Genomic DNA, 72,089 nt, shown 5'->3' with positions numbered 1-72,089 from the left:
TGCACATACAGTTAAAGGTCATGACTCACACATCACAAAATATAATTTACCACTAGTTATTTACACATAACATTATTTTCTTCAAAACTGATTTCCAAACTTGAAAGCTAATTTGTAAAAAAAAAAAAGTTTTTTTAAAGGAACAGTTTGAAGTTCCATACATCTGGACTTGTACCAACAAGTTACAGACATTTTAATCTGCCTACTACAAAAAAAAAGACACATTGGCCGGTGTGAGTGTGATTACAGAGTAGGGTAATGACAGCCCTGATCTGCAGAAAGTCAGGTTGGTGAGTCAGTCACAGCACTGAAACGGCCTCCCCTCCCCTCTCCTTTCTCAAGGCTGCGCTGCCTTGTACAAGAGCTCTGGGCACTGTCCCTGTGACATATGAGCAAAACCTGAAAGTCATCATTTGTGACTGGGGACTATTCTTTAGACTACACTGTTCATGGGTAAGAGACACTCACTCGATCTGCCAAGCAGACTTTATGAACTAATGTCCTTGGCAGGCACAACGTCCTGACAGTGACAGGGTTGGTGAAAGTCAGGTAGAGATAGCCTCCACCCAACATAGCCTTCAAACCTGCATGGCCACAACAAACATGTTACAATCAAGTTATTAAAGAATTATATAGACTCCTCTTGGCTTTCATTTTCAAGATAATTGTTCAAAAACACTTTACATTCAGTATATTTGATTTCATGCCTTACTTTGCACTGTTGTTTGACATGCAGAACACTTTGCACTCAAGAAACCTAATACACTGGCAACAAAAAGCTTGAGCTCCTAGATGTGGTGTAATCTTATAAAACAGCTTTAAAAGGGATCCAGAGATATTTTTGTACACTTACATTTTATTGAATTTTCATTTACATTCAAGTACAGTGATACACAGTTGTCCCATTGTTTAACACCCAACCAGACCAAAAGTAAAAATGTTTAAAAAAAAGCCATTGTTGACTGAAGGCAAATGAAATGAACTTGATAGACTGGTCACCGCCAAGAGCATCCTGCACCTTGTAGTGCTTTTTCATCCAACCGTGCATTCGTATTCCCTTTCCAATTACTCTAGACAGGTTAGCTCATTCTATATGAATGTGTCTACAAGAGGATCAAATCCAGTTCAAATGTAAATGTGTGGTTTCAAATCCAGTCTATTATGGTTCAGATTAAATATGGATGCTTTAATTAACCCACCCCTGAGCTCAGGATGTCGGTTTCCCACCCTGAGCACACAACACGCTCACTGCAGGGATTCTCTTTTGTTAAAGCAGGTTTTTACATCGTTTCTTTGAGGCATATCTGTGAAGAAACAGGGGGACTGGCGTGGCAGGAGAGGAGAGCACCATTGCATACACACACACACCAACTGCAGCATGACCGCCTTTATGTTTTGTCATTCCAAATCCCAGGAACGAGAGAGAGAGAAAGAGAGAGGTGCGATTGGCTGTCTGGAAACACAGAGGCTGGGGTTGGCTAGCTAGACATAGGTAGGAAAGTTCCATTTGAAAAGAAACAAGACTGTAACAAATGCAAATCGCAGTAAGGACAGAAGAATAAATAAAACATCTCAGAGGCGTGTCTATACAAAGAGATAATGATTTATGAATATAGGCTGGTCAGTCGTTAAAGAATAATACGCCTTTCTGTAAACAACCTGAGAAAGTTTCTGACATTTGAAATATTCAAATTAAGATAAAGCAAGAAACCCCAAATAGATGACAAGCCTAAAAAATACAATGTTTATTACAGTATACATTTACATAAAGTAAATCATATTTACAAAGGGAGCAGTTTATTGCTGTTCCATTTTTCATCAGAGCTGGTCTATCACTTTAATAAGAATGCTCAGCTACACTAAAACACTGTTCAGGTAAAAGGTGTCAATTTCTCCCTGTTTATCTTCAAGAACTAGACCAACGAGACAAAAACGGAACAATCTCATTCTTCCTCGGTCAATCAAGTTTCTTACTTAGATCTCTATGAAAACTAATGACTATTACATGCAGTGGCAGGACCAATTTGGACCAGTGCACGCACCTATGCTGAACAAAACTATAAATGCAACATGCAACAATTTCTAAGATTTTACTGAGTTACAGTTCATATAAGGAAATCAGTCAATTAAAATAAATTCATTAGGCCCTAATATAGGGATTTCACATGACTGGGCATGTGCGCAGCCACATGACATAGGCCCACACACTGGGGAGCCAGGCCAGGCCAATCAGAATGAGTTACTGCCAAATTCTCAAAAACGACGTTGGAGACGGCTTATTCAATTATTCAATTATTCAATTCAATTCAAACAGCTTCGGTGGACATTCCTGCAGTCAGCATGCCAATTGCATGCTCCCTCAAAATTTGAGACATCTGTGGCATTGGGTTTTGTGACAAAACTGCACATTTTCGAGTGGCCTTTTATTGTCCCCAGCACAAGATGCACATGTGTAATGATCATGCTGTTTGATCAGCTTCCTGATATGCCACACCTGTCAGGTAGATGGATTATCTTGACAAATGATAGAATTCTCCCCAACAGGGATGTTAACAAATTTGTGCACAAAATTTGAGAGAAATAAGCTTTTTGTGTGTATGGAACATTTCTGGGATATTCAGTTAATGAATCTAATGGGACCAACACTTTACATGTTGCGTTTAAATTTTTGTTCAGTGTATTTGGTTACTGTGTTCAAGTTCTGGTGTCTGTGTTTCTGTCTTTATGTTTGTGTCTTTCTCTTTGAAAATACGGAATGCTTTATGTAATTACATGTTTTAACAGAATAGGTCAAACCACAAGAATAAACACCTTCCACAGCCAAGTGACATTAACATTACCAGGCCTGCCAGAGTAAATGCCCTGTACTGTTCATGCCACACAAAACCCCCCATTGACTTTAAATGGTGGGAGGAAACTTAACAGATAAAGAACTCTTAACCCATAGTTCTGTGTGTATGACTGGGTGTCACATACCTGTGTGTGCTGTCAAACAACTCATTATCATTCATTGGATAAAAAACACCATCAGCTCAATGTATTCATCGGAGGGTTCAAAAAAATAAATACTTGTTACAAAAACAAAGCTAAGAAGCGGGTAAAAACGGGTTGTGTTACAGTTAACATAAAATGTCACTTGTTCATTCATGTTTCGAAAAACATAGTTTTGTCTTTTTTTGGTTTAAACTACAAAAGGCCAAATTATTAAAACATTTGAAAAGTGGAATATAGCAAATAGCAAAACTCAGTAGCACAGCCCTGAAGCACACACATTTTCCCTCCAAAACCAAAAGAATGTCTCTGCCCACAAAAACATTCCTACCTTTTTTTTCTTCTCCCCTGAATATTTGCTGCGTGTTGGATCTTGTCATTGCTGTCTTCACATTAAGTTCTTACGAGCAGATCTTGTAGAGGCAAAGACAGGAAAGAAAAGGGGGAAAAAAGCAATCCTTGGGATCAAGCAGACACCTGTCTGTGGTAACGTCAGATTTACGAACCTGTGTCCGTCAGGTGTTTGAAAGATTCAGACGATACTTGCCCATTCGCCTTGATGAGTGTACTCAGTGAGGAGTGACCAAGTGACTAAGACCTACAGTCCCGTGGGACTCCAGTGTATTACACCACTAAATCCTCCTCCAGTTTCTCACCATCGCTCAAGTCTATGATGCGAGTCATTTCCCAAGGAATGTGTGGAGAAACTGATGTAAGCAATGACATTCCTCTGGTTTGCAAAAGAGGAAGAGTCAGCATCCCAGGGACTGTTGGAAGCTGTTTACCTTAGCCAATGGGATGGATGGAGAGGAGGGAAGGTGTGCGAAGGAAAATAAGCCCATACAGACAGATAGATGGGATAGATGTGTTGGAGCTTTCTGGTCCAATCCAAGCCCAAGGACACCACCATTTTCAAAGGAGATGACCATGTCTGATGTGTGAGTGTTAGGGACGGGGTGATGTTGTGACCCCTGGGGTTATATGGACTTTGTGATGAATAGCTTGTATGGCTGGACAGACCTGGGGGAGGTTTCCACTTGAGTGGTCTTCCCGACTGCAGAGATTGATCTTGAGGGGAATAATTGGCTGATTCTTTGGGCTGATAGCTCCTGTGGGGAAGAAGAAACTCATAGCTTACCACTGAGCGCTACTTACAACCACAAGAACAAGTTCGGAAGTTGAATATCTTGTTTTCATCAGCCCTCATTTGAAAGTCCTCTTAGGTGAACATTGGTAATAGTTAGGCTATACAGTATCTACTGGCTTTTGTTCTACTTCAACTCCCAAAATGCTAATAGGCCAAAATCAAATAATAACAGCAATCAGGACCTTTGCCTTACTTGTTCATTCAGATGAAAGATGGATACACTGATTTACTGTAGCTATGCCAGACTCGGACTTGGTGCACACTCCCTACGTATAAAGTCAACATTCTTATCTGAAAGGCCTTTCAGGTAAAATGTGTGTGATACGGAGTGGCACCACAGAACAGTAGCTATAGCCTCAAACGCAATGCAGTAAAAATGTCCTCAACAAGGAAATGTTTGTCCCAGGTCAGTGGAGACAGCCTTGATAACGGCTGTTACAACAGAGGGTAATGCTAGCCTGCGTTGCCTGACAACGCAAACAACTTCAGGATAATATAGAGAGTTATCAAAGAGCGGCTTACCAGCTTTCCTCGAGGCACTCTTCTAGTATGACGAGTTGCCCCTGAAACAGAACATAAAATAAAATAGTGGCGATTAGTGTAATGATGACCTCGCTTTGAAGGGATTTGAGAAAACAAGACGCCTCGTTGTGGGGATGATAACTTCGCTCTGACAACCTGAATGACTTGATTTTAGTTCATATATCCACATGACAGCAACAAATATAAAGCAGGCAGCTATTATTTAAAAATAATTGTGTCTCCTAATTTCTTTGATGGAAACCCCATAGGTAGCTCTTTACACTTGTACCCATATACAGGTTGAAATGGGCAGATTTGGACACTGATAAGTGCCTAAATTGTAACTGTGACTGATAGCGGTTCTGAACTTGAGCACACCGAGTGTCAAGATGTTGGCCCCATCCCTCCCTGTAACTGGGCAATTTGAGCAAATGTTTTGTTGTCTGAGTGAGGGAAATGCCATAAATAAAGAGGAGTCAAAGTATTTTGAAAGATGAGACGTTGAGGATTATAATAAATATCGCTTTTATGCCATACAAGCAAGCCAAACACTTCACATTTCCATATCATAAAAGAGTACGTTGTCAACGTTTATGATCACTATGCTTGATGTTCAGTTACAAGATGACATGGCGTCATACCCTGGGTTGTTCTGAACAACTACAAGCCTGCTTGCTCTAGTTCCTCAACAACACAGCTAGGAGAGCTTGAAATAGCACCTTATTGCACAAGACTCTTCTTTGAGTCATAAAATTGCATTGAAATTGCTGTGGACACTTTGTAGAGGTGTGAAGCCACATGGAGACACCAGTTAGACCTCTCACTCAAACCCTTCTCATTTCTTGTCTTATGTTGGTACCTACCCCAAATTTGAATATACTTATCATGTTAGTTAATGTATCCAGAGTATTTTACGATTTCGTTATCAACAAATGCGGCGAAAGGTACAGCAAATGTAAAATTCACATACAATCAACGGTGTAAAGTTAAGATTCCGTCTAGTGTCAGATTAACTGTTTTGTCCTCGCCTTTAGTCTAAGCATTTCCCCAAAATGTCCAAACTGTTTCCTTTTAATTGCTACCATGGTTATACATATGGTTTTCATATTTCTTCTGTAAAAACATGTATATTTAGCCCTATCCATATAGGCTAATTCCTACGAGTTTAAATGGTTAATGAACAACCCTAATGCCCTGACGAATACGAGCAGTGTTGGTAGGTACTGTAACCTTCGTAATGCTGTGATCTAATCTCAGAAAGCATCTAGCCTAGTTTTGTGCCATTGATAAGAACAGTAGACATAACAATGGGGACAAACACAGGAAGAGGATGACTCAATAACTACAATATCAACAATGGGTACTTGGCAGTTTCACTTTGATCCTGCAGGTATGCCCGTGTACTATGGCTGAATTACGGCATGTCTCCAGAAAATATGAGTACTTCCGTAAGGAATGTCCCTCAGGACAAACCGTGTCGAGGAAACTTTAAGTCATAGTGGAAGGTAAGCGAGGACAGATGGAACCAAGTGGAAGAGAGGAATGTAGAGTAAGAATGTTAGAAAGAGTGAAAGACAGTAACAGACAGAAGAGGCGAGAAGAAGAGGGAGATGGACAGAAAGAGAGCAAGAGACCTGTGCAGACACGATGGTGACATTCCAACCATGCTCTCAACTCAGCCTCTCCCGTATCACCAGTGACTACCATGGAATGGGGGAAAATCCAAGTGATGGCAATAAAGAAGAGCATAACTTCCCCTTATCTAATCATTGCTCTATTGACTCAATCTCGGTCCACCTCTCTAGTCCATCAAAACATACCCGAAATCTGAGGAGAGAGATGCTGCTTATAAACAGAGCAAGGTGACTGCGGACAATAGTTTGGTTAAACAGTACAAATATGACTTACGCAGATCGATCAAGATGGCGAAACACAAGTATAGGGACAAAGGGGAGGAGCAATTCAGCAGGTCGGACACAAGGCGTATGTGACAGGGGCTCCTAACGATCATGGACTACAAAAAGAAAGCCAGCCACATCACGGTCACCAACGCCACCCTACCGGATGAGCTAAACACCTGTTTCTCAAGATACGAGCACAATGACCCTGAGCTGCCATTCAAGTAAGTCATTCAAACGTGTTAACCCTCGCAAGGCTGCTGGCCCAGATGGCATCTCTAGCAGTGCCCTCAGAGCATGTGCAGACCAGCTGGCTGTTGTGTTCTCTGACATTTTCAATCTCTCCCTAGCTCCGGCCTCTATACCCACCTGCTTCGAGATGTCCACTATCATTCTGTGCCCAAGAAAGGGAAAGTAATTGAGCTGAATGACTACAGACTACAGTAGCACTCACTTCTGTCATCAGGAAGTGCTTTGAGAGGCTAGTCAAATACCATATCACCTCTTCCTTCCGACACACCGTCCCTCTTCAATTAGCCTACCGCCCTGACAGATCAACGGACAACGTAATCGCTATTGCACTGCACACTGCCCTTACCCACCAGGACAAAAGGAATGCAAATGTGACTCATTTCAGGAAACTAGGCGTATGTCGCGCGTCACTACTCCACAGGAAAGCCATTTGAACGCAGTTAACTTTTTAAATTTTTTATCAAAATGCGTTTCTTTTGGCAGAAGTGCCTTCTGGAACATGTGAACATTCATGTGCCTTAATTACAAACTTATATGCAATCTGTAAATATGAATAAAATTGTTAAATTACGAGCCTAGTTGGTTTAGCCACAGAATAAGACAGGAACCATCACGCTAGCCATGATTAGCTGAGATAATGGGTGGGCTGGACATGTCGAGAGATGAGTTCAGATTGGTCTGCCATGTAGGACGATTCTGTCTATTTGAGCTGGTCAGTATGTGTAGGTAATCCTTTCTAATGCAGATTTTTTGAAAGATGTCACGTAGTAGAACTGCAAAGGTGTTGCTCTCCACTTTCTGGAGGACCGAGTTTTGAAATCAGTGGAATGCATGGTGGAATTAGAGTATGATACAGTAGCTAAGGAGATGGAGAAAATTCTGGCGTTTGATTGCAAATATGCAGACGGAGTTGAAAAGAGAACACACTGAAGGCTGTTGCATAAAACACCTGTCTCCGGATTACATCTTCAAACTAAGGGCAACCATGGCATCCGTGACAGAGAGGGAGAAGCGTCCATCCATGTATACAGGTAGTAAACTAGCAACATTTTCAGATATTACACATTTCTAATTTTGTCAGAAAGTTGTTTTCATTTCAAGTTAAAGTGTACTGTTAGCTAGCTAGTTAACGTTAGCTGGCTGGCTCGCGAGCTAACGTTACGTGTATGATCTGTGTAGTAATATTATTTGTATCTCAGGGCTATTTGCATTGGTAGTTATAGCCTAATGTTAGCTAGCTAGCTAACATTGAACCTGGTTGGTTAGCTACCTGTAGATTCATGCAAGGTAGTAACGTTATGAGTTGGGATTATGGTTCATTGTTTAGCTAGCTAGCTACATGTCTAAACAAAAGACTCCGCTTTGCAAGTAACCATTTCAATAGAATGTTCATGTTACTGCAACAACTGTCGATAGACGTAGCTGGTAAATTCACTCTGGCTATCTACTCCGATTTCAGAGCACTCGTCTGAGCGTGCCAGAGAGCAGAATAACAGACAAATTTACGAACGCTCAACACCTGTTCAATATGGCCGGTGTCAGTAAACGTTGGCAAAAAAAAGCTTAATTAAATTGTTGCCAGAAGCACAGTTGCAGTCACCAACATAAAAACAGCCTAACCAGCTCTGCTGTGGTGAGTAAAATGGTCAGAGTGAGCTGTTCCCTCATTTGTGTCTGGAAGTAGCTAGCAAGCTAGCCAACGTTAGTCAGTTAGTTTGGGTGCTTGACTGTTGTTGTTAGGTCAGAACGTTCAGATCAACCCTACTCCTAGGCCAGAGCGTCCAGTATGCGCTCTGAACGCTCTGAGAGCAAAACGCTCGGAATTTACAAACGGACAATGTGACAACACTCTAAATTTACCAACGCCCAGAGCGCACTCTGAGCAAGCTCTGGCACTCCAGATTGAATTTATGAACACACCCGTAGTATAAACCAGCCTTTACTCTTGAAATCTTTGGTTGTTTACATCATGGCCTCACATGTGAATCCTTAAAGAGCTAGGTGGGGCTGAAGCTTAAGAGGGTGTGAACGATGCTGAATTGTTGTAGACAAAGAAGAGCTCTCCAGTAGGTGTACCAAAATATTAAAGGGCCATTTTCTCCAAAGTGAGGTTACAAGTTTATCAACTTTCAAAGCAGAATTACTTTCCCATTGTTCCTCAATTGTAGTGTATGATATACCATTTCGTAGCTCTGAGTCTCAACTTTTATCTAATGTAAAAAACACAATTTCAAATTTTGCTACATAAGATTGAGCCAGTTGGTCACATATGTGAGGATGCTGTTCATCGACCAGAGCTCGGCCTTCAATACCATAGTGCCCTATAAGCTCATTACAAAGCTCACAGCCCTGGGTCTGAACTCCTCCCTATGCAACTGGGTCCTGTGAAGGGGGAATAGTGCCTTAGAGGTGAAAGACCGTGTCACGCTGAAGTGTACCTCAGTCTCCCTCCCTGCTGCCACCTACACCTGGAAGTTCAACGGGACGCGGACCAACGTGATGACTATTCAACCTCTGGATGCTGAAGAAATTTGTCCTGTCCACGAGGGCCCTCACTGTGTTCTACAGGAGCACCATCGAGTGCATACTGTCGGGCTGCATCGCAGCCTGGTACGGAAACTTCACCGCCGCGGACAGCAAGGCTCTTATGAGGGTGATACGTGCAGCCGAACGCACACTGTCTGGCCTACAGGACACCTACAACACCAGATGTCACAGGAAGACCAAGCAGATCATCATGGTCCCCAGCCTCCCAAGCCACACCCTGTTCTCCCCACTTCACTCACTCAGACACGGGCAGTACAGGAGCATCGTGTCAAAAACTGAAAGTTTCTACCCTCAGACCATCAGACTGCTGAACAGCCACCACTAGTCAGCTACCTGCTACTTTATTTATCACCGCCACAGTTGTTATTATGTATATAGTGCTATTTCTATTGTTGTTTTTTATTATCATTTCCATTATTTTATTTCTCTTAGTCCTGCATGTTGGAGCTCTAAGACTAAGATTTTCACTGTACCCTACAATCACACCTGCAACACTGTACGTGCCTATTAAATAGGCTGAATCTGAAGTGAGGAGAGGGGCTTAAGCACGGCTGGAAGTGTCCGTTCCACTGCCCGGGGCCACCACGCCCCGACAGCTTGTTATCTTAAGGTGATTCAGAGAGGGGCGAAAAGAGGCGGACCCCCCTGTTGAGATGGAATCTTCCTCTCCTGAGTGTGAGGCTAGAGAGAGTGTTGGAATGTGGTCCGACTGTGTTTTCAAAATACTGAAACCCATAGCGTTGATCCAGGCTGACAAGGCCAGGCAGAATGAGGAGAGCGAGCCAGAATAAATACATGCAGGTCTTTGGCAGTGGTTTATCTGTGACGTATCACAGTTATCTACTGTACACATGTCATGGTATATCAACAAAATCATATCTTAGTTGCTTTAATCAATCTTGGATACTCTGTAAAAGTGTCCAGTAACGTATATCAGAACATGGTTAAACAAATTCAGTGTACACCCAAGACATGCATCTATCTATATCCTCTACCGGAGAAAATAATATTCCCCCTATAAAGACAGTGCCCTTTTCCAGAAACCTACACTATCGGCACCTGTAATCGCTAATCCCCCCCATTTTACATAGGATCCTGGCCTGCTGTGCACCAATTTGCCAGTCACCTATCACACTAATCAGGAACAGTATGGTGTTTGGGGCTTTGAACCTGCCAGTCCCTCTCTCATCTAAAACCGGTGTGCGTCTGTGTGAACCCAGCTGTGCACACAGGGTTGTGTAAACGTAACCAGCCAGGCCTACTTTTAACGCCACACTGCATTCCCCTTGTTCACCGGCTGTAAACACGACAATGAAGTGAACTCAAGTAAAATGTTGTATCTTTTGCTTTTTAGCAGCTTGTTAGTTATCCAGTAGGAAGTCTGCACTTTGGGGGAAATGCGTGTTATGCTGGTTGGTTATCTGGAGGCTCATCTTCCTGACTGGAGGAAGGCGGTTGGTCTTTGCATCAGAAATCCCTGTAACTTTATTTCCCTTTCCTTGTTGTGAACCTTTACGCACACCTCCGTTCTTTATTTTCTACTGGCCACAAACACAAAAAGCTGATGTACGTAATACTACCTTTGTACGACGTCTACTAATGAAACAAAAACTATTTAAAGGAATGTATGTGCAGGCACACTCTGGAAATTGGCCAGGTAAATGGGAAATATTAAGTGAGCAATCCCAATAGTTCATCTTCACTTATAGAGTTCCTGTTTTTCCATTGACAACCTTACAAGAATTGCCTGCCAATGATCCCAACCTGACATTCTTAGTCAATGGATACAGACAGTTTCCTGTCTAAGACCTCCAGGAGTGCGAACGCCGTCAAGGAACAATAGCCTCAAATATCAATTTTGAGTTTGTCAGATTATGATAATGAGGAGCAGGGAGACAAACTCTGAACCTTGGAGCGGTGGTTGTAGACCGTGCTCTGCAGGTACAGTACGCTTGACCTCCAGTGCTCTCTGTCCCACCAGGTCACTTTGTCTGCTCTGCCTGACAACACTCTTATTAGCGAGGAAGGGGAGAGGAATGAGAACGTGAACGAGTACTACAACAAGAGTTCCAATGAGAAAAAGGGTTTTGACGACAAAACTGTGAGCAATGACACCTGTGGTATATTTCTCTCTTTCTGGTTTGTTCAGAAGGGGTGTTATCATAGATTTCTGTTGCCAAATGCTGGAATGTGCGAGGCGTGTCAGCCCGTGTCTGCCTTGACTAAACTGTTTGTTCTTTGCTTTAAGATAACGATTCCTGAATCCACTGGCAGGCAACTCAGAGGATGTGGTCGTTTGCATCACTTTCACTTTGGTGATACGATTGATAAAAAATGACACTTTGGAGTTCCATATGAAACCTTGCTGTAAATCCCCAAAAATCAGTGTCTTTATCTGTGTTGAGGCAAATGAAAAGCTACAAAGAGTTTGCTAAAATAGGGCTTTGGAAGTGCAGAGAATTTGACTGCTACGAACAAAGTGAAGTTGCTTGGTAACAACCGGGTGTACAAGTTCTAGGATGCCAAAGAATGAGAGGAATGAAGCGAGGACTGGAGATTCACAGGAAGGGCACTTAGAGACGGTGAAGAATTGTGTACCATTACACACAACAGCTGTGTCTGCAAAGCCATACAGTCTTTTATGGAATAGCATAAGTGGATCAAAGGTAAAACCAAGAAAACTCACTGTCTTTTTTTCCGTCTCATGTGGAGGACAACACCGATGATGGCCCCTAGGGCGATGATCACGCCGATGATGATCCCAGTGATCTGCCCGCCCGTCAGATCATTATCCAGTGTTCCCTCCTCTGAGGAATCACAAGAACAATCTATCGTTTATCATCATCATCATCAGAACATCTCAAAGTAATGCAACGGCTTCATCTGAGATAAATGTGTACAGTGCTACCGTACATGATTTATGATTTATGAGTAGAATATCCCAACACAAGTTAGGGTGAGAAGACATCCTAAGAACCATGGTGCCAAATGGTGGAATACTCTTATAGCCTCCACTATCAAACCTTTGACAGACAGCTTGTGGGCAACGGCATTGCTCAACCCGGTGACGGCGTTGCTGGCTTCACAAGTGTAAATCCCAGTGTTCTTGTACACAGCGGCTTCGATGATGTACTCGGCTGTCATCACGTCGGTCAGCGTCCCGTTGAACTTCCAGGTGTAGGTGGCAGCAGGGAGGGAGACTGAGGTACACTTCAGCGTGACACGGTCTTTCACCTCTACGGCACTATCCCCCTTCACCGACACAGCCTCAGGACCAACTGAGACACAGGAAAGGAGAATTTATACCTGAAATCCACCTGGCCATTCTGACCTCAATAATACTACACTGTAGCATTCAGACAGTTTATCGTGGATTTGGGTGAAACACAAAGCTTTTCTTTTTGGATACTGTAACATTATGAATATACAACCAAATATAAAGCTAACTTCATTTATTGGTGTTAATGGTCAGTATAGAGGTCAGGAGGCATATACTCACAGTTGACCCCTATCTTGAGACTGGCAGAGTCTGTGTTCACAGCATTGGTCAGCTTGCACTGGTACTCCCCACTGTCCTCCTTCTGCACTGGCTTGATCGTGACCGAGCTCTTGTCTGGCGAGACCACGACCCTGTTGCTAGGAGACAGTGCCACGCCATTCTTCAGCCACACTCGGGTGCCGGCGGTGCCGGCACTTGCCTGGCAGCTCAGGGTGGCCGTACTGTTACCTGCAACGAGCGTTCCATTGGGGCCTGTGATCTTAGTGCCGGATATGGCCTCTACAAACACAGAGGACAAATGGAGTTAGGGTTTACACGGACCAGATGATAACACTGAGAGACAGCTTGTTTCACTCACAACTACAGAGTGCTAGACCAACAAAGTATTTAGAATATATGAAGCTTGATGAACCCCATGAAGCTTGATGAACTCTTCATTCGATTTTAGTTGGATGGATTTAACGATGCCTACTAAATTGGAAGATATTGTACTTTCATTGTACCTTACTGACAATTACATCTGAACTCCGGGCACACACTGGTTGAATCAACGTTGTTTCCACGTCATGTCAAGGAAATTACGTTGAACCAACATGGAATAGACGTTGATTTGACGTCTGTGGGTAGCTACTATACAATATCACTGTACAGCTTATACCAGGCCATGTTTCCATAAAATGTGACATCAAATAGAATGTTATTTTACAATGAGTCTTTGAATGGGCTGATGTACCAAAAACTTCACGACCAAGCAAAACCAAATGACCTACATGAATAGATAATGCAATTAACATGCTCACTGTCATGCTAGACCACTTGAAAGTGAGACTAAGGCCAAGGTTGTTTTTGTTTTGGACCAGTTGAACAGGTGGAACAGGAGAAACCACTGTCTTGTTTATCTTGATGTCTTCTTTCCAGACTAATAAGTGTTGGAAAACAAATGCCAAGATAATATATTTTAAACACAAAGTTCATGGCCCTCAATGGTGACTCATAACTGCCTAATCAATACTTTGGCCAATAAGTGTTAGGCTTGAAGGCAAACATTTTCAGAGGCAAATTCTTATTTCCTCAGCTTTGGTCAGTCATTAAAAGTAAAATGTGTCACTATGATTCGTGACGGAATAATTGGGCTTGAAGTCACTACTGTTTACCAAGTAGAGGGGAGCATTCATAGAAATAGAACGACTGAAATGACTGCTAATGGGCAAGCATCACCCCCCCCCCCCCCCCCCCCCCACATCCCACAATCTCTCTTCCTTTGAAAAAAAACAACACACGACTCAAAGACTCCAGGTATTTTGAAAGACCATCCCCCCAACCGAGCAGGTTTTAGTCACTCACAACATGGTAGACTGTCTGTCTCCCGTTGTAAACAGTTTCAGTACACACCGAGGGCCATGCACTCGTTGTACTGTATTGGTATGCAGCACATATTTCACAAGCTTTAAAAACCTACAAGGGAACGTACACAGTTGCCATGATACGAGGTCACTGGGTTTGAAACTTGTACCGTAGGCTTAAAAATCATATGGAATCCATTCCGTGTTCGGTGTTATGCCTTCTGGGTGCGAAGCCAAGAAACAGGTTTCAGTCTGTCTGTTCATGGTATTAGCTTAATAAGGATGATACCATCTCTTTGAGGCAGGGCTGGAGGACTAATGACACATTCTTTATCTTACAGATACACAAACTGTCTCAAAAGTGATGATTTGGCTGTAACAAACCTTTTCAATGAAATATTCACCATTAAATGGAGAACGGGTAATAACAACTTCCTTGTCATTAGTTAAACAAGATCAAGTCAGTCTATAAGTCTAATAAAATCAAATGAGTTCAGCATCTGAAAAACATGTTACTGACAAGAACCTCAGAAGAATATTGTAGCTCAACTGAACGCAACAACCAGTTTCACTACTTTGCTTTCTATTAGAGTAAGATTTGACTCTCTAGGGCTTTACCAGTATACTGTCCATGGTTCCCCTTTGTATTTGCTAAAGCACCCTTCCTATCCATGTACAAAACCTTGATTTCCCATTGGCTCTTGTAGATCTTCTACTCACCTACTACAGTGAACTTGGCTGTGGTGGATTCCAGGTATCGCAAGGTTTTGGCATTGCTGGCCATGCAGGAGTAGTTTCCACTCTGTGCCTCGGCAATGTTGTCCAGTACCAGCTTGGGGCCCATCATATTGAGCGGGACTCCATTGTGGATCCACTGAATCACAGCCGCAGGGCTAGACTGGGCTGAGCAGGTCAATGTAATGTTGGAACCCTTCTTTTGGACCTCGGCCGTGGGGGTGACTGTCATGGCGATGTTTTCTGGCCCATCTGCAAATATATTGGAGTTAGGTCATTTTTTTTTTTTTTTTTATGTAGGCTTAGGTCTAAGGCTGCAAACTACAATGTAGCAGCTCAATAAAATCTTAACAAAAACAAGCCATGCTTGGTCTATCCCCTCCCAGGTGCTCTACTCAGATGGGCTTTGATGAAATGTGGATCTTATCTGACCTGCATTTTCCTGTCACCTGCATTGTACCACCCTGAGCTGGCTGGCTGATTTAGATGAGCAGCCTCTCCCTGTTACAATATAGAAAATGGCTGGCATGACTTATTCTAAAGCCGTCACACAAACGAATTGATCTACTGCTCAATATCATATCTACGTGTTGATAAAATTGAGAAAGAAAATGTTGCAGTGATTTCAACTCTCTTGAAAAGGGTAAATCAGCATAACCATCGGACCACAGGCATGGTGTAAACAGGAGAGTTGGGTTTGGGTGTAGAAACGCCTACTGGGAGTGTCCCAAGTCTCACAAAGCCTCCTAAGACTCTAAACTAGACGCCACCTGAACCTTTCAGATAGCCTTGCAGAGACGTGAGCGGAATCAATGGATATGAATATTAGCTTGGTCCCAGATCTGTTTGTGCTGTCTTTCTAACAATGACCATAGGAGTAGGAGACAGCTCAAACAGATGTGAGACCAGGCTATAAGAACATAGGTACTTACAGCTGACAGTGAGGTTGAAGGGGGCACTGCTATCGCTCTCTAATTTGTTGGAGGCTGTGCAGTAGATGGGTCCGACCAGATCCTTCCTGAACACTCCAGCCACGGTTAACACTGTTGCGTTTGCACTCAAAGTCACATGATTCCCGTCGGCGACCAGTGGCGCGGTGCCGTTGAGCCACTTGTACATGAGGAAGGAGCCTTTGGCCGAACAGGTCAAGACCACAGTGCTGTTGAACTCGACCGCTTCATTCAGGTTGGACTTGATGGTCACGACGGTGACCGGTTCTGAAGAGGGGAGGGAGGAGGTAGAGGAGGGTGAATGGGAGGACGAGGTGATGGCAAAGAGGGCATGGGGTGTCAGGGTAATTGTTATCAGTGCTTGAGTTTTGAGGCAGAGGGAGGGGAGAGTGGCATATAATGAACCTGTACTCTAAGGCTAAGGGGGAAGGGAGCGAAAGCATTAAACTAATGAAAAGTCAACCACAGGTTGGCAGCAAAGGCTTTCTGAACATGTTGTGAACTGAACAAGTGCTCATTCAATGGCTGTGATGTCGTAAAATAAATTGCAGTTTAACTGACCAAAAATACACAGGGGTCATTCTAATCTGACCTAACAAAATGGTATATGACCTCTTACTGGTTTTACACTTTGCCATAAACCTGAATGTCCAGTTTACTTGTAAACTATTTCCCTAGTTCTGACTCGTCATTGTCATCCTTCACGCTTTGAATATGTGACGCAGCATGCAAATGGGGCCGGATGACGGACGTTATTACTTTAAAGGAGAAGCATTTGAAAGTTACAAAAATAAAAAACGTTTTTGCATCAAAATGCATTTGTTGTGGGGGCAGAAATGCCTTCTGTAACATGTGAACTTTCATGTGCCTTAATTACAAACCGGTATGTGAAAAATAAATACTAATCCAAATGTTAAATGCTGCTGTAGCCTTTCCTGTTTTATACTTTTCCTGCACTAGCTTATACAGCCATGTCATTCATATTATTTATATATATATTTATTTTTTAATTGAACCTTTATTTATCGCAGTGCTATAGCCTATGTTCCCCCTCCCCCCCCCCTCTTTCCTTTCAGAACCATAGTTCATGTCAGTTCTCAGTGGACATGAGTCTCAGTTATCTGAACCATGAGTGGTCAGCTGTGTGTGAATGTGGCTATCTTTTTCCATGAAACCCTTCTTAACCTGGACATCCGCCTCATCCTTGTTCTGGCCGGACATGCTGTAGCGGTTGCTACCGGCCTTAAGCCAGCACCCAAGGTTTCTTATTACATTCATGGTCCTTTGATTCTCTACAACCATACCCCTATTTTTTTCGGTGTTGTTGTCACAGAGGAAGTTGACAGAGTTTTGAAATCAGTGTAATGCCTGTTCTCATAGACTAGACGTAACACAGTAAACATAAATCCGGGACACTCAAATTAGTATGATATGTTACATTTGGCATGGTTACATAAGGCAGAAGGTTACTTAAGGTAAAAAATGTAATTAGGGTGGATGGGTGGGCGTATAATGTGAACATCTAGCAACCTGAAGGTTGCGTGCTCGAATCTCATTACGGACAACTTTAGAATTTGAGTTAATTAGCAACTACATGCTACTTTTTTTAAGCTACTTAGCATGTTCGCTAATCCTTCCCCCAACCTTAACTTTTTAACCTAACTCCTAACCTTAACCCCTAGCCTTGCAATTCGTAACATATCATACAAATTGTAATTCTTAACACGTCATATAAAAAAACTGAATGTAGCTAAGCACAGGCAAAATCCTAGACGAAAACCTGGTTCAGTCTGCTTTCCACCAGACACTGGGAGATTAATTCAACTTTCAGCAGGACAATAACCTAAAACACAAGGTCAAATCTACACTGGAGTTGCTTACCAAGAAGACAGTGAATGTTCCCGAGTGGCCGAGTTACAGTTTTGACTTAAATCTACTGGAAAATCTATGGCAAGACCTGGAAAAGGTTGTCTAGAAATGATCAACAACCAATTTGACAGAGCTTGAAGAATTTTGAAAAGAGTAATGGGCAAATATTGTACAATCCAGGTGTGGAAAGCTCTTAGAGACTTACCCAGAAAGACTCACAGCTGTAATACAGTAGCTGCCAAAGGTGCTTCTACAAAGTATTGACTCAAGGGTGAGAATACTAATGTAAATTAGATATTTCTGCATTTAATTTTAAATAAATGTGCATTTTTTAATTTCTAAAAACATGATTTACACTTTGTCATTATGGGGTATTGTGTGTAGATGGGTGAGAGAAAATATTCAGGCTGTAACACAACAAAATGTGATATAAGTCAAGGAGTATGAATACTTTCTGAAGGCACTGCAGTGTAGGTGTCTAGCTGAGATATGGCAAAGCTCATTTGGAATATTGGCATGGATAAGCATTAATCCATGAAATGCCTTGTGCCATCACAGCCACACACATTGCTAAAGATAGGCCTAGGTCTGTAGCAATACAGTATAACGCCAGTGACATAACTCCATCCCATATTTCTAGAGCATGGTAGTAGGTTAGAATGTTCGTTTTCCAAGCAACAGGGCCACACCCTAAAGATGGATATAATTCAAAACCCTGAACATATAGGCCTCGAAGCACATTTCAGTTCATTTCTCACTTTGATAGTTTTTGCATTTTTACCTATTTAAAAAAAAAACTAGTTTGAATCATTATTAGGGAAATATACATCAAAAGGGTATTTGTGGAGTAGGGCCTACTTGGGAATAAATAGAGTAGACGAAAACAGTTGTAAATAGTTGTTGTAAATAGCAAAGTTGATTTTGGAAAACATATGCCAAAATGTGTAGGCTACTTCGGAACATTTACGCATTCAATTAACCACTTTTATGCACAATCAACGTCTTACTCACCTAGAACTTTGAGCGCCGTTACACCTGTGCGCTGTACTGCAGCACCTGTGACCATGGTCACCGCATAGTCCCCGCTATCCTTCGCGGTCAAGGGTCCCAGCTTCAATACACCGGTGGATGAATTCAGTGACACTCTTCCTGCGTAGCCAGCGCCAACTGTCTCTCCTTTGGGCGCAGAAGTGACAACAGGTACAAGTCCACTACCACCGTTGAAATTCCAAGATACTGTGATAAAGTCGCCTACATCTGTGGGCATGATGAGGGTTTTGAACGTGACGTTCTTTCCCTGTACTCCCTCCAACGGGCCTGCTGGAAGTACGCTCTGCCCGTTGCAGCATCCTGAGAGAAACCGGTTTGAATACAGGTGTTCACTTCAACATATAAGTCTGTGATATACATCAAGAAGGAAGCAAGCTATATGCAATGCACTAGTAAAAACTATAAATACATGTTTGTAATGTTAGCCTATATTATTGGCCTAAAAAAGGCATTATACTAGAACCACGTCAATGCGCCTTAAGATTGCGCCTCCAAAACCTAACCCACCCAACACATCTCCAAACATTTTGTTTTCTTCGGTCCACTATTACATGTAGGGCTAACAATAATTTATATATTCATTAATCTTACCAACTGCTGACAGCAAAATGACAAGTGACCTAAAATTAAACAAATCCATCCCAGATGTCTGGAACCCTTCTTGCGACAGAGAATAATGCGGGCTACCTGTCGCTTAGACCACGCTTTTACAAACTGAATGAGTACACTCCTTTGTGGTACACACCCAGTAAAGGTGTCAACATCAGAAAACCCGCCTCTTAGAATGGATTGCAACCCATTCACATCCTACACTCTATTATGACATACTACCAACTATTGCTACTGCGGAGAATGAAAAAAATCGAAGAAATTATGTCTAGTTCTGTGCCCAAAATATTTCAAACAGCCTAACAATTTATAACAAGTCATCATATCTGCTCATAGAATGGTACGGCTACTATTACTGTGAATTTAGCAATTCAACCATTTAAGAAAAACTAAATACAATTTACTGCTTGAGAAGTAGGAATTACTTTACTTTTCCACCATGGGAAACAATTTCAAAGAAAAAAAATCAATTTATTTTTTCAAAAGATATTCACCCCAAACCCTAAACATTGGAGGGTGGTCTACTGTAATTGTTTAAGGTAAACGTTTGATTTTGCCATCTGCCTTGACAGTGCTGCCACCAAGTGGAATAAGCTAGACAAGGTTTCATCTTGACAGTTCAGTTGGACTGTGGGCACAATGTTTGTGTCTTCCTTAGGCAGACGGTTTGCCTCCCACATGAACCATGTTTCTAGGTCTGGAATTTATGAGACCAGGTCTTGGAGGCAGAATATCAGACAGAAGTAAAGAAAAATAAAGTCTGGACAATAAAGTATCTATTCTATTCCACCGTAGATCTTTGAGACATGGTAAATCGTTGAGATATCTCATGACCTGTATAGATGTGCCAATACAGTGCACGGCATCCTGTGTGACCACCAACACCACAGGTAGAGACAGTGGGAACTGGAATATTCAATGTACAGTACCAGTCAAAAGTTTGGACACACCTACTCATTCAAGGGTTTTTCTTTATTTCTACTATTTTCTACAATGTACAATAATAGTGAATACATCAAAACTATGAAATAACACATATGGAATCATGCAGTAAGCAAAAAAGTGTTAAACAAATCAAAATATATTTTAGATTCTTCAAAGTAGCCACCCTTTGCCTTGATAACAGCTTTGCACACTCTTGGCATTCTCTCAACCAGCTTCACCTGGAATGCTTTTCCAACAGACTTGAAGGAGATCCAACATATGCTGAGCACTTGTTGGCTGCTTTTCCTTCACTCTGCGGTCCAACTCATCCCAAACCATCTCAATTGGGGTGAGGTCGGGTGATTGTGGAGGCCAGGTCATCTGATGCAGCACTCCATCACTCTCCTTCTTGATAAAATAGCCCATACACAGCCTGGAGTTGTGTTGGGTCATTGTCCTGTTGAAAAACAAATGATAGTCCCACTAAGCGCAAACCAGATGGGATGGCGTATCGCTGCAGAATGCTGTGGTAGCCATGCTGGTTAAGTGTGCCTTGAATTCTAAATAAATCAATGACAGTGTCACCAGCAAAGCACCCCTAAACCATCACACCTCCTCCTCCGTGCTCCGTGCAATTTCTGAGGCTGGTAACTCTAAGGAACTTGTGCTCTGCAGCAGAGGTAACTCTGGGTCTTCCTTTCCTGTGGCGGTCCTCATGAGAGCCAGTTTGAGCTTGATGGTTTTTGCAACTGCGCTTGAAAAAACGTTCAAAGTTCTTGACATTTTCAGCATTGATTAAACTTCATGTCTTAAAGTAATGATGAACGGTAGTTTCTCTTTACTTATTTGAGCTGTTCTTGCCTTCATATTTTTTATTTATTTAACTAGGCAAGTCAGTTAAGAACAAATTCTTATTTACAATGACGGCCTACCAGGGAACAGTGGGTTAACTGCCTTGTTCAGGGGCAGAACAATAGATTTTACCTTGTCAGCTCAGGGATTTGATCCAGCAACCTTTCGGTTACTGGCCCAACGCTCTAACCACTAGGCTACCTGCCACCCTTGGACTTGGTATTTTACCAAATAGTGCTATCTTCTAAATACCACCCCAACCTTTTCACAACACAACAGAAAGCTCAACTTAAAGCTCAAACACATTAAGGAAAGAAATTCCATAAATTAACTTTTAACAAGGCACACCTGTTAATTGAAATGCATTCCAGGTGACTTCCTTATGAAACTGGTTGGGAGAATGCCAAGAGTGTGCAAAGCTGTCATCAAGGCAAAGGGTGGCTACTTTGCAGAATCTCAAATACAAAATCTATTTTGATTTGTTTTACACTTGTTTGGTTACTACATGATTCCATATGTGTTATTTCATAGTTTTGATGTCTTCACTATTATTCTACAATGTGGAAAATAGTAGAAATAAAGAAAAACCCTTGAATGAGTAGATGTGTCCAATTATTTGTAATTATCTTTTTATTTGAATGTTATTTTCTTTTAACAGGGGTTACACAGACAACCAAACAAACCGCACCACACAGACCACGTACAATAAAATGAATAAGGATAGAGCAAAACATTATACAAAAAGGCAGTCATAAAAAAATATACAAAACATCACAATTGTAACATAGGTCATTTATGGGAGGTTTTCTACATAGGACCCCAATGGAGACCAGATGTTCCTAAATGTATCAGACCTGGTGTAAATCAAAGGTAAGTTTCTCTAGAGGTAGGATAGCATTATCGCAGATGGTACTTCAGGTGTGGACCATAATAACAATATGTATTTTTTGACTACGTAAACAAGGGTATTGAACAGATGTTCAGAGTCAGGATCAAACACAACCTTACAATCAAAGTAGAGAAAATATACATTCTGTGAAAAAGCTAATTGTCTACCCAAGATCTTTTGGATGTGTAAATGAATATCATTCCAATAAGACTGGATTCTGCTACAGTACCAAAAAACATGTATGAAGGGTGCCAGTATCCTGTTTACATTTAAAACATAAATGTGATGCATTGGAAAACATTCTGTGAAGGCTGACAGGTTTAAAGTAGGTTCTATGAATCATTTTGAAATGTAGTTCTTGTATGCTTATGGAGGTGCATTTGGGGTAGACCCTTTTGCAGATAGAAGCCCATTCTTCTTCACCGAATGCATGTCCGATGTCTCTCTCCCAAACATGTCTCAACGCATCATAGGATGAGGCACTTTTGTTCAATAAAATAGAATATATGTCAGAGATTAAACCTCTCCGAACAGTAGATTTCGTAAATAGTTCTTCAACTTCAGCAATTTGAAAACGTAGTTTGTCAGCTTTCTTCTGACCCTCTATGAAATATCTAAGTTGTAGGTACTTAAAAAAAATCTTTGTTGGGTAAGTCAAACTCAGTTTTTATCTGTTGGAATGATTTAAGAATGTCCTGAGTAAATAAAGGCATAAGGTCAGCAATACCCTTCATCTTTCAGTCCAGAAATCCAATACTTGTAACGGCTGTCCTCCTCCTCTTCAGACGAAGAGGAGGAGTAGGGATTGGACCAAAGCGCAGCGTGATAGTTTGACATAATGAAGTTTTATTAAAGTAAAAACGAACACCGAAAACACTTCAACAAACTACAAAATAACGAACGTAGACAGACCTGAATCATGAGATCTTACATATAACACGAAGAACGCACGAACAGGTACAGACTACAACAAACGAACGAACAAACCGAAACAGTCCCGTGTGGTGCAACAGACACAGAAGACAATCACCCACAAACAAACAGTGTGAACAGCCTACCTTTATATGGTTCTCAATCAGAGGAAACGTCAAACACCTGTCCCTGATTGAGAACCATATAAGGCTAATTACAAATGACCTAAACATAGAAACACAAAACATAGAGTGCCCACCCAAACTCACGCCCCGACCAACTAAACACATACAAAAATAACAGAAAACAGGTCAGGAACGTGACAATACTTCTTATTTGGGGGGGAAAATCTGGATTAAGGGCAATCGGTGACCAGACTAATATATGGTCTGGAATCTGCAAGTACCTTCTTGCATCTTTCCAAGCTAAGAGTGTATTATGTACTGTAACATTGTCAGATAAGGCCTGGATCTTTTCAAAGCTATTAATAAATGGTAAGGAAGCTAATGCTCTTAGATGACATGCTATTGATTCCATTCCAACCTAAAGTGAGTGGTATCTGTCTAGGCACCAACTAATCATGTGCTTGATCTGTGCAGACCAGTGATATAGTTGCAGATTTGTCAAAGAAACCGCTCCTAAATCCTTAGGCTTAATTAGCTTGGTAAATTTGATTGTAGGTTTATTTTTGTTCCAGATATATTTTTTTAGATATATTGGCATTCACTTTCTGAAAAAAGGACTGAGATAGATGGCAGGGAATATTTTGGAATCGGTCATTTAGCCGAGTAAGGATATTTATCCTGACGACATTAATTCTGCCAAAAAGAGAGTTTGGTAGGGTTGACCAGTTACTCAGATCCTGTTTAATCTTTGTAAGCAAAGGCATATAATTTGAAGTGAACAGGTCTTTAAGATTTAGAGTAACATATATGCTCAAGTATTTTAAGCCTGTTTCAGTCAATTGGAAAGGAGATATCGTTTCTAAGTTGATTGTAGAAGGGATATTCAAAGGTAAAGCCATGGATTTATCCATGTTAATTTTGTACCCTGACAGGTGATGTCTCTTTCGAACATATTATTCAGAGCAGGCATGAAGATAGGGCATATCCCAGGCCAGAACTTCTTGTAGAACTCTGCCGAGAAGCCGTCTAGGCCGGGTGCCTTGCCAGAAGGCATTGCCTTAATAGTTTCCCAAACCTCTTCAGGAGTAAAGGAAGCATTTCGTCTATTTCTATGCTCATCTGATATAATGGGCAAGATAATCTTATTCAGATATTTTGCAATTTCGTTGTTCGATCTTGTACATTGTGAAGTATATAGAGACGTATAGAAGTTGAAAAAAAAATCATTGATAACCAATTGATCATAAGAAGTGGAGCCATCTGCCATTCTTATAGACTTAATCAATCTTTCATTCTGTTCTTTTTTAAGTTGGTGTGCAAGTAGACGGCTCGGACGGTTACCAAACTCATAATATTTTTGCTTGGTAAAAAACAACAGTTTTTTTGCATGCTTTGTATGCTCTAAATTGAGTTTGGCCTCAGCACAACCTAGTGAATTCCAGTTCTCCGTGGTTGGTGGTTGTTTATGAAAAAGTTCTAAATGCTTTACTAAATGCTTCATCTATTCTAAGTTTCTTGATCAGAGAGGCTTGGGAAATGATATGACCCCTTATGGTTGCTTTAGCAGCATCCCAGACAGTTGCAGCTGAAACAGGAGAGTTGATTATCGAGCCAGTAATGTGATCATTTATCTTTTATCACAGAGCAGAATCCTTCATTGTTAAGCAGAGACGTATTAAGTCTCCAATATCTCGTTTTGGGAATTGTTTTGCCGATTTCAATATCTATATACACTGGGGCATGGTCGGAAATTACTATAGAACCAATAGCACATGACTGGACAACATGCATGCAAATAGAGGGCATAAAAAAATTGTCCAATCTAGAATATGGGGTCTAGAGTAGAAAGTATAGTGTCTGACTGAATGAATGAATGACATTTTATTTTTATTTTCGTGTCAAATCGCCAATAGGCAACGCATTCCTTATGGGATTAATTGACACATAAACAAACATTACATTAATTCACTGTGGTAATTAAATGATCATTCTTCTTCCGGCGTTCTCTGCATTACGCATCACATAAAGAGTGAAAAAATACATAATAGTAAGTAAGGTCATCCAAACAATAATTACATCCCTAGAGCAGTAAAATAATATACATTCATATACACATACATACACACTGCCATATATACACATACCTACTGCGGCAGATGGCAGGGAGAGGTGAGGGGAGTGGTTATTGAAGGGAGATATTTTGCAGCCCGCTGGCTCCACCCCCTCACCTCTCCCTGCCGTCTGCCACAATATATATATGCAGTGTGTATGTATGTATATATGCATGTATATTATTTTACTATTTTATGGACTTCCTGCCCCAGGCGAGCCTGTGGATCATTAAGCCAGGGAGCACTGGGGGATAAAAGAGGAAGCGGACTGCACAACGGGGCAGAGAACGGAGAGGGAAGTAAGAGAAATAACTGTGTGATTACTCGTTGTGACCTGGACTGTCTGACTACCCCCACTGTGTACCGAACCGGATTGGCTGGAGACCCGAGTTTTAGGATTACCCCTGGAGAACGGAACGGACAACGAGAATGGATTGTGGACTGTGAAATGGTTGGTGAATTCCCTCCTTTTCCCCAGTTTGCAAAACTCACTAATAAACTCCCCATTTGCATTCTAGTTGTGCTCCTTGTGCGTGTTTGGTTATTGAACTTGGTGACGTGGAAACCCCACACCCTTGAACCTGCTACACTACATACATACATACATACATACATACATACATACATACATACATACATACCTGACATTAGGATGTAACTCTCTCCATACGTCTACTAAACCAGATGAATCACAATCGCTTCTGAGAGCATTTGAGGCTCTATGATTCCAGACTGGATCAGTTGATGATTTATCCAATTTACCCAAAGTACAATTAAAATCTCCTGAAATAAACCCAAGTCCCTTGCAGTGTTGATTAAATAATGAAATAATGTCAGACATACATTTTGGGGAGTCTGTGTTTGGGCCATGTACATTTAGTATAGTAAAATATAGTAAAAAAAAAAAAAAGTGTTTTACCTGTAATCAAAATAAATCCTCCTTCAGGGTCTGTATCTTGGTGCTCAAATATACATTTTTATTTAGAGGACGGCAGTGGCTCTTTTGTTTGAACTAAAAGAAGAAAAGTGCACCTGGCACACCCAATCCCTCTTCAGTTTAGCATGCTCTGTTGAAGATAAATGGCTATTGAAACCCTTTCCTTTTTTAAGAATGTTAGAATTTTCATCCTCTTGACCACATGCCCAATGCCCAAAATATTCCAGGAGACTGCTTTAAATGAACTGTTTATGTTACAGCAGTAGTAAAGAATAACTTAACCCAGTAATGCATCACAAAAACGAAAACAATTACTAAGATGTTTGTGTAACCCTAAACTAAAAAAAACATACAAATAAAGTTTAGAAGAACCCCACTGCCGAGTCCCCAAATTAAACGACAGATATCAAACACACTACCTACCCTGTTTTCTGTCACTTTACTAACAGGAAGCCCACTAAGGGTTTTTAAGAAAAAGATTTTAAAAAGTTTCACTATGTCCTATGTTGAATAAAGGGGAATTAACATAAATCTATGAACATGTGAATGAAAAATGAATAAGCACATTTTTCAAATTGTCCTAAGCATTATCGCTATAGCACTCATATGCACGTGCCGAAAAGACACACCATGCAGTCACATGTAGCCTAGCCTATATAATACATTTTAAAAAATGCAAATCGCGGGCCAAAGGTAAATGAATATAGCCTAGTAATAACGCCCCTTCGCCTACCTCGAGGGCCAACTAAATGAGCAAATTAACAGGAACGTCATTGGGATTTGGATTATTCATCCATTCATTTAAAAAAATGAAAAAGAACCTCAGTTCTATACATGAAAAGCTTAGTTACATTACATTATAACGCTTATTAATGATTACTTTGAATACCATGGCATGGTAGACGGTTCCGTCGCGAGGTAAGGTTAGTCAGCCATCTGTAAGCGGTGTATTGCCTGCCCAGCTAGCGTAAATAAAAGTTACTCACGTTCATGTCCATACACTGACCATGTGTGCACCCTAATAACATAACTAGCAACCTTCACGGATCTGGGTTCTGTGCCGCTGTAGAGTGGATATTGTCCCGGTAGAAGGTGAGCGCAGACTGGGGGTCGCCAAATGTGTGGCTAGCCCCCTGGAAAGTAATCCTCATTTTAGCCTGGTGTATCAGGCCAAATCTGACTTGTGAAGGCGGGCTTTCACATCTTTGTATTCAACTCTGAGTCTTGCCAGGTCTGCCGACTAATCTGGGAAGATATCGATCCACTTGCCATTGTAGTTCAGTTCTCTTTTGCGGGAGGTCCGAATAATTTTCTCTTTGGTCTGGAAGTAATGTAGGCTGATCAGCATTGCTCTGGGCGACCGGGCTGTGGTTTTGCCGCTAGAGTGCGATGCACCCTGTCGATGACTGGGGGCCTGTCAAACGTCTCTCCCCCGAAGACGTCTTGCAGAAAAGAGGCCATGAACTCGGTAGCATTGCGCCCTTCCGTCCCTTCTGCGGTTCCCGACCACACGTATGTTCTGTCTCCGGGAACAGTTTTCCTGTTCATCTAGACTAACCTTTAGTTTAAAGTTCTCTGAGGTAAACTCATTGTTTTTTGTCTCCAATTCGGTAAGCCGCTTATCTATGTCGGTCAACAACGTTTCCATATCCTTTATTTTTTGGGTTTGTGCCGCCATAGTTGACTGGACTTCTGTCATAATTTCATCTCCTAGACTTGACAAAGTTCGGAGCGAAGTTCGGTCATGAAATCAGAGCGTAGTGTAGCCATTTCTGCGCGGATGGTGACTAGCATCTCCATAACGTTAGCATCTGCCATCTTGTTACTGGTCTTCGTTGCATCTTGTTTACCGTCTCGTTTTCCCAGTTCCAGACCTATCAAATATATGCCACCCGAATGTTGCTAGAGTCAGTAGGTGTGCAAAGTGTGTTCTAATATTGATAGATAAAAGGTGAAAACATAAAAGCATCAACCCTTAGTGGAGAGGCCTCGGGAACATGTCTTTACGTAGCCATGTTGAAACCCTCTCTCTGTCCAAACTTTTGACTGGTACTGTACATTTGAAGTCACTTTTATGTTGACACTAGCTGCGTTACAAAAAAATGTACCTCACAATTGGGGAAATACAGTTGAAATCGGAAGTTTACATACACCTCAGCCAAATACATTTAAACTCAGTTTTTCACAATTCCTGACATTTAATCCTAGTGAAAATTCCCTTTCTTAGGTCAGTTAGGATCACCACTTTATTTTAAGAATGTGAAATGTCAATAATAGTAGAGAGAATTATTTATTTCAGCTTGTATTTCTTTCATCACATTCCCAGTGGGTCGGAAGTTTACATACACTCAATTAGTATTTGGTAGCATTGCCTTTAAATTGTTTAACTTGGGTCAAACGTTTCGGGTAGCCTTCCAAAAGCTTCCCACAATAAGTTGGGTGAATTTTGGCCCATTCCTCCTGACAGAGAAGGTGTAACTGAGTCAGGTTTGTAGGCCTCCTTGCTCGCACACGCTTTTTCAGTTCTGCCCACAAATTTTCTATAGGGTTGAGGTCAGGGTTTGTGATGGCCACTCCAGAACCTTGACTTTGTTGTCCTTAAGCCATTTTGCCACAACTTTGGAAGTATGCTAGGGGTCATTGTCCATTTGGAAGAACCATTTGCTAACAAGCTTTAACTTCCTGACTGATGTCTTGAGATCTATTTTGTGAAGTGCATCAGTCCCTCCAGCAGCAATGCACCCCCACAACATGATGCTGCCACCCCCGTGCTTCACGGTTGGGATGGTGTTCTTCGGCTTGCAAGCCTCCCCCTTTTTCCTCCAAACATAATGATGGTCATTATGGCCAAACAGTTCTATTTTTGTTTCATCAGACCAGAGGACATTTCTCCAAAAAGTACGATCTTTGTCTCCATGTGCAGTTGCAAACCGTAGTCAGGCTTTTTTTGGGCGGTTTTGGAGCAGTGGCTTCTTCCTTGCTGAGCGGCCTTTCAGGTTATGTCAATATAGGACTCGTTTTACTGTGGATATAAGATACTTTTGTACCTGTTTCCTCCAACATCTTCACAAGGTCCTTTGCTGTTGTTCTGGGATTGATTTGCACTTTTCGCACCAAAGTACGTTCATCTCTAGGAGACAGAACACATCTCCTTTCTGAGCGGTATGACGGCTGTGTGGTCCCATGGTGTTTATACTTGTGTACTATTGTTTGTGGTACCTTCAGGTGTTTGGAAATTGCTCCCAAGGATGAACCAGATTTGTGGAGGTCCACAATTTTTTTTCTGAGGTCTTGGTTTATTTCTTTTGATTTTCCCATGATGTCAAGCAAATTACTTGTGTCATGCACAAAGTAGATGTCCTAATCAACTTGCCAAAACTATAGTTTGTTAACAAGAAATTTGTGGAGTGGTTGAAAAAAACGAGTTTTAATAACTCCAACCTGATCCAGTGTTAGACTAGTGATGGCCAGGGGATGTTGTATTGTGAAAATCAATAAAATCTCTCAATGCTAAATTAAAATATGTTTGCGCACAAAAACACAGACATATGCAAAAATACCAGATATAGCAGTTTGTAATCGTTAAAAAAATATATATATATACAAACAAGCCTGAAGGTAGGGAATAATCCTGCTATTGTCACGCCCTGACCTTAGAGATCCTTATTTATTCTCTATGTTTGGTTAGGTCAGGGTGTGACTCGGGTGGGGAAATCTATGTTTTCTATTTCTTTGTTGTTTTGCCGAGTGTCGTTCCCAATCAGAGGCAGCTGTCTATCGTTATCTCTGATTGGGGATCATATATAAGTTGTCATTTTCCGTTTGGGTTTGGTGGGGTGTTGTTTTCTGTTTAGGTTGTTTCCCTGACAGAACTGTGCGCTTTCGTTTTCTCCTTTTGTCATTTTGTTTGAGTGTTTTGGTGAACATTAAATCATGAACACTTTCCACGCTGCGCGTTGGTCTCATTCCGACGACGAACGTTACAGCTATCTTTCGTCATGAAAGGTCAAAGTTGGGACGCAGGCAGATGAAGCGTAGCCTCAACTGTCTGTCCTCTGGGCACAGAAGTGACAACAGGTACAAGTCCACTGCCACCATTGAAATTCCATGCTACAGTGATAAAGTTGACCACGTCTGAGGGGTTGAGGGTGGTATTAAACGTGTTGTTCTTTCCCAGTAACACAAACAAAGGGCCAGCTGGCAGTATGCCCTCTCCATTGCAGTATCCTGAGAGAGATTAGTTTTACAAGAGTGGATGGCATGGATATAGGCCTAAACTATCTGCAGTGGCACGATAGATACAATCCACCAAATACATCAAGAAATTTTGTTTTCTTAGCTCCCCTACTTAATGCAACAGTCATAATGTATTCAGTAATCTTACCAACAGCTGACATGAAAAGTCATAAGTGACCTCAAAATAAGCTAATCCATCCAGGACGTCTGAAACCCTTCTAGTGACAGAGAAAAATGCATGCTACTTGTCGCTTTTACCAACTGAATGACTCTGTTCTGTACTGTACTGCACTGTACCCTACTGCACTGTAGCAACTTCTACTGAGACATAATGTATTGTTGAGGGCTCTCATGACTTGTATGGACCAGCCAGTGCAGTGTACAACATCTTGTGTGACAGACCACCAATGACACAACTAGATACAGCAGGAAATTGCAACTTATAGATATTAAATCACGTTTATGTTCATGCACACACAGGCACGGACATATGCAACGACACCAGATTCAGAAGTTTGTATACTGTTTTTTTTATTCCAAATACCTTTTCGTGTCTATATATTTAACATGAGACGACTACGCCCCTCTTACAGTACCCCACTCTTCAACAGTAATAATAATAACAATATAATCGTAATAATATACATTGGTCGTCATTTTCTTAATAATCCATTTAGCACTGGTATAGAAATCTGAGGGAAAACACGAAAGAAAGGGCATTAAATATGACAAAATGCACTTTGACCCATTCTTTCCTCTGTATGCACGCACACACATACACACTTATGACCCCCATATGAATCACACAGAACACACATTAACACGGGTTTCCTCTTACCATTGGCCAGACAGAACTGTGTGTTATGTTTCTCCTGTTCTGCTTCGTATAACTATATGTAATCATCATTTTGTCTCATTTGTCATTCCTTGTGCTGAGTTTGGTATTCTCCTTTTCTCTTGCTATTTATATCCAGTTTCTTAATTTCCGATCTGTTTGAAGGATTCACAACGCACCGTGTTGTTTAACTGTGCTCTGTAGCTCTGTTGCGCTGTAATTTGATGGGGCTACGATACACTAACTGTGTGTTTAGAACTCTGGTAAAACTGTCTTGTTGATCAGTGGAATGCAAAGCCACACTGTTGCTACTCTGACAAGCAAACGTGGACTGTAATATTGAGTCCTGTGATCTGGGTGTACTGTCAGTAGATGTTTTAGAGAAGGCCTCTTTAGACTATTGACCTTTGAACTTTGTTCCCGGGCGTGTGATTGGTGGGAAAGAGACCTCATTTATGCACGAATGGTCATGATCTCCACATTGGCTTTCTTAAGGATCTTTAATGACAGACCAAAAACATGAGTCAATAACTAAACAGTGACCAAGAAACCAATGACGACAATTAAAAAGATATTCGAAAGAAAGAAAGATAGAAAATAAATTAGGCGAGTTAGACTCTGAGAGAAAGCAAATCGAAAACACAAATTCCAAAGTTCAAGCTCTTCCAGCTGCTCTGGGGAAAACATATGCATCTTCTTGCGAGAACCAACTTCTTTAAGCGCAAGAGTTCCTGTGTGTTTGAAGTCTCTATGGTCCCCTGAACCTCTCCGGCGCTTGTTGGATAGGTCAAGTCCTCCCATCAGATCCAAGTGAAAGAGAGAGAGAAGGTCAAAAGCCAAACCAGGCAGCTTGAACACACTTATGCCTACCGTTGAACGGTCACCACATGGTCTCTCACTGCACCGTAGGCAGCTAACGGTCAAAAGTCATTTCCCACTCCATAGACAGCCTGTTCCATTGCTTAGCAGGACTCTTGGTTTAGGAGGACGGCCTTCTGCCCTGGAGAATAACCCCTTCGCCGCCCCCTCAAACGGGTCAGAGTGGTTTGATCCTGCCATGTCAATGCGCTACAAGCTCACAGCCCCTTCCGCTCCTCGTTCCTACGTGTTTCTCTGTTGAACCCTGACCTTTGACTTTTAACCCTCGACTCTTGTCACATGTCTGATCCGTCCGTCCCTCCTCAGTCTTGTTTCCCCAGCAGCAGGTCTGTGGTGGGCGCTTTCGCCGGGGGTAAGGGCCGCGGAGGAGGCGTGGGCTTAGGTTTGGGGCGATTGGGGCTCGCTGTGCCGCAGCCGCCCCCCTCGCTGTCGGTGTTGGTGGAGGAGGGTGGCGGGGGTGGAGTGAGGCGGGGCAGGGACATGGAAGAGTGTGGGCCGAGGTGGGGCGGGATGCGTGAGCAAGACGATGCTGACCTCAGGCTCTGGATGCGCCGACACTCCTGGCAGATCCGCACGTTGGCACAGCTCCGGGAGGGTGGCGCCGTGGCAGCCTCGGGCGGGGGAGGGGGTGTTGTGGTGTTGGCACCCAGCGGGTCCTCCAGGAGGCGCTGTGGCCCCGGGCCCATGTCTGAGGGCCCCCCCCCTACGGCCCCGCACCCCCCCCCTGCTGCTCCCCCTCCGCCAGTCAGGTGGCCCGAGCTGCTGTACAGCTTGCCGTTGCTGAGGCGCATCTCGCGGACTAGGCGGATGGGTCTCGGGACACCCAGCTGGAGGCGAGTGGGGTGGCGCAAGACACCGCCAGTGCTGGCCAAGGGACGCCGCCGCCGAGAGCGTGAGCTCTTCTTACAGGAGATGGCGTTGCGGAACTCAGTCAGCATCTCCTGACACACTGACACCTAGGCGAGAGAGAAGAGGAAGATAGCGCGAGAGAGGGAGAGAGAACGACAGAGAGAGGGAGAGGCGGGATAGGGAGATAAAGAGAGAAGGGGATGATCGTGTGAATGTGGGAGAGAAAGACAGAGGAAAATCTTCCCGAGGTTTACTAAACTTGTTGCACTGTTCAAATACGGTGTGACCTCTGGGCAATGGAAATAGGACAAATAAGTAGCTACCTCCAGTGACACTGACACACATTCAAAAGGATCTCACATACAGAACGAAGCTAAAGACGGAGAGACAACGGAGACAGGAATCACAAAAACAAAGAAAGCAGCCAGCAGAGATAAAGCAGGGGCAAATGAAAGTCACAAACAGCGTTTTACCCAGACGACAATGAAATAAACAACACAATGGACTAGCGGGAGGAATAACAATGACCAACACAAAACCTAGAGACAGAGACAGAGGAGAGAGAGAGAGAGAAAGGGGGAGAGAGAACTGAATCACAGACAGCCTAGACAGAGAGCTAGAGAGACGAGGGAGCGAGAGAGAAATGGAGAGAAACAAAGGATAAAGAAAGGAAAACGCAGACATCGACCATCACCCTCTGTTTGCTTGCCGCCATTTACACACCAACACGGCGACGCCGAAGCACAACACTCACTGCACTGCACTACACACCACACGAGAGAGAGAGAGAGCGAGCTGGCGGGCTGGAGTTGTGTTGCCATAGTAACCTACTGGAGGGTGTCTGTGGTTTTGGCCGGGGCAGCAGTGAGGGCGTACCTCGTCTGTCTCTGCCGAGCGGCGGGTGGACCACACAAACTCCATGACGGCCACGAACACGGCGATGATGAGGCCACAGATCAACACCACGAAGATGCCACCGATGTTCTCCATGCCCAGACCTGCGGGGGAACAGAGGAATTATGTACGCAGTTCTAACACACGGATAGAGAGGGAATGGTAGGGCTGTGTGTAAGGACATACACTTGCATACACATGCACGACACACACGCACGCACACAGGTATTTATGATTACCCCGGCACACACATAGGGCACAGAAAAAGCACAGGCAAATGGACACAATGAAATAGCCTCCACAGGATCATAAGGTCCTTTTCATGCTCTCTATACAAAGCCTTAGGGGCCGAAAAGCTCTGTGAACCTTAAGCGGCCTAATGTTCCCACAGAGAGTGTGTGTGTTGCCAAAGACTTCAGTCACCCAAGTCATGGACTGTTCTCTCTGCTACCGCACGGCGAGCGGTACCGGAGCGTCAAGTCTAGGTCCAAAAGTCTCCTTAACAGCTTCTACCCCCAAGCCATAAGACTGCTGAACAATTAATCAAATGGCCACCCGGACTATTTACATTGACACCCCCCCCTTTATTTTTACACTGGTGCTACTCGCTGTTTATTATCTATGCATAGTCACTTTACCCCTACCTACATGTACAAATTACCTCGACTAACCAGTACCACCGCACATTGGCTCGGTACTGGTACCCCCTGTATATAGCCTTGTTATTGTTATTTTATTGTGTTACTTTATTACATTTTTTACTTTATGCTTACTAAGTAAGCATCTCCCGGTAGGGTCTACACCTGTTGAATACGGCGCATGTGACAAATTTGATTTGTTGTGGGCGTGTACAATTCAACAAGCCTGCATTCATTGACTTAATAAGTCAATCAACCACACGAATCCCCTTTGGCTCTTCCTGTTCTATTTCTAAGACAGAATATTCAACACGAAGGTTTTACATGTTTTTGTTGTTTTTTTATCTTCAAAATGTCTCATAAGAATGCCCTGAGCAAGTACCCTTGTTATGTTGAGGGTATCGAAACAAAGGCTCAAGTCTCCCTGCTTTAACCTGAGGGCACTTATTTATCCCATGGACGACTCAACCGTAACTAGTGTGTCTGGTTGAAAGTAGTGCACTAAATAGGGATAGAGTGCCATTTGGGTCGCACCTGTGTCTTACTGCGGGCTGCCAAATATGCAAACCACAAACAACATCTAGCGTGCTACGTCTTGGTCTATATCATCCAGTCTGTTGCTTGTAGCTATCTAAGCATTTGGAATGGGAGAAGGGTTAGCAGATGTCCCAAAAGGAAACTGCAGAAATGAAAAATAAGAAACATTTCAGAAAAGGGGAAATCTCTAACACACAGGCAAGGCAAATACAAAACGAAATTTGCTTTGGCACATGCAAACACACACACCATGTAGACACTTATATCCCCCTGATAAAATGCAGTAATCATGACACTAATAAAATAAATCTTCCAAATTTAGTTTGTTCTTTAACCAACACTGTTTTTCTCCTCAGGCATCATTGCATGCGCTATAGAACAGCGGAACATGTACCGCCATTTTTTTTTTCACGTGGCGAGAGGCTCGTCACCTATGCTTCGTCAACAAAACAATAACAACGGGGGTGGGGCGGACAGTGACGCAGTTTCCCCCCTACTGCGGAATCCATCTTTAAGGATGAGGCATAATAAACCCAACACATTCACACACAACACACACATATCTAACGCAAATGTAATTTCCAGCTGTGAGTCATTGTGATGGGAATAGAACGGACTACACTTCTCAATTCACTTGTGTCCACGATTCTGTGATACCAAAATACATCGACTTTATGAGTGTCTAAGAAACAAGTGCTTGCTACTACTTGAGGAAATGTCAGCATTGTATTGTGTACATTAGTAGTGTGCAATTCTAATGTGACTGCATAGGAGCTGGTTTGGAACAAATTAACATTATCTCAGCAATTAGTATGATGGCTGACGGTTGCTGGGCAGTAGTCGTTACCAAGAACAGGACCTGACGGAGATCCACTCATGGATGGAAAAATTGTGTATTTACTAGCCTAATTTAAGGTATACGATATGCTGGGCTGTGAGGGTTAGCGTCCTATTTCATTTCCCCACAAGTGTTTCATTCATTTTCAAGCCCCTCAGAGTAGGAGTGCTGATCTAGGATCAGGTCCACCCTGTCCATCTAATCTTATTGATTAAGATCAACAAGGAAAAACTGATCCCAGATGAGCAGGCCCACTTTGAAACGCTTGATATGGGGGCCCCCTGATCATCAGTGCTGGTACTTTGCCAGGTCTCCATTGCGAAATAAGTCTTCTGACCTCAATGGGACTTCCTGGTTAAGTAAAGGTTAAATAAAATAAAAACTACTGGCGCAGGTGGTGCTGTACCCACCCTTGGCTCGGTGGTCCTCCTCCTTGGGGCACTTCCCCCCTTCCCACCACCTCCTCTTCAGGATCTCCAGCCTGTTGTTCTCTGCCAGCTGTAACACCCCCAGAGTGATCTCCTCTTTAAATGGCGAGCCTGAGGAAGAGGGGGAGGAGGGAGAGAGATAGAGGGTGGGGGAGAGAAAGAGAGAGGGCGGGAGAGAGGGAGGAAAGGAGAGAGGGAGAGAGAAACAGACAGACAGGCAAGGAGGGAGAGAAGGAGTGAAAGAGAGAGAGAGAACAATATTACTGTTGCTAATTGTGTTTACTATCCATGTCCTCATTATTGATTTAACTTCCTGTGTCGTTGCTTGGCGATTAAAGATAGTGACATATCGTGCCAATAAAGTTCATTGAATTGAATCGAATCAAGATGGAGTGAGGAAGCAAGAGGGGATTGGGAATAGAGAGGGCTTTAAAAAGAGGTAGAGAACGTGGTGATGGAGAAAGAAAATGAGGGAGGGGGTGAGTGAGCGAGAGGGAGGGAGACAGAGAGAAATTTATAATTGGGACTCTGCATTACATGTGAGCCAACTGTAACCATAGTGGTTGGCATCCGTGCTGTTGTGCAAATACAACAAACACCAATTATATTGTACATGTAAGTCAGAGGTTGTAAGGTAGGCCAGCCAGACATACTGTAAATATTCAGTAATAGGCTAGTTAGCTGGGATGGAACCATCTGTGAACTCCACAGATGGATCTCCGCTAACAAAGCTAACAAAATGTTAAATGTAAAAAATGTTCCCCCTGAGATTTTCACTTTGGGACCTCTGTTCCCAAGCGTTCCATCCCAATTCCACCCCCGGCTAATAGGGAAGGCGAAAGAGCTCACACATAGCTGGAGTCATGTAAATACATATTTCCGCCCAAAAAACAAGGATCCAAGCCTGTCCTTAAATCTGTCGCTGAGAACCACCTACTTGTGTAACATCAAAGTTGCTGAGGAAGAAGCAACTGTAGCCATGGTGACAGGCTTTAAAAAAAAATGTGGGTGATGAGATGGGAGTTATTTCTGACCTTTGAGCTGGAAGGAAATGTAAAGGCATGATGATGAAAGAAAGAGGAACCGTATCCCTGGTCAGTCCTTGAGGGAAATGTGATACTGTATCTCTGAGGCATACTTTGATGTTTTGAAATTCTGGGAATTCTTTGGGAAAAAATGTCCCCGAGGCTGTAATACATAGCCAGGAATCAATCTAAAACAGGTGGGTTTGATGTTAAAGTGGGCCTCCAGCAAGAACATACAAGGTTACATTTATGTTTATCATCAAAAATAAAATGAGAGAGGTGTAATAACATGGTAAGTTCGATGGAAATTACACCAAATAAAAATAGAGCTGTTGGTGGTTAGGGTGTGAAACCGTAACTCTTGGTGTCCAGCATGCCTCCTAACCCATCCTTCTCTCCTTCCCTCATTCTCTCTCCTCCACCCTCTCCAACACTCACTCAGTGGCATTTTGATGGCAGTCCTCACTCCTTCTCCCCTATCCCCCCCCCCCCCCCCCGACCACACTCCCTCTCCACTCACCCAGGGGCATGCCGATGCCATAGCCCTTGGTGTCGAGAAGACCACCTATTTGGGTGAGGTTACAGTTGAGGCGGCGGTGGTACTTGTTCATGGTGCTCTCCAGCAGGAAGGCGTATTTAGAGTTGACCACGCGGGCGATGCCCTCCTCCGTGCTCTTCACAAACACACTGGGCTGCTTGGAGTGCATGTAGTTCCACATGCGCTGGTACGTCTGGTAGCGCGAGTTCTGTTGATGGGTGTGTTGAAGGTTGTCATGGCAAGACAAGTAGGGTTTTCAACTCTTTGTGATACCCCCAACACATACACATGAACCCCCATCCCCTCTCTCTCTCTCTCACACACACACACACACACACACACACACCCCTGCACCAGTGGCATAGCGCAGCTTAGAATGCCCCCCCCCCCCCCCCCCCCCGCAATGTCTGAGCAATGCCCCAACCACATTTTTTGTTGTTGCAGTTTTATAGCTAATCTCATGCCATTTTACACATTTTCCCATGAAGCTGAGAGAAAATGTTGCTGTTTTAAAGCAAATTTCCCGCAATTCTACACATATTGCAATGAGCCTTTTTCATATTTAAAGCTAATTCCCTGTAATTCTAAACATACATGTATGACCTGTTCACATGTCCTGCACCCCCCACCCACCCCCACACACACAGCATACAATCCCTACCATGAAGAAGGTCATGGTGGAGCCTCCTTGGATGGTGCCATACTGGATGTTTGTCTGGTCTGCCAGGTCGTCAGGAGACTCGATGGGCACCTCCATCCTCTGAACAGTAAGGAAGGCTGCCAGGTTGGCCGTGTAGGAGGAGATGATGATTAGAGTGAACGCCCACCTGGGATGGAGAGACAGGGGACAGGCATATTATCACAAGTTACACTATGGCAAAGTTAAGCCTAGCCTACTCCTGACCTATATGATCTTAGTTGTTGTCCAGAATAGGTTGGCAGAATGATGGTAAATAAATTTATTTCCAAAAATCCTGGTTGCATTTCCTGCTTTTTCACTACTTATTCCCTCCTGAGTCTTGGAATCTTCCACCCAGGATTTCTGGAAAACCTGGGAAATGTGGGTAAGTTACCAGAAACCTAGTCCAGAAATAGGCTTCATCTGTGTCCAGGAGACCATCCCATTTTATTACACCTCAAAGTTCTGTTCTTTTCCTGAATCCTTGTGAAGGTCAAAATGACAAATTGTTGAACTCTTTCCATTCACAAAATGCTGTTGCACTGATATAATGAAACGTTTGTTGATCGTCTGAGCATCCACATAGCTATAAGTAACTTATTGCACTACTTTACCCTTTAGGTTGAACCCAGTTTTATTCTGAGCAGTGCATTGCAGTATCAAGACAATGCAGAGTTAATGGAGCTAACAAACTAGAGTGAGAAGTGGGTGAGGTTGGGTGTAATACTGCGGCATAATATAATTCCCATCAGTATATGACTGCCATCTGGTTGATCTGATGAACAGTAGCTTTGAGAGAAGAGTAAAGTGGAGGAAGGGAGGGAGGAGGAAGGAATTCAGAGATTGATACTGTAGCAAGACACACACACGTCCCAAACCCACCCCTCCCACACAGCCCATACACACTCACCAGACCCCGGAGACGCAGCGCGTGGACAGGGCGCGGGGCATGATCTCAGAGCCCTGCTGCATGAAGCCTCCCACGGGGAACCACAGGCTGTTGCCCAGGGTGTACTGGTTCTCCAGCACGTCCTTTCGCCCCATAGGACACGGGTGGGAGTTGTACCACTCATACGGACTCAACCTGGGAGGTGGACAGAGACAGAGGTGGACTATGAGCTTAAGTCTTCAACATATGATTTACACATACCAGCATCGTGTCTTAATGAGTGAAAAAGGATCCCCAAAATTGCATTTCGCTGCTCTCTATTAGATAAGTAGATGAGGGAAAGAAGACTTGTATAACCTCTGATCCCAGATCTGTTTGTGTTGCATAGCCAACAGATAAAGGACCACCAGGCTCCTCTAACCAGTGTATGCAGGTTGAGGTGTCCCCCAGCCCACTAGGTGGCGTAGTTAGCTACCTGGCGGCTAGGAAGAGCACACAGCTGACAGCCAGGTAGGCCAGCAGCATGAAGAGCCACACGGCCGGAGAGAACGGGTCCAGGAAGGAGAAATAACCTGGCTTCCGTCCCTGATTGGAGGACGAGGACAAAGCTAGTGTTAACAGAGACCAATAGCGGACGGTGCAGTTCAGATTTCAAACACAATGGGGCAGAGTATTGGCATTGACCCCCCCCCCCCCCCCCCCTTAAAAGATTTAGATGCACTATTGTAAAGTGGCTGTTCCACTGGATGTCATAAGGTGAATGCACCAATTTGTAAGTCGCTCTGGATAAGAGCGTCTGCTAAATGACTTAAATGTAATGTAAATGATTGCATTACAGACTGGGCAATGTGAGTACAAGGTCGTATTCATTAGGACTCAACAGAGCAAAAGGTTTTGCAGCAGAACATGGAAACAAGTTGTTTCAGTCCATTTTCTTCAATTTGGTACCTAATGAATACGACCCACGACAGGTTGAGTAATTACATTGATAATGGAATGTATTAGACTACAGAGTTATGTGGTTTGTTTTGTTTGTTGTCCATATATGATAATTGTTTTTTGGATGAATCCGGGTTTGGGGTTGACACTTTATTTTAACGTCTGCTTATAAACTGCTTATAATCATCATGATCATAGTTTGAATACATCCATATTCATGACTTGTATATGAATGATTGATACATGCAATGTACTCGCCTATGGGACTAAATACATCCACGTCTGATAGACATTTTGCTAATGCTTAACAAACCATTTTATCACGGTCTATAAACAGTTTATAGGCACACAAATAAAGTGTTTTCCGAGGTAGTAACAACTAAGCCATATATGGAACAATGTATAAAACAGTGCATATTCCACTGCACCCCTGGTCCGGCTGGACGTTTCCATTGACTTCTTTGTTATACTGGGGAAATTGCTTTTCATAGCTAGGACTGACACCAAGGACATGGCAAGAGCCGTGACAACTCTCACAGTGGAAAAGCACCAACATAGTACAGCACACGCAATCTGTACTCAATGACAGTGCATAACCATTAGTGGTAAATCATAACTAAATGGACTGGTCTCCGTGGTCATCTTACCAGATGGACTCTGTACAGGATGCTGATGCCCAGAGACATGAAGGGTTTGGAGAAATCTATGACCTTCTCCCTCTCTGAGGTGATGGTGAACCCAGCTACCGCCAAGTCTGCTTTCTGTAGGAGAGAGGGACAGACGGAGATGGATATGGCGAGGAGGGGGGGGGGGGGGAGAGGAATAGAGGGATAGAGAGAGAGACAGAGAAAGAAAGTGAGAGAGCGAGAGATAAAGAGAGAGAAGGAAGGGAGAGAGAGAGATATAAGACAGAGGGGAGTCGAAGAGGGAGGAAGAGAGAGCAGAAAGATGGAGAGAGATATATTTTAAAAAGGATGTTATCGAGGAGGAAAGCAGTCTTGACATGTAGGAAAGCAGGAGGGGAAGAGTCTTCAAGACGGAGGTCTAGAGGAAGGAGTGGGGCGGGAAACACCATAGAGGGCATAGTCATCATAGAGTGCATGGCTGCTCCAACAAAAACAAGACCCCAGACACCTCTCAGTTCCTTAATTACAGCTTAATTGATTAACGAGGACAGACTCGTTAACGAGTTTCCCCCACTTTCATCATGCCGTACCGAGAGAGACAGAGAGAGAGAGAGAGAGAGAGAGAGAGAGAGAAGGGGTGGGTTAGTGTGTTATTCAATGAACTGTTCATAAAATGCTAGTTTGTGTGTGTGTGTGTGTGTGTGTGTGTGTGTGTGTGTGTGTGTGTGTGTGTGTGTGTGTGTGTGTGTGTGTGTGTGTGTGTGTCTGTGTGTGTGTGTGTGTGTGTGTGTGTGTGTGTGCGTGTGTGTGTGTGTGTGTGTGTGTGTGTGTGTGTGTGTGTGTGTGTGTGTGTGTGCTTATTGCATAAGTAGGCATATTAAAACATCTAGTGAGTGTGTATTTTCATGGAATTTACATAACTTTGTGTGAGGGCTCACTCTGCATATCCATTAGTGTGTGTCTCTCCGTGTGTCACCAAGAGCGTGTTCACTCCACATGAGCGCATATCTGTGTGCACTTACAGTGTGTACACTCTTAGAATGATAAGTGCTATCTAGAACCCAAAAGGTTCCATAGGAGAACCCATTTGAAGAACCATTGTTGGTTACATGTAAAAACCCTTTCCACAGAGGATTCTACATAGAACCCAAAATGATTCTACCTTGAACCAAAAAGGGTTTTACCTGGAACCAAAAAGGGGTTCTCCTATGGGGACACCCGAAGAATCCTTTTGGAACCCTTTTTTCTAAGTGTATACACACGTGTGTGTACACGTGCGTTCATCAGGGTTTGTGCGTGCCAACCTACACTAGGTCATCACAGGCTGCACCACCGTATAATTAGCGACAGAGAGACATTTGATTAGCCTCTTAACGCGCCGGATGGGTCACGCACGGCTCCACTACCCCACCAGCTCCACTCACACTGGGGGGAAAGTAAGGTCATTATGGATACCATCATCATTATCATTACCATTTTCAGTAACGGCATTATTAGATGCTATCAGGAGTCGAGATAGGGCCAGCAATCACACAGATAGCATCGGTAATTGCAATTGTCCTTTTTAGCAGTGGCGGTAGAAGTAACGGGTGACTCTATGGCGTTGTGGCAAAAATATCGTTATCAGTCACAAACATAGCAGCAACAGTAGTGCTAGACACTGTGTTGTTACTATGGCAATAGCAGTTGAAGGAGCATTGAGTGCCTTGCGGATTCTGGTACATTTGGCTCTGCGTCACAAAGTGGTCCTGGCTGCCTGCTCCCCCTTCCTCAGGGACCGGTTCCTGCTCAACCCCTCCTCTGAACTGCAGGTGGGTGCCAGTGAAAGCCACCTTGATACACACTATTTGGGTTATGTTTGATAAATGTTGAGTGTCAGCTTCAGATGTACTAGCCCCTGACAGACACGTCTTGTCACGTGCCCTTTCAATGATCTGACTGTTTTAATAGGCATGTCTTTGAGCCTGGGAAGTTATCAAATGTTGCATCATGCCAGCTGTGGTTCCAGTCCTATGCCTCATTATAGAAGATACTATCACAAGTCTTGCAGGATATGACACTAATGGCTTACACGATTGATCATAGGAAAAATACACTACATGACCAAAACTATATGTTGAACATGGGCATTAATATGAAGTTGGTCCCCGTTTGGCTGCTATAACAGCCTCCACTCTTCTGGGTAGGCTTTCCACAAGACGTTGGAACATTGCTGCGGGGTCTTGCTACCATTCAGCTGCAAGAACATTAGTGAGGTCGGGCACTGATGTTGGGCGATTAGGCCCGGCTCGCAGTCAGCGTTCCAATTCATCCCAAAGGTGTTTGATGGGGTTGAGGTCAGGGCTCTGTACAGCCCAGTCAAGTTCTACCACACCGATCCCGGCTGAGTCGTTGTTGCTCCTAGAAGTTTCCACTTCACAATAACAGCATCTTACAGTTGATCGGGGTAGCTCTAGCAGGGCACAATTTGACAATCTGACTTGTTGGAAAGGTGGCATCCTATGATGGTGCCACGTTGAAAGTCACTGAGCTCTTCAGTAAGGCCATTCTACTGCCAGTGTTTGTCTATTGAGATTGCATTGCTGTGTGCTCGATGTTATACACCTGTCAGCAATGGGTGTGGCTGAAATCGCCAAATCCACTCATTTGAAGTGGTTTCCACATACTATTGTATGCTGTATATAGTGTAGCTAGCTACAATAATATAATGAGAGGTCAGTCACTCAGTGTACTGAACATTGCACTGAACTTCCTTATCACCCCTGTCCAATCACAGTAGAGTGTATGGAAGTTATTTTGTTACTTTTAACTGTGGTAAATGCACTAGCTGCTGATTCTGAAGAAAATACTACGTAAGGGCCACAGGGGGTCTCGGATGTTATTCACCTGTCAGCAACGGGTGTGACCGAAATCGCCGAATCCACTCATTTGAAGGGGTGTCCACATACTTTTGCGTATATATTGTGTGTGGTAAAAGCTGTGACACCAGCTCTTTATCCATACATTCTTACCACAGAGAGCTACAGGATAACCTGACGATCAGCAGACTTTGATTGAGATGCACGACTTCACAACCCTTTGATCAGTGTGGTCACCAACCATGGTCCTAGAGAGCTTAGCAGGTTTTTGCTCCATCCCAGCACTAACACCTGATTCAATGACTCAACTAATCGTCACACTTTTAGATGAATTGTATCAGGTATTGCAGCGCAGAGCTGGGGCAAAGCCTGCCCGTCCCTATAGCGTTCTACGACCAAGGATTTTAGACAGCCTTCTCATTAGTTATCGTGGCCGATCATAGGCTGCCTTTGACTGATTGACGACACACCTCATTGACCCACTTTTACAGCCAGTCGTCTCGAAGATGTGCCTGCGTGTGTGCTTACCCTATTGATGAGCTCTCCCACCATGCCTGTCCAGGAACCATTTGGTTCAGGCGCTCCGTACAGCCCGTCCTCCACCAGCTTGATCCTGAAGGAGAACTTCAACAAGTCCGACATCTCTCTTAGCATGTCCACACAGAAGCCCTGGTACCGGTCGTTTCCCTGCAGCTCCTGGTAGTTGGACTTATGCATCACATACGGGTTCTCCTGCAATAGAAGGACATCAAAAGGTCCTTCAAGAGCTATAATTCAAAGAAGGCGAAGGCATTTTCCCGAAACGTGTTGATTTAAAAAAAAAAAGAATACCCCTCTGCGTGTCTTTTGTTATTACATGTAGCACTGACTTTGCTAACAGACACTTATTAAGGAATACATTTGCTTACTATGACTGTGATATGTGGTTGTCTCTCAAAGCTACCTTAAGATGAATGCACTAACTAAGTCGCTCTCGATAAGATGTGTGTGTGCTCAGTGACTAAAATGGAAATCTACATGTAATATATATCTTTGAAGTAAACATCCTACCAACAGCTGCTGAATATTTCTTCATCATTATTCAGAGAAGGAACAGTGTCCTGAAGGATTTACTAAGGGCTGACTCTTTACTTGTAATGCGAGCACATACCCACATTTACATATTTTGTAATTTCTTGCATAGAGGTCACTGGCGAAATGATTTGTCATTAAGGGGCTATATGTGACTTATTAGCCATGACTGACATTAACATCTACAGTACTTAGCACTGACTTGATGATGTGTATAGAGCTGATGTTACAAGTTACTGTACGATAAAATGATTATTGTACCCCTAACTGGCTCCTTTTTTGTTCCTGGTAAATTTAATGTAATTTTTTAAAATATTTTTTTTACCTTTATTTAACTAGGCAAGTCAGTCAAGAAAAAATTCTCATTTACAATGACGGCCTACCAGGGAACAGTGGGTTAACTGCCTTGTTCAGGGTCAGAATGACAGATTTTTACCTTGTCATCTCGGGGATTCGATGCAGCAACCTTTCAGTTACTGGCCCAATGCTCTAACCACTAGGCTACCTGCCGCCCCCAAATGAATCTTGAACACTTTGACCCAAAGTGGCCAACAGAAAACCAACAGTTTCACATCTACCAATGCAAATGTGCGACACCAATATGTCTTTACCAATATGGTGGTGACGATGAGCGTCTTGTTAGCCAACGTCTCCGACATGTTGATGTCCAGAGACGTCGAGTTCATCGCCAACGTGTTGTTAGAGTACCAGATCCCGATCTATACACAGGGATGACGAAGGAAAGAAAGGGAGGAGAGGGGGATGAAGAGGAAGAGATAGAGAATAAGGTTGAACCCATGATCAATGTGTATGTTTTTGTCAAAATGTTTTGTGCTTGTCAAATCAACTCTTAAATAGAGCCCCCCCCCCCCCCCCCCCCCCCGACCCACCATGACCCAGTGACATTTGAACCCATGAACCCATGATCCCCTGACCTCTTTATGACCGCCACGGTGCTTCTCCAGGATTCTCAGGGTGTAGTTTGTCCTCTGGCCTTTGCTGTTAAACTCCACCCTGCCGGTCAACCCATCATACTCCACCTGAGAGAGACAGAGAGACAGAGAGAGAGGGAGAGCGAGAGAGAGCGAGAGCGAGAGAGAGCGAGAGAGAGAGAGAGAAAGAGGGAGAGCGAGAGAGAGAGTGAGAGAGAGAGAGAGAAAGGGAGCGAGAGAGAGACATAGAGAGAGAGATGGGGAGACAGAGAGAGAGAGAGAGAGAGACAGTGAGGGAGAGCGAGAGAGAGAGTGAGAGAGAAAGGGAGAGAGAGAGAGAGAGAGTGAGGGGAAGCAAGATAAAGAGAAAAACATACATTTATTATTTCAAGTAGCCAGAGAAAGAGAGAGCGGCAAATAGAGAGACAAATTATGTGGAACAGAAAGAGAAGAGAGGGACAGAGGAACAGAGAGAAAGAGAGAGGGAAAGATTCAGCCCAGACAAACAGACAGGCAATAGCTAGGCTTGACAGTGGCGAGAGAGACAGAGAAATGTATGGCTTAAACAAAAGGCAGGCAGCAAGACGGAGGGTGTGAAGAGAGATTCAGGATGAATTACACCCTAAAAGAGAGGAAGAACAAGAGATGCCCAAACGAGGAACAACAAAGCGGGGGAAGGAGGGGGGAGAAAGAGGGAGAGGAGTGGAACCACTGCCAAAGAGAGTGTAGGAATGATGGAGTGATGCACGGAGAGCGAGAAAACATTGTCTGAGACGGAGAGAGATGAGGGGAGAAACAGATGGGGAGAAGATAAGAAGTGGCAGACTCCGATATGATAGGAGGAAGGAAGGAAGGAAGGAAGGAAGGAAGGAAGGAAGGAAGGAAGGAAGGAAGGAAGGAAGGAAGGAAGGAAGGAAGGAAGGAAGGAAGGAAGGAAGGAAGGAAGGAAGGAAGGAAGGGGATGGAGAGAAAATCGAGAAAATACGCTGCCCAGCAGAGCGCAACAATGACGATAGGAAGAATACCATCAAGACCACAACACACACCAACCACCCTAACAACAACAACAACACCCACAAAACAATGTGGTTTACATGGCAACAACCGAAAGTCCCAGAGGCGACAGGAAGGTTATAAGACAGTGCTGCAAGCACTAATGTATTGCGAAGTGGAGCTGTGCTATTCACTAGTTAGCCTACTGGTACGGTTGGGGTAAATTCCAATCCAACTCAGTCAATTGCTCAATAATTCAGGATTCACTTCATGAATTGAACAATTCAATCACATTTATTTCAATAGCTGAAATGCCATTCATTCCGCAAATATACTGAATTTAAATGGATTCAGTAGTTCAGTACCAAAAGCGGCCATGTTTTAGTTGGTACCTGACTGTTCTGTGTTCAACAACATTACATTGCTGCCTTGGCAGGAGAACGAGTTGGCTAAGGTGGCAAATGTATAAATAGCTAGCCAGGCTAGTTGGGAGAGTGTTCAGTAACAGGTGAATGTACCATGCCATATTGCATACTTCAACTAAGCGTTGAACCTATTGGGACACAACCTGTAGTGGCTCTTTCCTGCAGTCAAATTACCTGGCGGTCTCATAGGTGGAATGTTATTAATCATTTTTATAATTTCATAATTAATAAACATAATTTTTTTTAAACAACAGAAGATCCGGTGTTTCTATGTCAAACAGTTTTGTTATATTTCAGTCTTCTGTGATGTACTTAACGTGTAATATTAGGACGCAAACTCAAAATGATATATATTTGAACTCTATATCTGACATGGTACAGGTGTCTTCTTTTTTCAAGCCCATAACCATGTGTATACTTAAGACTATCAAGAGACACTCTATCCTGATTTAGCCCACTGCAGTAAAAGGTTAAACAATGTTCCATTGTTGCCTAGGCAAGACAGGTTAGATTAGTTGGCTTATATGAAGGTGGCACAACTGGCTAGTTGGGACACATAGGTGAACTAACGGTTTCTGTAGTCAACAACATTACATTTGTCGCCTTAACAAATGAATCAGTTGGCTAATACAAAATGGGCTAGTTGGGACAGCATTGGGACAGCATTGGGACAGCGTTGGGTAAAGAGAGAGCATGTGTTAGTACCATGCGCAGGTAGTTCATCAGGCTGGTGCCATGCTGCCAGATCTGAGGAGTGGTACAGCTGAGCGGCTTCACTCCAATCTCCTGACTCCGGTTGAGCTCACGCACCGCCCCCACCACCACATGCACCGCATCAAACATGAGAGCCGACGACAGCTGTGGGAGGGAGAGAGAGAGAGAAAGAGAGGGAAGGGGAGAAGGGGATAGGGTGGAGGGAGGGAAGCAGAGAGTAAGAGAATAGTTGATACAAATGTGAGATAGAGTAGGAAAGATGTAGGGAGGGAGGGAAGGAAAGCGAGAGATGGAGAGACAGAAAAAGAGAGAAAGATGAGAGAGGCAGGCATGAAGATCGAGATAGAGAAAGAAAGACAAAAAGAGTAAGAAAAAGAGTGAGAAACGTTGGGATAGATGTAATGCTACTCAGTCAACAAGGTGGCACTGTGGTCCGTGCCAAAGCTGTGTGATTCAATCAAACCATAAAGGGATACTTCAGTATTTTGGAATTGAGATCTTTTATCTACTTCTTCAGAGTCAGATTAACTTGTGTATATCATTTTTATGTCTCTGTGTCTCGTATGAAGGAAGTTAGAGGTAGTTTTGCGAACCAATGCTAACAAGCATTAGCGCAATGACTGAAAGTCTATGGGTATCTGCTAGCTTGCTAGCTGCGCTAATGCTAGTTGGCAAATGCGATAGCGCTAGTTAGCAACTTCCTTCAAACTGCACGCAGAGACATAAAAATGGTTTCCATGAGTTCACCTGACTAGACTAAGAGCCTCATTGCCATAATGCAGAAGTATCCCTTTAAAAATGAATGACATCTGGTCAGGCATCAGTCAACCTGGCAGAGTGTGAATCACGCAGACTGTGAGTGACAGCATGGCAATATGTGTACTTCGACGGGCAGTTTGACCGTGTAAAAAGGAATAGTGATAAAGTCTGTCTACCAGAGGAGGCTGGTGGGAGGAGCTACAGGAGGACGGGCTCATTGTAATGGCTGGCTTGGAATTTGTGGAATGGAATCAAACATGTGGTTTCCATATGTTTGATGGGTTTGATACCGTTCCATTCCAGCCATTACAAAGAGCCCGTCCTCCTATAGCTCGTCCCACCAGCCTCCTCCGCTGTGTGTGACCTAGAAATGTACGCGTAAATGTGTGGCATTGCACGTATGAGTAAGTGTATGAGTGAGAATGTAGAATTGGATGTCATTATACTGTTATAGTATAAAATATATAATACTATATCAGTATAAGTTATCATAGTCGAGAGTATACGGGTAACAGCACGTGGATAACTTAGCAGTAGAGAGAACACAAACATACTTAGCTGACCGTATATGAGTAAATTACTGTAGCAGTATATGAGTGACAGCAGTAACAGTATGTGAGAAAACGATATGAGTAACAAGTATATGAGTGCTGGTCAATAATTAGTATACGAGTGACAGTAAGACTACACAATATATGAGTGTTTGAAGAAGATATGAGTTACAGTATATGAGAGTATATGAGTACAGAGAGCTCATGCTCTACAACATCCGCAGAGTACGACCCTGCCTCACACAGGAAGCGGCGCAGGTCCTAATCCAGGCACTTGTCATCTCCCGTCTGGATTACTGCAACTCGCTGTTGGCTGGGCTCCCTGCCTGTGCCATTAAACCCCTACAACTCATCCAGAACGCCGCAGCCCGTCTGGTGTTCAACCTTCCCAAGTTCTCTCACGTCACCCCGCTCCTCCGCTCTCTCCACTGGCTTCCAGTTGAAGCTCGCATCCGCTACAAGACCATGGTGCTTGCCTACGGAGCTGTGAGGGGAACGGCACCTCCGTACCTTCAGGCTCTGATCAGGCCCTACACCCAAACAAGGGCACTGCGTTCATCCACCTCTGGCCTGCTCGCCTCCCTACCTCTGAGGAAGTACAGTTCCCGCTCAGCCCAGTCAAAACTGTTCGCTGCTCTGGCACCCCAATGGTGGAACAAACTCCCTCACGACGCCAGGACAGCGGAGTCAATCACCACCTTCCGGAGACACCTGAAACCCCACCTCTTTAAGGAATACCTAGGATAGGATAAAGTAATCCTTCTAAACCCCCCCCCCCCCCCCCCCCCCCCCCCTTAAAAGATTTAGATGCACTATTGTAAAGTGGCTGTTCCACTGGATATCATAAGGTGAATGCACCAATTTGTAAGTCGCTCTGGATAAGAGCGTCTGCTAAATGACTTAAATGTAAATGTTAAATGTACAGTATATGAAAGAGAGTGAGTATGAGTATGAGTGTTAGTCACAGTAATAGTGTATGAGTACAACCACATACAAGGATTCCGGTTCTCACCGACGGGCCGGGGTAGGGGCTGAGGTCACAGCCCTCCCTCCAGGACAGGTTGAGACTCCTGATGAACTCCAGGTAGAAGGGATGGCTGCTGTTGAGCATGGAGAAACCTACGATGTTGGATTGGTCATCCACCACGTCGTCCAATCGCAGCAGGGGAAAGTCCTGATTGACAAAAGAGGGAGGGAGGGGCTCGAGAGTTAGTTTAATCGCAGCAGGAGAAAGTCCTGATTGACACAAGGAGGTGGGAGAGGCTTGGGAGTGAACATTCTGAGAGAGCTAGCTAAACCATACAGGTAGGGGAAAATGTTAATGTTAATGTTTTCCCCCTCCCCAGTCATGTCAATTAAATTATTGTTCAACAGTGAGCAGTGGAGGAAGGGAAGGACCATCCGCCTCAGTGAATTTCACAAAAACAAAAATGGTATTACATTGAAAAAGTGATCCTTTTTAGATAAAACTACACAAAATATATTCACGTCACCAAATAATTGATTAAAACACACTGTTTTGCAATGAAGGTCTACAGGATCCTCAATAGCACTCTTTAGGGTAGCACCATGGTGTAGCTGGAGGACAGCTTGCTTCCGTCCTCCTCTGGGTACATTGACTTCCATACAAAACCTAGGAGGCTCTTGGTTCCTACCCCCTTCCATAATTATGACAACTTCCGGAGGACGTACTCCAACCTATCAGAGCTCTTGCAGCATGAACTGACATGTTGTCCACCCAATCAAAGGATCAGAGAATGAATCTAGTACTGAAAGCATAAGCTACAGCTATCTAGCACTGCAGTGCATAAAATGTGGTGAGTAGTTGACTCAAAGAGAGAGAAAGACAATAGTTGAACAGTTTTGAACAAATTCATTTCTTCAAAAATGAAGGAGAAGCCAGAGAGAGAGAGAGATTGTCATTTTTTCACTTTCAGTTTCACTTACTTAGCTAGCAAATGCAGCTGGCTTGTTAAATTACTCAAACAACCGGCTCAAACAGAGGGATGCTATGTTATCCAGCTGGCTATGACTATCCAACACAACACTGAAACTCTTCCAAGTCAAGGTAAGCTTTTGGTTTTATTAATATATTGCCTAACTGCTTACTGACTGTACACTGTAACGTTACTGCATGATTGTAGCGGGTTTACTAACGCATTAGTTCTATTAGCTATGTTGACTAGGATGTTACATGAAAGTGAACTGTGTTTATGCGTGATTGTAACGGCTGTCGTAGTCGTTCTCCTCCTCAGACGAGGAGGAGCATGGATCGGACCAAGATGCGGATTGGTAAGTATTCATTATTTAATGGAAAAACAACAAACACTACAAAATACAAAAACCAACAAACGTGACTAACCTGAAACAGTCCTGTGTGGCCCAAACACTGACACAGGAACAAACACCCACAAAACACAAGTGAAACCCTGGCTGCCTTAGTATGATTCTCAATCAGGGACAACGATTCACAGCTGTCTCTGATTGAGAATCATACCAGGCCGAACACAAAATCCCAACATAGAAAATCAAACCTAGACCAACCCACCCAACTCACGCCCTGACCAACTAAAACAAATACATGACAAAGGAAAACAGGTCAGGAACGTGACAGAACCCCCCCCCTTAAGGTGCGAACTCCGGGCGCACCAGCACAAAGTCTAGGGGAGGGTCTGGGTGGGCGTCTGTCCACGGTGGCGGCTCTGGCGCTGGTCGTGGTCCCCACCCCACCATAGTCAACCCCCGCTTCCGTGGCCTCCTCCCAATATCCACCCTCCATGTCAATCCCACTATTCCAAAGAGCAGTAACAGACTGAGGGGTAGCACCTGACTGAGGGGCAGCACCGGACTGAGGGGCAGTACCGGATTGAGGGGCAGCACCGGATTGAGGGGCAGCACCGGACTGAGGGGCAGCACCGGACTGAGGGGCGGATCCTGGCTGGCTGGCTCTGGCGGATCCTGGCTGGCTGAAGGCTCTAGCGGATCCTGGCTGGCGGAAGGCTCTGGCAGATCCTGGCTGGCGGAAGGCTCTGGCGGATCCTGGCTGGCGGAAGGCTCTGGCGGATCCTGGCTGGCGGAAGGCTCTGGCGGATCCTGGCTGGCGGAAGGCTCTGGCGGATCCTGGCTGGCTGGCTCTGGCGGATCCTGGCTGGCTGGCTCTGGCGGATCCTGGCTGGCTGGCTCCGGCAGCTCCTGGCTGGCTGGCAGCTCCTGGCTTGCTGGCTCTGGCTGGTCCTGGCTGGACGGCTCTGGCTGGTCCTGGCTGGACGGCTCTGGCTGGTCCTGGCTGGACGGCTCTGGCTGGTCCTGGCTGGACGGCTCTGGCTGGTCCTGGCTGGACGGCTCTGGCTGGTCCTGGCTGGACGGCTCTGGCTGGTCCTGGCTGGACGGCTCTGGCTGGTCCTGGCTGGACGGCACTGGCTGGTCCTGGCTGGACGGCTCTGAAGGCTCGGGACAGACGGGCAGCGCTGGGCAGGCAGACAGTTCAGACCACGCTGGGCAGGCAGACAGTTCAGGCAGCGCTGAGCAGACAAGCAGCGCAGGCGGCGTTGGGCAGACGGCCGACTCTGACCTGCTGAGGCGCACAGTAAGCCTGGTGCGTGGTGCCGGAACTGGAGGCACTGGGCCGGAGACACGCACCACAGGGAGAGTGTGTGGAGGAGGAACAGGGCTCTGGAAACGCACTGGAAGCCTGGTGCGTGGTGTCGGCACTGATGGTACTGGGCTGGGGTGGGAAGGTGGCGCCGGATATACCGGACCGTGAAGGAGGACACGCGCTCTTGAGCACCGAGCCTCCCCAACCCTACCAGGTTGAATGGTCCCCGTAGCCCTGCCAGTGCGGCGAGGTGGAATAGCCCGCACTGGGCTATGCAGGCGAACCGGGGACACCACCTGTAAGGCTGGTGCCATGTACGCTGGCCCGAGGAGACGTACTGGAGGCCAGATATGTTGGGCCGGCTTCATGGCACCCGGCTCGATGCCCAACCTAGCCCTCCCAGTGCGGCAAGGTGGAATAGCCCGCACTGGGCTAAGCACGCGTACTGGGGACACCGTGCGCTCCACCGCATAACACGGTGTCTGACCAGTACGACGCCCTCTCACTCCACGGTAAGCCCGGGGAGTTGGCTCGGGTATCCAACCCGGCTTCGCCACACTCCCCTTTAGCCCCCCCCCCAAGACATTTTTGGGTGAGCCTCTCGGGCTTCCAGCCGCTCTGCCTTGCTTTCGCCTCATAAAACCTCCTCTCCGCTTTCGCTGCCTCCAGCTCCGCTTTGGGGCGGCGACACTCCTCTGGCTCTGCCCAGGGTCCTTTCCCGTCTAGGATTTCCTCCCAAGTCCATTCCTCTTTTCCCCATTGCTGTTGTTCTTGCCTTCCTTCTCCACTCCGCTTGGTCCTGTTTTGGTGGGTGTTTCTGTAACGGCTGTCGTAGTCGTTCTCCTCCTCAGACGAGGAGGAGCATGGATCGGACCAAGATGCGGATTGGTAAGTATTCATTATTTAATGGAAAAACAACAAACACTACAAAATACAAAAACCAACAAACGTGACTAACCTGAAACAGTCCTGTGTGGCCCAAACACTGACACAGGAACAAACACCCACAAAACACAAGTGAAACCCTGGCTGCCTTAGTATGATTCTCAATCAGGGACAACGATTCACAGCTGTCTCTGATTGAGAATCATACCAGGCCGAACACAAAATCCCAACATAGAAAATCAAACCTAGACCAACCCACCCAACTCACGCCCTGACCAACTAAAACAAATACATGACAAAGGAAAACAGGTCAGGAACGTGACAGTGATCAGGGATGTGTATTCCTTCTGCCGATTCTGTGGAAAAACGTTTCTTAAACTGAAGCAAACGAAACGGGGATAAAAATACCTGAATTTGTCCAATAGAAACTAATTTGCAACTGTTGGACTAATGATTACACCCTAGTGTCACGACTTCCGCCGAAGTCGGCTCCTCTCCTTGTTCGGGCTGCGTTTGGCGGTCGACGTCACCGGCTTTCTAGCCATCGCCGCTCCATTTTTCATTTATCCATTTGTTTTGTCTTGTTCCCTGCACACCTGGTTTTCATTCCCCAATCACACTACATTGGTTTGTTTTGTCTTACGTGTCTATTTTGACGAGCTATACCGGTATGCGTTTATGCCGTGTTTTATCTCACGAGGTATGTTTATTTGTTTGTACATAATTATTGTGACTGTTTGCCCGTTTGCACTTTTGCCTTATTGGCTGGAGGTTGACCCAGTGGCGTCCGTCTGCTGGTTTCTCCTGCCTAAATAAAGTGTGCGCCTGTTCACAACTCTCTGCTCTCCTGCACCTGACTGCACCTGGCTCCCAGTACGCACACCATTGACACCTAGATAAACTAGATGCAGGCAAGAGTGTGCAAGGAGGTATTGAATGTGTCACTGTCTGTCCATGTGTCACTGTCTGTCATCGCAAAATTATCTCAACCTGTGTGCACCTATGTTGTAAACTTTCATTCATAATCTAGTTTGTAGAAACCTCATGATGGGTATAGGGAACATTTTAGTATCATGTAGTAGTCTAAACCTATCTTATGTTACATTGAACTGGGTGAATAGAATATGAATGACAGTCATCCAATATACTGTAATAGAAATAAGGACATGCTAATAAATGGCACTGACCGCCACTGACAGTGAGGTATGAGATAGTAGTGTGGAATAGGGGTAGAAAAGGGCAGTAAGTAAGTACATCTTTCTTCTTTTTAAAATAATTTTGAAATACAGCATATCTGAAATACGGCTCTGGAAAAGGTAATTGCATTTGGACAGCAGTAGTAACAGTGTACCACAGCGTCTCACAGTAGCTGAATACAGTAAGGAGACCATGGTACAATACAGGGACAGCGTTTTGGCACCGGCAGGCAGGACACCAATGCTTCTAGTTCCAGACAGTAGAGCGGCGTGCCATTCAGCTATGAAAATGAAAAGGGTCATGATTTAGAGATTTCTGGTCCCTCTCCAATGTTCAGGGAACTGCCGTTTCTCACTTGGGTGTGTGAGGCGTGCGCACTTGTAAGTACCACAGCAAAAATGCCCTGCACTGTAGACGGGACGGGATAAGATGTAGAAAATATTACTAGCTATGTAAGTCACCTCGCACAAGGGCATGCGCCAGGCACAGAAATAATGATGACAAGCGGTGCACTCCCATTATGCATTTCAGATGAGATCTGCCGCGATAGCCGTCCACAGGCCGAGCAGAGAGGATTGTGGGTAGGGTATGGAGAGGGAGGGGAGGAGAATTTTGATTGGTATGCTCTTACCACTGTGGTGAGTATGTACTTGTAAAACGCTGATGTCATCCCCAGTTCTGATGCCTGAGGGGTGGAAAAGGAGAGAGGGGGGGGGGGCATTGTAACAGTGCTGATACACTGAACTGCACTGCACTGTGGGTAATGCAGTAACTTTATCATATGGCATTCAGGTAACACGTTTGCTAGCTTTAGACACATGAGCAGGTGTTTAGCATGTAGAACTTTGACCTTTGAAAGCTAACAGCGCATATCTGCTATTTTTGACAGTTGATTACACGTGCATACACATGGCATACGTGAACACTACATCTAGCGTTTACATAGCTTACAGTACTGGCACAAGTAGACTACAGAATAGAATAATACATCATTTCAAAGCATACATATATAATGTGCCTTCTGGCCACAATATTGAGTAGGATAAATGGTGCTATGTGTTATATTGCAGAGAATGACATTGAGCTGGGCAAGGCGAACCTACATAAGGCTCTGCTAATACATTAATAATTCATACATAGCAGATTCATAAGCAGTGTTTAAGCATTTCTTGAATGTTATAAATGCTCATGTCAACACCTGCAAGTAGATTAATTATATCATGGTAACATCACTATGATACAATGATTATCAACTTGACATAAGCATTTATGGAATGTTTATGTACTGCTTACAAATGTGTTATGTGTATGCATGTGTTATGAAGTCCTTATGTAGCTCTAGGTAACTTTCAAATAAAGTGCTACATGATTCTTTGAAAGATTTTAAACTATATTATAAACTGGATAGTTCGAGCCCTGAATGCTGATTGGCTGACATCCGTGGTATATCAGACCGTATACCACGGGTATGACAAAACAGTTATTTGTACTGCTCTAATTACATTGTTAACCAGTTTATAATAGCAATAAGGCACCTCGGAGGTTTGTGGTATATGGCCAATATACCACGGCTAAGGGCTGTATCCAGGCACTCTGCGTTGCGTCATGTTTGAACAGCCCTTAGCCGTGGTATATTGGCTTAATATTGCTTAAATATATAATTCTAATATATTCCGTTAAGCAGGACTTATATCCAAAGCGACTTACAGTCATGCGTACATATATTTTACGTACGGGTGGTCCCGGGAATCAAACCCACTATGCTGACATTGCAAGCGCCTTGCTCTTTCACCTGAGCTACAGAGGACCACACTGTTGTTAGTTGTCTTTGTGACTGTAGCCTGGTGAGGGTCCTGACCTTTCTGAGGATGAGGTAGGAGATGGAAGCATTGGCGTCGATGATGATAGTAGCCACTTTATCGTCTCTGATCTCCTTTAGCAGGGGGGTGGGGTCCAGGCTTTCGTCCAGCATCCTAACGGACAGTGTTTCCCGGGAGATCAGGAAGCGCCGCACCAGCTCCTCCAATCGCAGCAGGCCTACGGGGTGGAGGCGGAGCACTTCAGAGGCTTGATGAAACACATACTTTGTGATACCTCAACCAAACATTACAGAGTACGATAGCACTGTATTGCTATTTCAAAAGACATTTTGATTACTGCTACCGGAAAAACATGATATTTTGCTCTATTTCTCTGTCCCCCCATCACTTTATATTATGCTGTGTAGTAACTTTAAATCTACTTTGGTAACCAGAAGGTAACTGTACATGTCTAGATGGTGCTGTTAACACATATTTTCACATTCTCTGTTACCAGTATGTTTAATCCGATATTTAGGTGAGGTGTGTAACAAAGGTATCATTTGAGTTACAAGAAGGATTTCTGAATGTGTTAAATTGTTTCACTTTTTCCTTAAATGAATGAGGAGGACTATCCTCATCTTCGTCCCTGGACAGAAAGTACATGTCCACCTTTACTTCCTACCCCTTTTTATAACATTCAGTGACCAGTGAGTTACTCTATCCAAAAACGAGTCTATCACATGCCTGACCTTGATAATCGCAACAATAAACTCTCCCTAGGGTGACTGGAATTGAACTGGGCCTTGAACAGGGAACAGACAAATCAACACAGTGGCAATATTGCCGACTGGAAAATAAAACAAGGAAAACCAAGGGAAGAGGAAAGAATAGACACCATTTTGCGAAAGAACGTTACACGGCGCGCAGACCAGACCAGCCAAGTGGGAAAACAGTGGGCTCCATAAAGAGAGAGGGTTGTGCGGACTGTTAAAAGATGCATTCGGCACACCCAACCTTGGCCCAGACCTGAGCAGTCGAGTAGAGCAGCAGCTCATAAGTGGAAGGCATAATCCACTCTGGAGGGGAACTGGGCTAATCCACCACCTGGACTGGCTGGGCGGCTGCAGTCTGTGTGCAGGGGACCCTGGAACGCAGGAGGACTGATGGGAGGGTGATAGAGGGGTTGTATGAATGGCTCCAGGCTACTGGAGTACTCTTGTACAGTTCAGGGTCTTTGTTGGAGTTTGAAGAGAGGAGCATCAGACCAATGCAAAATGATACGCACTACTGCTCTGCTGAATCTTCAGGGGCATCGGCTGTACGCTGACAAGTCTAAAGCGTCAAAACATATACACAGTACATGAACCTCAACAGATAGCTATACACTACTTGAACCTGCTTGGACTACTTGAACCTGCTAAATAAAGGATTACGTGAGCATGGAGGTGGCAGGTAGCCTAGTGGTTAAGAGCATTGGGCCAGTAACCGAAAGGTCGCTGGTTTGAATTCCAGAGCCGACTAGGTGAAAAATCTGTCGATGTGCAAGGCACTTAACCCTAATTGCTCATGTTAGTCGCTCTGGATAAGAGCATCTTCTAAATGACTCAAATGTAAACATGCACCTTGAGGAAAACAGCAACGCAGGGCATCTCATTTGACAACGTATACAATGTATGATTTCTTATACACTCTCCACCCGCACACTGGTGATACTGCAACAATAGGCAAGGTCTAGAAGCATGAGACAAACGCAGTATCAAACACCCTGCACTCACACTCAACCTTTGCTCAGATCAAACCGTAACCGTGGAGAGTTGATGTATGGAGGGAAAGGAAATAGACTGTACACTCTTAGAAAAAAGGGTTCCAAACGGGTTCTTCAGGTGTCCCTATAGGAGAACCCTTTTTGCTTCCAGGTAGAACCCCTTTTGGTTACAGGTAGAACCTTTTTTGGTTCCATGTAAAATATTCTGTGGAAAGGGTTCTACATGGAACCCAAAAGGGTTCTTCTAAAGGTTCTCCCGCGGGGACAGCCAAAGGACCATTTTAGGTTCTAGATAGCACCTTTTGGTTCCAGTTAGAACACTTTTGAGTTCCATGTAGAACCCTTTCCACAAAATGTGTACGTAGGGAGGTATCGTAGCACGGAATTATACAAGTAGGGAACTATAGGAAGATGCATGCAGTATCAGATGCCCTGAGGCATACACTCACACTCTGCCTTGGCGCAGATGAGGCTGGCGGTGGGGTAGCTGAAAGAGCGGAGGATGGCACCTATAGCCAGGCTCAGGTCCTCGTTGCTGGGGTAGAGGCTGACCGAGGCGAAGCGGAGGTATGGGAGTTTGGGCGTTTCCTCCGGGCCCACCTTCACATGAGGGATCTGAGACAGCAGGCAACATAAGGCGTTACAAATGCACTTTTAGGCATTATGAATCGGTCATGGGAAGTGTTCATAATTGTTTATGTGAGTACGTTATAAAGGATGGTCATGTATGATACTAATGGATTATTATTGTCATACGTGTGTACACTATAAAAAGCAAAAGTATTATTAGCATATCGTACACAAAGAGTAAAGGAAGGGAGAGGAAGGGGTTGGGTGGTAAATTAAAGGCCCAGTGCAGTCAAAATGATGTTTTTCGCTGTGTTTTGTATCATATTGTACAACAGCTGATGAAACGAACACTGTAAAAGTGGGAAAACATTTGATCGGGGGATATTTCCTGATAGTTGCTGGTTGAAAATACAATCTACACAAGACCTTCTAATCAGCAGGTTTCGCATGGGTGGAGTTTTGGCTTGCCTGGCGACACCAGGCACTATAAGTTCCTATAGACCAATAACAAAGAGCGTTTAAAACGTCTGCCAATAACAGCTAGTTTTCAGATGACATATCTCTCCCCCTTCCCCTCGTCGCTCAGACCACTCCCAGACAGTCCTAGCAAAATTCTTGCCTGAGAACTATTACAGTAAGGTAATTATTTGACATTGAGATCAAAACGGCTGCATTGGGCGTTATAGCTTTTACCCTGGACATCATTATCATGCTCTGTCCATCACATTGACATATTCAACCTAATTCAACCAAACAAAACAAAAGCTGTTTTTATACTGGTATTTCATCCATAGACAAGTCCAGGGTAAACGGGCTACATTCTTTTCACATTTGCATTTTCTTCCTGTGGCGTGATTTTAAACCCTGTTTGACTTAATCTGGCTAAGGGCCAGGTCTGAAATGTTACGCCCCTGGGATGAAATGCTGCTTGGCCCGTACTGAAATTAAGTTTAATGTGAAAATGCCTGAAGAGATTTCCATTGGTAGATGATTGACAGCATCCCGTTGCAGATTTATATGACGAGAGATCGTAATCTAACCATGGTTTAAGACTGATTCATTATCGTAGCTAGTGAAAGAAGGAGTATTAACCAGGTCAAATCTCTGCATGACCGAAGTGTGACCATGCATGTTCGAACTGAATGAGCCACAGTTAACTCATTACAGAGTTCACTAAACTATGACCGAGAGAGAGAGATCAGAGAGGACATTTCCTAGAGTGATGTTGGCTGTGTCCCAACATGAACTGTTTCCACGTCTCCTCTCCCTAACATCCACTGATCTGAAAGGACTTAAAACATATGCCATTTAGCAGAGGCTTTTATCCAAAGCGAACACCATCATTAAGTTTGCTAGCAACACGACAGTGGTAGGCCTGATCACCGACAACTATGAGACAGCCTATAGGGAGAAGGTCAGAGACCTGGCAGTGTGGGTCCAGGACAACAACCTCTCCCTCAACGTGAGCAAGACAAAGGAGATGATCGTGGACTACAGGAAAAGGTGGGCCGAACAGGCCACCATTAACATCAACGGGGCTGTAGTGGAGCTGGTCGAGAGTTTCAAGTTCCTTGGTGTCCACATCACCAACGAACCATCATGGTCCAAACACACCAAGACAGTCGTGACGTGGGCACGACAAAACCTTTTCCCCCTCAGCAGACTGAAAAGATTTGGCATGGGTCCCCAGATCCTCAAAAAGTTCTACAGCTGCACCATCGAGAACATCCTGACCAGTGGCATCACCGCCTGGTATGGCAACTGCTCGGCATCTGACCGTAAGGCGCTACAGAGGGTAGTGCGTACGGCCCAGTACATCACTGGGGCCAAGATTCCTGCCATCCAGGACCTATATAATAGGCGGTGTCAGAAGAAAGCCCATAAAATTGTCAGAGACTCCAGTCACCCAAGTCATAGACTGTTGTCTTTGCTACCGCACGGCAAGCAGTACCGGAGCGCCAAGTCTAGGACCAAAAGGCTCCTTAACAGCTTCTTCCCCCAAGCAATAGGACTGTTGAACAATTATTTACATTGACCCCCCCCCTTCCATTGGTTTTGTACACTGCTGCTACTCGCTGTTTATTATCCATGCAAAGTCACTTCACCTCTACCTACATGTACAAATTACCTCAACTAACCTGTACCTCTGCACACTGACTCGGTACCGGTACCCCTGTATATAGCCTCGTCAATGTTATTTTATTGTGTTACTTTTTATTATTTTTTACTTTAGTTTATTTGGTAAATATTTTCTTAACTCTTCTTCAACTGCACTGTTGGTTAATGGCTTGTAAATAAGCATTTCACGTAAGGTCTAAACTTGTTGTATTCGGCTCATGTGACAAATAAAGTTTGATTTGAATTTATAGCAGTGCTGCATACAGTCACCGGCCAGTTTATTAGGTATCCCAACCGTTCATGAAAATGGATTGCTCCTACAGACAGTGAGTCACGTGGCCTTGGCTTGCTATATAAAGCAGGCAGACAGGTATCCAGGCATCCAGGCATTCAGTTACTGTTCAATTGAATGTTAGAATGGACAAAACGAGTGACCTAAGCAACTTTGAGCGTGGTATGATTGTCGGTGCCAGGCACGACAGAGCCAGTATCTCAGAGACTGCCACCGTCCTGGGCTTTTCACAACAGTGTCTAAGGTTTACCAAGAATGGTGCGACAAACAAAAAACATCCAGTCAACGGCAGTCCCGTGGGCGAAAACAGCTCTTTGATGAGAGAGGTTGTAGGAGAATGGCAAGAATCGTGTAAGCTAACAGGCGGGCCACAAACAGAAAAATAACGGCGCAGTACAACATTGGTGTGAAGAATGGCATCTCGGAACTCACAACTTGTCGATCCTTGTCACAGATGGGCTATTGCAACATCCGAACACACCAAGTTCCACTCCTTTCAGCTAAAAACAAGAAGAAGCGGATCCAGTGGGCACGCAATCACAAATACTGGACAATTGATGAGTGGAAAAACATTGCCTGGAACTTGACAGTGAGTTCAGTTTACTTAAGTGGCCTGGTCAGTCCCCAGACCTCAACCCTATAGAGCATAATGGGATGAGATGGAACGGGCTGTTAGCAGCATGAATGTACCACCGTCCAATCTGCAGCAACTGTGTGATGCCATCACGTCAGCATGGACCAACATCCCTGTTTAACGTTTCCGACACCTTGTAGAATACCCAGAAGAATTCAGGTTGTTCTGGATGCAAAGGGTGGTCCGACCCGGTACTAGATGGGTGTCCCTAATAATCTGGCCAGTGAGAGTACATTTCCTTAATAAGTAAACCCCAGCAGGATAGGTATAAACAAAATGTCCGAAACCTATCCAGTCCTTTCAATGATCTGTAATCATCCAGTAAGCAGACAAGTAGTGGAGTAGTGGTTTATGGGAGTATGGGGATATAGTATGAGTAGCAGTGTGAATGTGGTTTAGAGGACATAGCTACCGCACCTCCTTCTCCCCACAGATGTGACTGACAGTTGACCCTGAGGCAGGACTGGAGGCGGGGCCAATCACAGAGACCACCCCCTTCGGCAATATCTGACACACTGAGACAGAGGGGAGAGACAGAGAGAGACAGAGAGAGAGAGAGAGAGAAACGAGGAGACAGACAGACAGACAGACAGACAGACAGACAGACAGACAGACAGACAGACAGACAGACAGACAGACAGACAGACAGACAGACAGACAGACAGACAGACAGACAGACAGACAGACAGACAGACAGACAGACAGACAGACAGACAGACAGACAGACAGACAGACAGACAGACAGACAGACAGACAGGAGGGAGTGAGGGAGTGAGGGAGAGAGGGGGGAATTAGTAAGGAGAGAGAATTTACCAGCAAGACGGAAGAGTCAATGTCTTGGACGAGGTCCAGTTCTGTCCAGTTCTTGGATGATATATCAAATTAAGAGTCAATGCCGGACACTTTTGATTAATTGTAGCCATAACGGCAATCTGAATCCTCACTCTGTCTATTGGAGATGAGTGTTATTATTCTGTTCAGAAAAACCTGTACGGCTCTCCCAGATCCGAGACAGATTAGCAATGTGTGTGTGTGTGTGTATCAGTGGAGGCTGTTGAGGGGAGGAAGGGGCACAATAATGGCTGGAGCGGAGTGAATGGAATGGCATCAAACCATGTGTTTGATGTATTTGATACCATTCCACTTATTCCGCTCCAGCCATTACCACATGCCCGTCCTCCCCAATTAAGGTGCCACCAACCTCCTAGTGGTGTGTGAGTGTGTTTGCACGTGAATACTTGCAGATCACTCACTGTTTAAAGAGCAACTTAACACCCACTACCATATTGCCTCCCTTTGTGATGGTGGGAGTACAAAAGGCTATAACGTGAAAAATAATGATCTCCGACACACACACTTAGCTTACTCGGTCGATTCGTCCTTCTCCAAGACAATAACGTCTGTCAGCGGTACACTGTGAGTGTGTGAGTGTATGTCGGTGTAACTCATGTGATGAGTAACCTTGCCTAGGATCAGAAGACTTGCATTAGCTCCTCCTGAGATAATGTCTTGTCTTTAGCTCAGAGGGCTAACAGTCTTGTGGCACTCAGGAGATCTTGGTTTGAACCCATTCTGTTAAATTTGTATGAGTAAAGTGTCTATCCAGATATAGTTGACAATAAGTGGAACATTGGCATTAGCTCAGCGGGCTAATACATTCTTGCGCTACCCAGGATTCGACCTGGGTTTGAAACCCGTCGGTCACATTTGAATGAATAAGATGTCTATCCAGCTCAATTTAGAAAATAGTGGTTTGTACTGATCATGCTTACTGGTATCGGTGGTGTCGTACTGTGAGTCCTTCTGCAGCTCGAAGATGTCCACCTCCACCCGGGCTCTGGACTGGCCCTCAAAAAAACTGTTAATGTTCTCCCTGGCCAGGGCCAGCGCTAGCCGCTCCCCTCGCCCACACACCGACTGGTCGTCCAAAATGGCCGCTGGGGGGATAAATAGAACGATAGAAAGATAGACGAGAAGAAAAAGGAGCATGAAAAACCAGACCCGGGGGCAGATGGATTCAAATCCACTGTTGGGTTTTGTCATTCCTTTCAAAATAAGTCTATCTGATCTATGCTCCAATAAGGCTGACCTTTTGACTAACATTCAACCCATCTGTGAAATGGATGCCAGGGGTGAGTCACAGAGAATCACACGGACTAGAGCCATTTTCAAGGAAAGGTTATTCAGGGGGGAAAGTGGACAACCTGTCATCTGACATTTAGGATGATCACTGAATGATGATCACATCGGTGAAGTCAGCGAGATGTACATAACCAAATGAGTTCATAAATGACCCTATCATCCTTATGGTAACGACCCATGTTTACATTACAATTACTGAGGAATGAGGCATTCTCTGATCCAAGCCTTATCTTCCTGATCTTCAATTAGCCTACAGTATGCGTATCCATGGAGACATTGATAGAACATTGTACTGTGTACTGTACTGTACTGCACTGCAGCTTCCTGTGTTACCAGACACTCTTACTGACACTCTTACTGACAGTTGTGGCTGCTTCGCGTGATGTATTGTTGTCTCTACCTTCTTGCCCTTTGTGCTGTTGTCTGTGCCCAATAATGTTTGTACCATGTTTTGTGCTGCTACCATGTTGTGCTGCTGCCGTGTTGTGTTGCTACCATGCTGTTGTCATGTTGTGTTGCTACCATGCTGTGTTTTCATGTGTCTCTGCCATGCTATGTTGTTGTCTTAGGTCTCTCTTTATGTAGTGTTGTGGTGTCTCTCTTGTCGTGTGTTCTGTCCTATATTTTTATTACATTTTACATTTTTAATCCCATCCCCCGTCGGGGAAGGAGGCCTTTTGCCTTCTGGTAGGACGTCATTGTAAATAAGAATGTGTTCTTAACTGACTTGCCTAGTTAAATAAAGGTTAAAGAAAATATATATATACATTTGTGGTACATATGGTACATATGGTGAACTATAATCGCATTAATCAAAATGGCAAGTCAATAACCACAAACAGTTGGTAAAGACACTGAGGAGTAGATTGCCTTGTCAGCCATGATAGTGTGATCCCATCACACACGTTCGGTCATCACTAGTTACCACAGCCACAAAGGCATAAACCCTGCCTATTTCTACAATTTATCTTCATAAAATGTGATTTTAAACCTAACCTTACCCACACTGCTAACCGTATGCCTAACCTTAACCTTAAATGAAGACCAAATACCTAATTTTAGTTTTCAGGCATTTTTATGATATAGCCCATTTTGACTTTGTGGCTGTGGTAACTAGTAGAAACCCCACCCATTCTGACGGAGGAGAGCGCGGGAGCCTGGGTGAAAGAGAGCGGGGCCATGGTCAGCAACAGTAAGAGGAAGTAAATCGACAGCAGCAGCGCTGGCAGAGCCGGCATCTTCCACTACTCCTCATGGAGAACGGTCTTCTGGCTGCCTGGTCCACCACCTGCTGGACGGGAGGACTCATTATAACGTAATATAGAACTATATGACATAATATATGGCTGGAGCTAAGTGATATAATACACACCTGACTAGGGGAGAATCTCAGTTGCATACTCCTCTCTCCTCGCCTCCTTCTTGAAATCCATTGGATGAACAAGCCAGAGGCCCCTCCCCTCTGACCTTCTACTCCAATGGGTTTTAAGGAGGTGAGGAGAGAGGACGTGTGGAGTATGTCATTGAGATGCTCCCCAGGAATTCATGTCTATATTTCAGAGGTAAGGAGGCAGCACACACACACAGATAGTTCACCCTCACATAGAAACTCACATGGCTACCAGAATTAGTCACTCAAGGAAAACTTAAAGAGCACAAAGCGAGTAAGAAATAGGGGAAGCCAGGAGAGAGAGAGAAATGGAGCGAGAGAAAAAAGGAGAGACAAAGGTGTAGAAAAATAGGATAATTAGTTGAGGAGGGATGGCAAAATGTGTAAAATTCTTCAAAGTAGATTACAGCGACAGTAGTGAGATTTAGGGAGGGCCGGTATTACTGAACACAGGAAGTAGCCACGGGGTAAAACAAATCTAATATAGTTCCATCACATCCCATAACTTCATCTGTACTCTGGACAGTGAGTTATTTTGTCAACTGTCTGATTTGTTACCCCTGCTAAATGTTTATTTGTCCTGACAATGACGCCTTCCTGCATGCATTTAAACTGGATTCCAAAATGAATTTAAATTGAAAGAGTTGAGTAGGACAGGCTGACAAGGCAAGAGACTGAGGAGTGCAAGACAGTGTGAGATGAGCGGTAATAGATAAAGAAAGAGAATTGAGCTAATATTAGAGGAAGACAGAGAGCACATGAGACAGCTGTACTGAGTGACAGAAAATATAGTAGGAATAGACACGGTACAAATTGTAGGAGAAAATGAGAAATGGTGCCTGGTAGAAATAAATATTATAATGATCCTAATTAATTAGGAGCATCCGCTAGGCTACATGTGGTGCCATGTAGTGAGACTGCTGTTACAGTACACTGCTACAAAACATGGCACCTCTGGGTGCGTTCGCCTAAAGAGGCAATCTGTGATTGCCACATCAATTTTTGGGACTTTTAAATGAATGATACAGTAGAACTATCAGAACTTCTAAACACCTCTTGAGCTTAGTTAAACTGTCATACCCCATCAAAACCCCAAATATATGCTTTGTTTACAGAACATGGTCAGAACTGTGTTGATCTCATCGATGGTGAGTCCTTGCATCCATAGCTCTGTCTATGAATTTGAGTGGTTGCATATCACCAGACCCATCCCTCAGCTGTTCACCAAAACAGTGGTGGTGTGGTGGCTTTGTTCTTGTTTGAACTGCAGATTACCCCTTTAAATCAAGAGGGGATTACAAACATGAGTTACTTTCCTACGAATAAAATGGAAAATATCAACATGGAGTTTTCTCATCGTTGAATCTTATCTGAAAGCTCTTTACCGTGTTAAACAATACGGTCCTGATAAAAATCTACCTCACATTATTTCTGCTGCTTTGAAAGTGTTTTTTGGTGCAGTTTAAAGAGGTTTAAAAAACAAACACTTGAGTTAACATTAGCTCTGCCTTTCAAGTAAAAAGTAGTTTTCATAAACTACTCTAATGTGGAGGAAGATAGCCCCACAAATACTGAAAGTTACAAAGGAACTTGTTTTTTTATTTAGGGGTGCATCAGCTTTAATTTTGCAAATACATTGTGGCTTCTATCAATGTAATTGTCTGCATCATTTCCAATCCCCCATATATATTTTTTTATAAATATATTGTGGCAGACGGCAGGGAGAGGTGAGGGGAGTGGTTATTGAGGGGAGATATCTTGCAGGTCGCTGGCTCCACCCCCGAGCCTTATATGGTCTTCCTGCCCCAACGAAGCGAGGCGGCGGACGTTAAGCCAGGGAGTGCTTGGGGAGAAAGGAAGAAGCAGTCTGCACAAAGGGGCAGAGTAAGGAGAGAACAAAGTGCTATATGAAGAGCGGGAGAAGAGAGAACAATATCTGTGTGATTACCCGTTGTGACCTGGACTGTCAGACCACACCCCTTGGGTACAGAACCAGATTGGCTAAGGACCCGAGTGTGAGGATTACCCCTGGAAAACGGAACGAACAACGAGAACGGCTTGTGGACTGTGAGGTGATTGGTGAATTCCACCTTCTTCCCCAGTGTACCAAAATCCCTAATAAACTCCCTATTTGCATTCTATTTGTGTTACTGGTGCATGTTTTGTTATTGAACTTGGTGACGTGGAAACCCCACACCCTTGAGCCTGCTACTATATATATATATATACACACACACACAAACACAGTACCAGTCAAAAGTTTGGACACACCTACTCATTCCAGGGTTTTTCTTTATTTTTACTATTTTCTACATTGTAGAATAATAGTGAAGACATAAAACCTATGAAATAACACATATGGAATCAAAAACCCCAAAAGTGTTAAACAAATCAATATATATTTGAGATTCTTCAAAGTAGCCACCCTTTGCCTTGATGACAGCTTTGCACACTCTTGGCATTCTCTCAACCAGCTTCACCTGGAATGATTTTCCAACAGTCTTGAAGGAGCACTTGTTGGCTGCTTTTCCTTCACTCTGTGGTCCAACTCATCTCAATTGGGTTGAGGTCGGATGATTGTGGAGGCCAGGTCATCTGATGCAGCACTCCAACACTCTTTAACACACTGTCTGCTATCTGCCCATTACAGTTGAAACAGGGCTTCATTCGTGAAGAGCACACTTCTCCAGCGTGCCAGTGACCATCGAAGGTGAGCATTTTCCCACTGAAGTCGGCTATGACGCCGAAGTCCAGTCAGGTCAAGACCCTGGTGAGGACACCGAGCACGCAGATGAGCTTCCCTGAGACGGTTTCTGACAGTTCGAAATTCTTCGGTTGTGCAAACCCACAGTTTCATCTACTGTCCGGGTGGCTGGTCTCAGATAATCCCGCAGGTGAAGAAGCCGGATGTGGAGGTCCTGGGCTGTCATGGTTACACATGGTCTGTGGGTGGGAGGCCGGTGGGACGTCCTGCCAAATTCTCTAAAACAACGGAGGCGGCTTATGGTGGATAAATTAACATTCTGCAGTCAGCCTGCAAATTGCTGGTTCCCTCAAACCTTGACCTCTGTGGCATTGTGTTGTGTGACAAAACTGCACATTTTAGAGTGGCCTTTTATTGTCCCCAGCACAAGGTGGACCTGTGTAATGTAAAGATAATGACGTTTAATCAGCTTCTTGATATGCCACACCTGTCAAGTGAATGGATTATCTTGGCAAAGAAGAACTGCTCACTAACAAGGATGTAAACAAAATTGCACATTTTAGAGTGGCCTGTTATTGTTCCTAGCATAAAGTGCACCTGTGTAAAGAATATTTTATTTCATCTCATGAAACATGGGACCAACATTTTACATGTTGCGTTTATATTTCTGTTCAGTATAAATTACAGTCTTACTTTATCAAAAGCCTTTTTAAAGTCAGCTATGCATACCAGGCCTGGTTTCCCAGATGTTTCATATATTTTTTCTTGGCCAGGTTGCAGTTGCAAATGAGAACTTGTTCTCAACTAACCTACCTGGTGAAAAAAAATAAAAATACATTTTACCACTCTGGGTCCTGAATTAGTAATAGTGAAATAAAACCTTGTTGAGTATCTGATAATCTACCATTTTTACAGGAGTGGTTAAAACATGCTAATAACAAACCTTTTTTGAGTACATCAAAAAAGGTTTGATATGCCTCAACTGGTATGCCAGCCCTGGAGTTAAAGACTTTAATTGCATCAAGTTCCACCTCTGTAATTTGACCTTAACATGAATCTTTCTGTACAGCTGTTATTTGTACATTATTAATAGAAAGAAATCCTTACAATTAACTTTGGTTAGTGGAGATGGAGGAAACTGAAATGAAAACATATTCTTAAAGTACTTTGGTTCCTCTTTCAAAATATTGTTTAGTGAATCATGGGTGACTCCATCATTTGTAATACGTTTTAGTAAATAATTTTTGGTAGCATTTCTATGTTGAAGATTAAAAAATAATTTGTGGCATTTTTCCCCATATTCCATCCAGTACGCCTAATTTTTAAACAATATTACACTTAATCTCTCTTAAATAAGTTCCTCTAACTTATTCTGTGCCTCTATGGTACAGTTTTTATTGCTATCTATCTGTACTATTAGTCCCTCAATGTTCTTTGTTAATATGAACTCTTTTGACCTAAATTGCTTTTGTTTTAAAGATGAGTATTCAATTGCCTCTAAAGGCCAAGCAACAAGGGGATCTTGCTGTACCTATGGTATGTTGGAAAAAGTCAGTTATACATTTTTCTGTCCTAGTCAAAAACAAGTTGTCATCCAATAGGCTTTGATTAAATGTCCAATATCCTCTCTCACATGGAAATTCTGTAAGAACAATTTTGACCCCTATCAACACTTTAAGAATTACATAATTTAATCAAGATGACTTGATTGAGCCTCTGCCATGTATATCTCACTAGGTCAGGATATTTAAGCCTCCATACTGTATATCCACTAATTCCAATATATCCATGATATTCGTGCATGAGGGTGATAGTTTATAATGTGGTTTCCTTTCCTATCAGGGATCAAGGTAAGACCCAGATGCAAACTGTTGAAGTAACAGTGTTTATTGTAGCAAACAGGGGCAGATAAAGACAGGTCAAGGCAGGCAGGGGTCGAAAATCCAGGGTACGGCAAAGGTACAGGATGGCAGGCGGACTCAGGGTCAGGGACAGGCAGGGTTCAGTAAACCAGAGGTGGAGTAAAGGTAGAGGACGGCAGGCAGGCTCAGGGTCAGGCAGAGAGGTCAGACGGGAGGGTACAGGGTCATGACAGGCAAAGGTCAAAACCGGGAGGACTAGCAAAGAGAGGCTGGGAAACGAAAGAAGCTGACAGGAAAAACTCTGGTAAGCTTGAACGAACAAGATGAACTGGCAACAAGCAGACAGAGAACACAGGTATAAGTACCCAGGGGATAATGGGGAAGATGGGCAACACCTGGAGAGGGGTGGAGACAAGCACAAGGACAGGTGAAGCAGATCAGGGCGTGACATTTACGATTCATTGAGGTATTTAAAACTGTATTATAATCTCTCACCATAATAATAGAGTATTGTATTGCTTGTAGGCTTGATAAATTATTATATTTTCAAAGCAGCATGGATCATCATTATTTGGACCTTATAGTTTAATGAGCCAAATATGTTTATGGTCGAATAACATATTTAAAAGAATCCATCCGGATCAACTGTTAGTCTGTTGGGTAATGGGACTTAATACCGTCCCTAAATATAGGATATTAGCATTATATTCTTGGGGGATAAGACGGTTTTGTTTTGCTTTGCCGGCATCATGGAGCCAGCCGTCTTGCTGACTCAAATGCTATAATGACATGGTAATCCTTTCATTTAGCCCGAGGCACATGACATACATTTCTCCCTACAAACAGTGGCACGGGTTCAACACGAGCACGCCCTTCCGCTGTGCTTTCTTCCGACAGCTAGCATGCCACTTTAGGCTACCGTCACCACATGCGGCACAAACAGGAAATGAAAGAGTGAGCCAAATTGATTTGGAATGGGTAGTGGATGGTGAATGGTGGTAACTAGCTATATTGTTTACATTGACTCCACTAATTGCAGGTTTTGACGTCTCTGTCTATTCCTGAATTCTATTCATTTAAACAGCGGACCTTTGTCTGACACAGATGGTTAGGGAAAACCCCCTGGACACTAAACTGTATTGTTAATGTATTGCACAGTCCAACAAATGGTTGTTCCATTGTTGGTACCAACTGTGTATGTGTACAGTTGGCTGCACTGTAGGCTGTACTGTATATATAGGGTTTGTGAATAAATGTATTAAAGACATGCACTGTGCCTCTATTCTATATTGCTTCAGCTGTTCATTCCAGGTTTTCTCTTGTGGTAGGTGTGTTTCTCTACTCCAATCGTTGTTAAAGCACTCGATCACAAACATGGAAGGGAGGAAGGAAGGAAGGAAGGAAGGAAGGAAGGAAGGAAGGAAGGAAGGAAGGAAGGAAGGAAGGAAGGAAGGAAGGAAGGAAGGAAGGAAGGAAGGAAGGAAGGAAGGAAGGAAGGAAGGAAGGAAGGAAGGAAGGAAGGAAGAGAGGGAGGGAGGGAGGGATGGATAGACGGAGGAGAGGGTACTGCTACTACAGTGCGAAGGTGAGGCTGAACCTCTGTGGCCTGACTGCGCTCAGCTGCAGAGGAGAACATGAGACATCACACCAGCGGGGAATGAGTGAGATTGTACAGTGTCAGCGAAGACAGAATGGAAGTGGGGGGAAAGAGGTAGATGGGAAGGAGAGGTGGAGGGTGGATATATTTTATATATGGGCAGGAGGGTAACTGCAATATAAAATGTGAGCCTAGAGAGCACAGAAATTGGTCAGATTTGAGAAAAATAGAACATTTGCTG

At 43.9% G+C, this 72,089-nt stretch overlaps 2 protein-coding genes across 2 annotated transcripts; both read right to left on the bottom strand.

Annotated features, from left to right (window-relative positions):
• Positions 1 to 2,599: 2,599 nt before the first annotated feature.
• Positions 2,600 to 19,491, bottom strand: LOC120022531 (carcinoembryonic antigen-related cell adhesion molecule 1-like). Its single transcript, XM_038966479.1, has 9 exons — positions 19,395 to 19,491; positions 18,765 to 19,103; positions 15,867 to 16,151; positions 14,920 to 15,186; positions 12,857 to 13,135; positions 12,381 to 12,635; positions 12,044 to 12,164; positions 4,661 to 4,701; positions 2,600 to 4,100 (listed from the first exon to the last, which is right to left on the bottom strand). Exons 1-8 carry the CDS (start codon positions 19,441 to 19,443, stop codon positions 4,683 to 4,685), a joined length of 1,614 nt encoding a protein of 537 aa, XP_038822407.1. The 5' UTR covers positions 19,444 to 19,491; the 3' UTR covers positions 2,600 to 4,100; positions 4,661 to 4,682.
• Positions 19,492 to 32,414: 12,923 nt separating this feature from the next.
• Positions 32,415 to 65,533, bottom strand: LOC120022339 (glutamate receptor ionotropic, kainate 5-like). Its single transcript, XM_038966233.1, has 19 exons — positions 65,425 to 65,533; positions 63,926 to 64,090; positions 62,571 to 62,668; positions 58,989 to 59,154; positions 56,831 to 57,009; positions 55,604 to 55,657; positions 50,308 to 50,469; positions 47,977 to 48,129; positions 45,857 to 45,961; positions 45,533 to 45,640; positions 44,379 to 44,582; positions 41,014 to 41,127; positions 39,903 to 40,012; positions 39,449 to 39,622; positions 38,521 to 38,686; positions 37,842 to 38,067; positions 36,279 to 36,407; positions 33,793 to 33,959; positions 32,415 to 33,068 (listed from the first exon to the last, which is right to left on the bottom strand). The coding sequence occupies exons 1-19, from the start codon at positions 65,531 to 65,533 to the stop codon at positions 32,415 to 32,417; spliced, it is 3,243 nt and encodes a 1,080-aa protein (XP_038822161.1).
• Between the last annotated feature and the right edge of the window lie 6,556 nt (positions 65,534 to 72,089).

The sequence above is a fragment of the Salvelinus namaycush genome, chromosome 27, assembly GCF_016432855.1.
Source record: "Salvelinus namaycush isolate Seneca chromosome 27, SaNama_1.0, whole genome shotgun sequence".
NCBI classification, from domain to species: Eukaryota; Metazoa; Chordata; class Actinopteri; order Salmoniformes; family Salmonidae; genus Salvelinus; species Salvelinus namaycush.
This window is presented reverse-complemented; position numbering and strand designations above follow the sequence as displayed.

What these genes read in the sequence shown, in the direction of transcription:
- LOC120022531 (XM_038966479.1), bottom strand. Translation starts at nt 19,443, where the DNA reads ATGGATTTGTTTAATTTTAGGTCACTTGTCATTTTGCTGTCAGCAGTT. An exon ending in CATTTTGCTGTCAGCAGTTG is followed by an intron (nt 19,104 to 19,394) that starts GTAAGATTAATG and finishes GGTTTCTCTCAG; the next exon opens with GATGCTGCAACGGGCAGAGC. An exon ending in AACGGCGCTCAAAGTTCTAG is followed by an intron (nt 16,152 to 18,764) that starts GTGAGTAAGACG and finishes TCCCCTCTTCAG; the next exon opens with AACCGGTCACCGTCGTGACC.
- LOC120022339 (XM_038966233.1), bottom strand. Translation starts at nt 65,533, where the DNA reads ATGCCGGCTCTGCCAGCGCTGCTGCTGTCGATTTACTTCCTCTTACTG. An exon ending in GCTCTCCTCCGTCAGAATGG is followed by an intron (nt 64,091 to 65,424) that starts GTGGGGTTTCTA and finishes TTATCCCCCCAG; the next exon opens with CGGCCATTTTGGACGACCAG. An exon ending in TGATGAACTACCTGCGCATG is followed by an intron (nt 45,962 to 47,976) that starts GTACTAACACAT and finishes TGTCTCTCTCAG; the next exon opens with GTGGAGTATGATGGGTTGAC.